General features: G+C 54.0%; 5 protein-coding genes across 11 annotated transcripts; 2 read left to right on the forward strand and 3 right to left on the reverse strand.

Annotated features, from left to right (window-relative positions):
• The first annotated feature begins 380 nt into the window (after positions 1 to 380).
• Positions 381 to 25,184, forward strand: Apc2 (APC regulator of WNT signaling pathway 2). Of its 5 annotated transcripts, none has more exons than XM_045134815.1 (15): positions 381 to 452; positions 7,487 to 7,645; positions 7,756 to 7,846; positions 7,928 to 8,108; positions 10,220 to 10,328; positions 10,430 to 10,546; positions 10,772 to 10,849; positions 10,969 to 11,064; positions 12,408 to 12,780; positions 13,522 to 13,617; positions 13,908 to 14,047; positions 14,488 to 14,565; positions 14,753 to 14,869; positions 15,895 to 16,109; positions 17,868 to 25,184. In XM_045134815.1, the coding sequence occupies exons 1-15, from the start codon at positions 408 to 410 to the stop codon at positions 22,891 to 22,893; spliced, it is 6,921 nt and encodes a 2,306-aa protein (XP_044990750.1). In that variant the 5' UTR covers positions 381 to 407; the 3' UTR covers positions 22,894 to 25,184. The 5 variants fall into 5 exon arrangements, with proteins under 5 accessions (XP_044990750.1, XP_044990751.1, XP_044990752.1 ...); XM_045134816.1 differs by having other exon boundaries at positions 10,433 to 10,546; XM_045134817.1 differs by lacking the exon at positions 381 to 452 and adding an exon at positions 3,674 to 3,879.
• On the reverse strand, positions 25,142 to 27,456 carry C15H19orf25 (chromosome 15 C19orf25 homolog). Its single transcript, XM_004654693.2, has 3 exons — positions 27,357 to 27,456; positions 27,064 to 27,194; positions 25,142 to 26,252 (listed from the first exon to the last, which is right to left on the reverse strand). Exons 2-3 carry the CDS (start codon positions 27,191 to 27,193, stop codon positions 26,068 to 26,070), a joined length of 315 nt encoding a protein of 104 aa, XP_004654750.1. The 5' UTR covers position 27,194; positions 27,357 to 27,456; the 3' UTR covers positions 25,142 to 26,067.
• Positions 27,457 to 29,154: 1,698 nt separating this feature from the next.
• Positions 29,155 to 36,154, reverse strand: Pcsk4 (proprotein convertase subtilisin/kexin type 4). 2 transcript variants are annotated; one of them, XM_045135252.1, is made up of 15 exons: positions 35,901 to 36,154; positions 34,585 to 34,689; positions 33,906 to 33,998; positions 33,697 to 33,825; positions 33,535 to 33,611; positions 33,353 to 33,441; positions 33,015 to 33,187; positions 32,718 to 32,930; positions 31,409 to 31,509; positions 31,229 to 31,332; positions 31,045 to 31,162; positions 30,583 to 30,765; positions 30,339 to 30,463; positions 29,766 to 29,839; positions 29,155 to 29,574 (listed from the first exon to the last, which is right to left on the reverse strand). In XM_045135252.1, the coding sequence occupies exons 1-15, from the start codon at positions 36,015 to 36,017 to the stop codon at positions 29,557 to 29,559; spliced, it is 1,719 nt and encodes a 572-aa protein (XP_044991187.1). In that variant the 5' UTR covers positions 36,018 to 36,154; the 3' UTR covers positions 29,155 to 29,556. The 2 variants fall into 2 exon arrangements, with proteins under 2 accessions (XP_044991187.1, XP_044991186.1); XM_045135251.1 differs by lacking the exon at positions 35,901 to 36,154 and adding an exon at positions 34,927 to 35,115.
• On the forward strand, positions 35,919 to 42,096 carry Reep6 (receptor accessory protein 6). Of its 2 annotated transcripts, none has more exons than XM_045135253.1 (5): positions 35,919 to 36,130; positions 39,199 to 39,292; positions 39,395 to 39,533; positions 39,627 to 39,795; positions 41,959 to 42,096. In XM_045135253.1, exons 1-5 carry the CDS (start codon positions 36,016 to 36,018, stop codon positions 41,994 to 41,996), a joined length of 555 nt encoding a protein of 184 aa, XP_044991188.1. In that variant the 5' UTR covers positions 35,919 to 36,015; the 3' UTR covers positions 41,997 to 42,096. The 2 variants fall into 2 exon arrangements, with proteins under 2 accessions (XP_044991188.1, XP_012803435.2); XM_012947981.2 differs by lacking the exon at positions 41,959 to 42,096 and adding an exon at positions 41,684 to 41,790.
• Positions 42,097 to 44,260: 2,164 nt separating this feature from the next.
• Positions 44,261 to 50,040, reverse strand: Adamtsl5 (ADAMTS like 5). Its single transcript, XM_045134573.1, has 12 exons — positions 49,821 to 50,040; positions 49,462 to 49,701; positions 49,284 to 49,375; positions 49,089 to 49,149; positions 48,860 to 48,968; positions 48,171 to 48,298; positions 47,430 to 47,541; positions 47,124 to 47,210; positions 46,889 to 47,049; positions 46,460 to 46,658; positions 46,315 to 46,386; positions 44,261 to 46,091 (listed from the first exon to the last, which is right to left on the reverse strand). The coding sequence occupies exons 1-12, from the start codon at positions 49,821 to 49,823 to the stop codon at positions 45,790 to 45,792; spliced, it is 1,566 nt and encodes a 521-aa protein (XP_044990508.1). The 5' UTR covers positions 49,824 to 50,040; the 3' UTR covers positions 44,261 to 45,789.
• Between the last annotated feature and the right edge of the window lie 11,431 nt (positions 50,041 to 61,471).

Genomic DNA, 61,471 nt, shown 5'->3' on the forward strand with positions numbered 1-61,471 from the left:
TGGTGCTAGCTCCAGTTGCCTCCATTTGAAGCCTTGCCTGAAATTTGTCAACCTAGACTTGGACCAGGTCCTCGTCCATCTTCCCTAGCACCTGAGTGCTAGCATCATCCATCCCTGTATGCGTGCTCCCGGCTCTGTCGCCGCAGTTTCTTGGGCCTGGGCAGCGCTGGGTTGGGACTGGACTGATACCCACCTCTGCTCTCAGACACCATCCCTTTCCCGATGGCTCCTGGATGCGATCAGCCCCCGTGGTCCAAGCTACACCTGCTCGCAGTCCGCGACCTCATTTTGCATTCTTAGGGTCGTCAGGAGCCCCCGCCCCCTCTAGTGACCTCTCCCGCCCCTCGCGCATGCGCAGGCCGTCCCTGCGGCCGAGGGCGGGGCGCACTGTCAGGGCATCGCTGCTCATGGGGCTCCTGGGCCTGCTGTACTCTGCCTTCTTCGGGGACCAGGTAGGGTGCAGGGTTCCTGGCCAGGCACAGCAGATGCATGCTCTGGGCTCCGTCAGGACGGCGTGGGAGAGGTGGGGCTGCTCGAGGACCCGACAGGTCCAGGGGTCTTAGCCAGGTTGTCTTGGAGACCGTTACCAGGGAAACGGCCACGAGCAGTGTGCAGTGTTGGGTGCCCCTCCATCCCGTTTTGCGCAGGCGCAAACTCAGTCTGAGACCCTCCCTGAGACCCTGTTTTTCTTGCGCTGTAGACTCGCTGGTTGAGGCGTGGTGGGGTATCTGCAGGGCTGCAGTGTCTCCCTCCACACTCCTGGTATAGGACCTACTTCCACGTTCCTGGAAGGGGAAGCTGGTTGGGGTTCAAGGAAGTGCCCAAGGTCATGCTTGGGCCAAGAAGAGAGCTTGAATCGGTGCTGAAGGGACTGAGCAGCCAAGTGACCCCCTCCAGGGAACCTGAGGGCCACGGCTGCCACCCTTTGATGACCTGGGGGGCTTTGAGCCACTTTATGCCCCCACTCCACATAACAATAGGGATCCCCTATTTTTTCCATGTACTCTGGAGTGGCCAGATTCGTGGATCCAGTAGCATCCAAGTGAGCCCTGCAGTGTCACCGGTGGGGGAACTGAAGTAGGATGAACAGAAATCCACCTTCGGGAGCCTAGAGCATTCCAGAAGAGGCTAGAGACACAAGGACTGTACAATGGGGTTGGGGGCACTCCCAGCATCCCCGAGTTCCTCGTGGTTCTGTATCCAGTGATGCAAAGCCTAGTTCTGGAGAGGATGTGAGTCTGGAATGTTCTACAGGGTTGAGGCTAAGGGTGTCTAGTCTTGGGTCCCCTTACTCTTTTTTTAAAATTTTATTAATTTATTTGGGGTGGGGGGTTCCCTTACCCTTAAAGCCTGGCAAGGGAGGGAGTGAGGAAGGAAGGTTCCACTGCTCCATGGCCTGGCAGGGCTCATGCAGCCACCAACTGCAAGGTGCTTCCTACACTTAGTTTCCCCACACCCAAATCCTTGCCTTTCATAGGTGGGGCTTATTTATCTCCATGGTGAGGCAGGAATGACCTGCACCCCCCCCCCCAGAGGACTAGCTTGGAAACTGAGGCCAGAGACACACCCAAGGTCACACAGGAAGAGGACAGCAGAGACAGGACTTAGGTCCTGGGTTGTGCTCCTGGCCCCAAGCTCCAGCCTTGCCCAGCTCTGAGCTGAGACCCTAGAGTAGCCACTGCTACTCTACCAGCCTTGATGATGCACCCCAGCCCCTCACCCATTATACATCTGCTGTGCTCTGAGCTCATCTTGATATTCCCTCAGCCCCAACATCCCTCTGAGTCCCCCCAACGACCATTGCCTCATGTCACAGCCTGCTGCCTATATGTATTGGTTTGCTGAAGCAGGGTCTCATTGTAATTTAGGCTTACTTAGAACTCACAGTGATCCTTCTGCCTCAGTCTCCCAAGTGCTGGGATTATAGGTGTGAGCCACCATACCCAGCTGCCTCTTCTTTTTTAAAACACTTATTTGAGACAGACAGAATGAGCCTGCCAGGGCTTCCAGCCACTGCAGACGAACTCGAGATACATGCACCATGTTTATGTGGGTACTAGGAAATCAAACCTGGGTCCATGGGCTGGGCAGGCCAAGCGCCTTAACTGCTAAGCCATCTCTCCAGCCTTTTTTTTTTTTTTTTTTTTTTTTTTTTTTTTTTTTTTTAGATAGAGTCTCTTTCTAGCCTAGGCTGACCTGGAATTCACTATGTTATCTCAGGGTGGCCTTGAGCTCATGGCAGTGCTCCTACCTCTGCTTCCTGAGTGCTGGGATTAAAGGTGTACACCACCAAGCCCAGCATTCAGCCTTTAAAAAATTATTTTAAAATTTATTTCAAGAAAGATGAGAGAGAGAAAATGGGCACGCCAGGGCCTACAGCTGCTGCAAATGAACTCCAGATGCATACACCACTTTGTGCATCTGGTTTTACTTGGGTACTGGGGAATTGAACTCAGGTATCATCTCTCCAAACCCCCAGCTGCCTTTTATAATTGAGGGAGATTTCTCTCTGTAACTGGCTTCAAACTTGCAGCAGTCCTGCCTCAGCTTCCCAGTACTGGGATGACAGGTATGGGCCACTGCACCAGGCTCCCTTGTCCCTTCTCAGAGTAGACTTTGTGTCTCCAGCAAAAGCCCCTTGCATCCTCTGCAAGCAGGGTCAGCTGTGCCCTTGTCCTGGTCCTCTTGGCCGTCTGGCCTGGCACTCCCTGTGGCCCCCTAATTCCCAGAGCCTCCAGGCAGGCAGAAAAATACCATTGTAGGTCCCAAAGCCATATCTTTTGTGTTTTTGAGGTAGGGACTAGTTCTAGCCCAGGCTGACCTGGAATTTACTTGGTAGGCTCAGGGTGGCCTTGAACTCATGGTGATCCTCCTATCTTTGCTTCCCAAGTGCTGGGGTTAAAGGCATGTGTCACTACCCCCAGCTCCAAAGCCACATCTTGTCCTGTGTGTGGGACTGCCCTAAAGCTTCAGGCTCTGGATGGTCCATCCTCTTGGTACTCTTTGAAGACTGGGCAAGCTGAGGGTGGGCCCCTGGACTCCCCCCCCCAGCTCTTCTTTCCTCTGGCTTTCCTCCTGCGGAAGTGCATTAAGTGTGGGAGAAAGGACAGTGACACAGGGAGGGACAGTCACACATGATGACAGGTCCAGGTCCTAAGGCTCTGTCCAGAGAACAAGGAAAAATGGGGAAGGGATCCCAAATACCTCCTCCATCCCTGGCCCTTCTCCAAGGCCAGCCAGGACCTCCAGAGAATGCCCACTCTGTCCCTGCCCTGATCTGTCCACAGAAGGCCAGTGGCATCTCTGCAAAGGGATGAGCCTGGCTTCTGCCTTCGGACACTGCCTGCCCCACCACTCCCAAGATTCTGATGTAACATCCATTATTTGATGTTTCAGCTCAAATCCCGAGTGTGCAGCCACCTGGTGTTCAAAGGTTCTTTTGCCCTGCAGTGGGGCATGGGAGATAAGGTCTTGGTCCTCAGGGCGCCCCTTCCCTTTGGAGGAACTCACCTACCTCATTTCCCCCTCCCAATACAGCAGCCTTTGATCCCCAGCAGAGGCCCATCGCCCTGCAGCCATCACTGGTCCCCACCCCAAGCTGCTATTGGTTGTTGCCATGACACCAGCTCGTCTTCCCGCACCACCATTGGCCACCATGCCTGCATCCTTCATCCTGCATCCCCAGCCCCCCTGCTCACGGTGGTCTTGCCCAGAGCCGGGAGAGGCCTGGCCAGGCCCAGCTTGGGCTTTGTCCATCCTGGACTCCCCCCAGCCCGTGTTGCCGAGACCCTGGGGACATCCTGAGCCCAGATTTTAGGCGGAGCTGAGCCGAGGGAGGAGCCCCTGGGTCTCCCAGCCAGCCCAGCTGCAAGTAAGAGGGTGCGTCTTCCTGGGTGGAGGGCATGGGCGCAGCCTGTCTTGCATGTCAGCGCAGACTCAACCCCCTATTGCTCCAGAGTGGGAGCTGGCAGGGGAAACCGAGTCCTTGCCAGGTGGACGTGTGTGCTGTTGTAGCCCATCATGTGCACACACACTCACAGGGGCTTCAGTACTCGAGTCTCTGTGTCTGTGAGCAAGGTGCTATGTGTCTCTGGCTGCTGGGTGCTCTCTGCATCAGTTTCCTTCTGTTAAGAAGGGTCGGGATGGGACCAGAGAAACAAAGGAAGCACCTCTGGGCTTCACATTCTACCTCGTGTGCCCCCAATCCTGCCATGAATGCTCAGAACCATCTCCCGTTATTGGTGTGTCCTTTCTGTGACCGCTTTTTGGGTCAGGGGCAGGTGGGAGGACTTCCTGGAGAAAGGTGTAGTGTGTGGAACCTGTAAGTGCAAAGTTCTTTGGAAAACAGCTTCTGGGCAGTCTGGAGGAAGACTGCAGGCTTAGCCTGGGGCCCGAGGGAGCCATGGCAGGTATTTGAGCTCTGGAAGGTTAGAGCCCAAATTTTTGAGCTTTCTTTTATTTCTTTTTATTTTATGTATTTATTTTCGAGGTAGGGCTTCACTCTAGCCCAGGCTGACCTGGAATTCATTATGTAGTCTCAGGATGGCCTCGAACTCACGGCGATCCTTCTACCTCTGCCTCCCAAGTGCTGGGATTAAAGGCATGCGCCACCACGCCCGGCTTCTTTTCCTTTTTTTAAAAAATAGCTTTTTCCAACAGGAAGAAGCTGAAGAGGGAACTGGGAGAGGGTTGTCAGGGAGAAGGGGTTCAGCCAGACCCACTTGGAGAGCTGGTGGCTGTGAGGAGTCGATACCAACGTGGATTGAGAGGTGCCAACAAACGTGGGGACAGGGAAGGAGTCTGATTCTTGTGGGGTGGCAGAGAGAAGGCATAGCCACCCCTCCAACCCTGGTCAGGGCTCCCATAGGTCTGCATGGGTGAAGAGAGGTGGGCATAGGTGAGGGTTTGGTCTGAGGTTCTCCTGACTGGCTGCTGCATTGTGACAGCTCACACCTCCAGCTGAGCTGATGCCAGGCTTGACCTTGGCTGAAACTTTGCTGTGGGTGGAATCAGTGTTGGGGTGAAGTGTGCCAGCCTCCCCACCTGCTCTTCCCATCAGCCCTCAGGGTGGCTGGAGGCTATCTCTAGCCCTGGGGTAGACAAGTAAAGGTCTGGAGAGGGCCCAGGTCTCGTCCTGCCTTCACCACTATGTGGACCAGTTTTTTTTTTCTCTCTCTCTCCTTTGTTTGCTTTTCTGGATGTGTAGTGTGTGTGCATGCATTTATGCAGCACATTCATATGTGCGTGCATACACATGAATGTGTGTCTTCTTTTATCCCTCTGCACCTTATTTAATATTTTTTATTTGCCAGCAGAGAGAGAGAGAGAGAGAGAGAGAGAGAGGGAATGAAAATGGGCATGCCAGGGCCTCCTGCCATTACAAAAGAACTCCAGACATGCACCACATTGTGCATCTGGCTTTATATGGGTACTGGGGAATCAAACCCAGGTCATTAGGCTTTGCAGGCAAACACCTTAACCATTAAGAGCCCTTCATCTTCTTTATTGAGACAGGGTCTCACTTGAACCCAGAGCTCACCAATTCAGCTAGACTGGCTGGCCAGCTTGCCCCACCTCCCCAGTGCTGGGATCACAGGCACACACCACCATGCCTGGAAGAAACTTGGGCTTTGAGGATCTGAATTGAGGTCCTCATGCTTGTGTAGCAAGAGATTTACCTACCAAGCATTATCTTATTTCCTCCTTGTTTTTTTATCTTTATTTTTTATTTTTCAAAGTGGGGTCTCACTCTACCCCAGGCTGACCTGGAATTCACTGTGTAGCCTCAGGCTGGCCTTGAACTCACAGCGATCCTCCTACCTTTGCTTCCCGAGTGCTGTGATTAAAATTGTGTACCATGCCAGGCAGCTCCCCTCCTCCTCCCCAAGAGTCTTATATAGCCCAGACTGGCCTCAAACTTCGGATCCTTCTGCCTCCACCTCCCAAGAGCTGAGAAGACAGGTGTGTGTCTCCTTGCCCTGGCTTACTACCTGCATTTCTGAGCCCCTCCAGGAAGTGTCTGGGTTCTGGTCACTCCTGTCCTCTTTCTTACTGGTTCAGGTCCACCTACTCCCTCCAGTTTCTCTCCACTTTATTCTTTGAGATAGGGTCTTCCACTGAGCCTGGAGCTTACTAATTCAGCTTTATTAACTAGCCAGCAAGTCCAGAGACTCCTCCTGCCTCTGAACCCCCCTCCCCCGACAGTGAGATCACGGTGAGGCACCATCACACCCACCTTTTACATGAGATCACATTCAAACTCAGGTCTAAACTGCAGCGGGGGTGTGGGTTTCAGTCCCTGGGTACAGTCTGGTGGTCTTGAGACATAGGACAGCGGTGGAGAGAGCACGGCTGGCACACAGCGGGTCCTTCAAGCTAGTTGGGATGAGCCTCTCCCTGGTCCCCAGTGTGCCATAGGTGCCATCGCGATGGCTATGGTAAAGGACAAGGAGATGGGGAATGGTTATGATAATGCATGTGTATGGCATTGTGGGGGAGGGGCAAGGGAGCAGGTGTCCCCTCCCCGGGTGGAGGGGGCATGGCTGATTTGGGGAGTACAGGTCTTTGGCTGGCAGGCAGAGGGGGTTGGCAGGAAGGAGGAGGCCTCAGAGGGATGAGATGCCATTGGTGGGGCCTCAGACAAAGGCGGAGGGAGGGGGCACGGGCTGATGGGAAGGGAACAAAGACAGAAGGGGGACCGCTGGGGGGTTACCGGATTGCTGTGGCCCGAAAGCCCGCCTGACAGAGAGGAAGGGAGGATGCTGCAGGGCCAGCCTTGAGCACAGCCAGCCAGCCAGCCAAAGGGACAAAGAACCAGCTGAGGGCAGAGCCAAGGGGCTCAGAGCCACCGGAGCCAGGCCTTGAAGGTACCTGCAGGGGACCCAGCCTTGGATGGAGCAGGTTGGGCTGTACAGGGACTCTGGTCTCCTGATGAGCTTACTTCCGAGAGGCACTCACTGCTTCCTCTGGTATTGTTGCTGACCTTCCAGATGTCCCATCTGTCACCTGGGCCAGCTAGTGATCTGTGGCCGGGCCCTTCTGGCTGCCTGCTTGAGCAGGCTGGCTTTGCTGGGAACAAATCCTGTCTGTCTACCTACCTCTCTTTGGCATCAGCCTATGAGCCTGGTGGACTTGGGTTTGCCTGTCCATTTGTAGATTTACATTGTCATGGTAACAGATGCCCGTATGCCCCCCCCTCCCACCTGGTTGTCGACATGTATGTTCTTGAGCCTGTCTTTCAGCATTCTATCTATATGACCAGCCATCCAAGGGCTGTGTGCTCTGTTTCCTGCCCTCACTGTGCATGTCTGTCACTTTCATCTGTCCCAGCTTCATCAGGCCCTACCTGTGTGGGTCCACACTGACCACTGACACCCAGGAGCCATACCCCCAACATAGGTGGCAGGGCTGGGTCCTGGGCCATCTGTAGGGTACTGGTCATGTTCTCCCAGCCCCTCCGCTCAATACCCTGACCCCGTGGCCCCAGGCGCTGCAGGAACTAAAGATGACCAGCTCCGTGGCATCCTACGAACAGCTGGTTCGACAGGTGGAGGCCTTGAAGGCCGAGAACAGTCACCTACGGCAAGAACTGCGGGACAACTCCAGCCACCTGTCCAAGCTGGAAACAGAGACCTCAGGCATGAAGGTGCAGGCTTTGATGCAGAACATGACCAGGGTCTCAGGAGGGCTGGCGGGGTCCCAAGCTCCCTAGGAGGCCATCATACCCACAAACCACGTCTGCTGCTGTGCCCACAGGAAGTCCTGAAACACCTGCAGGACAAGCTGGAGCAGGAGGCCCGTGTGCTGGTGAGCTCGGGCCAGACCGAGGTGCTGGAGCAGCTGAAAGGTAGGCAGGGCCCTGACACAGCAGGAAGAGGAGAGGAGGGGAGAGGACGGCAGCACCCAGCCTTCACCCTTGACCTATCAGCTCTGCAGATGGACATCAGCAGTCTGTACAACCTCAAGTTCCAGCCACTGGCCCTGGGCCCAGAACCTTCCACCCGGACCCCAGAGGGAAGCCCTGTCCATGGCTCTGGGCCCTCCAAGGAGAGCTTTGGAGAACTGAGCAAGGCAACCCTCAGACTGCTGGAGGAACTGGACAGAGAGAGGTGAGAGTCTGTGGTCAGAGGCCTCTGCTAATGGACTGGCCCCTTGGCTTATGGCCTCATCCCTCATGCAGCCACACCCATTTCAGGCCTCTTCTGTCTGCACCCCACTTCATGTGGCCACTTCACCCCTTCCCTGACCCAGCTGGCTCAGAGGATAGGGGCATTCCTGGTAGAGGGAGAGGCTCCTGGGAGATGTCCCCTGGGGTCTGCACCTCATCCAGTGCCAGGACTCACCATCAGGCATAGGGCCAGAAGGCCTCAAGGATGCCTTTGTAGGGAGAGGGACAGCAGTCCAGAAAATCTGGGCCCAGGGCCAGTAGAGGGCCCTGGACAGGGTCTGAACCCAGCTCAGCTCCTGTGTCTGCTGTGTGGCTTCCTCGTCTCAGACTTCTCGGTAAAGTGGGGAGTTTTCTGTCGTTATCATTTTGTTTTTTGTTTGTGGTAGAGTCTCATTCCATCCAGGCTGACCTGAAATTCACTTTGTAGTCTAGGCTAGCCTAAAACTCACAGCAATCCTTCTGCCTCAGCTTCCCTAGTGTTGGGATTAAAGGCATGCACCACCACAGCTGGTTATTATTATTATTATTTTTTAAATATTTTTTATTATTCAATTATTTATTTATTTGAGAATGACAGACAGAGAGAGAAAGAGGCGAAGAGAGAGAGAGGGAGAATGGGCATGCCAGGGCCTTCAGCCACTGCAAATGAACTCCAGACGCGTGAGCCCCCATGTGCATCTGGCTAACAGGGGTCCTGGGGAATCGAGCCTTGAACCCAGGTCCTTAGGCAAGTGCTTAACCGCTATGCCATCTCTCTAGCCCTGGTTATTATTATTTTAAAAATAGTTTCCAGGAGGGAATTACCATGGGATATATTTTATAATCATGGAAAATGTTAATAAAAATTAAAAAAAAATAGTTTCCATACTTATGTTATTACAATTGTGTGTCACTATTTTTTTCTTTTTTAAAAAATTTATTTATTTATTTGAGAGAGAGAAAGAGACAGAGAGAGGGAGGGAGGGGTGGGGTGCACCAGGGCCTCCAGCCACTGCAAATGAACTCCAGACACATGTGTTTCTGTGCATCTGGATTACGTGGGTCCTGGAGAATCAAAATGGGATCCTTTGGCTTTGCAGGCAAATGCCTTAACCACTAAGCCATCTCTCCAGCCCCTCTTTTTCTTTCTTTTAAAGTTTTATTTTATTTTATTTTTTATTTGAGGGAGAGAAAGGCACAGAGAGAGAGAAAGAATGGGCATGCCAGGGCCTTCGGCCACTGTAAATGAACTCCAGACATGTGTGCCACCTTGTGCATATGGCTTACGTGGGTCCTGGGGAATCAAACCTGGGTCATTTGGTTTCACAGGCAAACGCTTTAGCTACTAAGCCATCTCTCTCACTCTCTTTTTTCACTCTACACTCTAGCCCAGGCTGACTTGGAATTCACTTTGTAGCCCCAGGCTGCCCTTGAACTCATGTTGATCCTCCTACCTTTGCCTCCCTCCTGAGGGCTGAGATTAAAGGCATGTGCCACCACACCCAGCTTTTAATTAATTTTACAATCTTGCTGTAGCCCAGGCTGACCTGAAACTCACAGCAATTCTCCTACCTCAGCCTCCTGAGTCCTGGGATTAAAGGCCTGCACCACCACACCAGGCTGTTTTTTGGTTTTGTTTGTTTTTATTATTATTTATTTACTTATTTTTTTGGCTTTTCAAGATAGGGTTTCACTGTAGCCCAGGCTGATCTGGAGGTCACTATGTTATCTCAGGGTGGCCTCGAACTCCTACCAGTGTCCTGAATGCTGGGATTAAAGGCATGTGCCACCATATCCAGGGTCTCATGTAGCCAAGGGTGCCCTCAAACTCACACTGTAGTGGAGGCTGGCCTTGAACTAATCCTCCTGCCTCCACCTCTGGAATTCTGTTGTTTATCTTTGTTGTTCAGAGGTTCCAGGATGGCCCGAAACGCATGGCAGTCCTCCTGCCTAAATATCTCAAGGGATTACTTTTTCTCCTTTGTTCGTGCACCCCAATGCTGAGGGCAGGCCGGGGTGGGGAGCAGTGCCACGAACCCCACATCTCCAGAGCGCCTCTCATCCTGCCCGTAGGTGTTTCCTGTTGAGCGAGATCGAGAAGGAGGAGAAGGAGAAGCTGTGGTACTACTCGCAGCTGCAGGGCCTGTCCAAGCGCCTGGACGAGCTGCCCCACGTAGAGACGGTGAGCGCGCTGGGGTGCACCAGAGCCCACGTCACTCACAGGCGCAAGACAGGGGTCCTGGTCCAGGGCCCCCACGTCACTCACTGGCGCATCCCTCCCAGCAGTTCTCCATGCAGATGGACCTTATCAGACAACAGTTGGAGTTCGAGGCTCAGCACATCCGCTCGCTGATGGAGGAGCGCTTCGGCACCTCGGACGAAATGGTGCAGCGCGCACAGGTGCGCGGGCCCTGTGGGCGTGGCACCGACAGAAGGCCAATCAGAATGGATATTTCTGTGGGCGGGGCCTACAGGGACCCCTGTCACCTGAAGGAGGGAGAATCCTTGGGGCTGGCTCACCGGGTGGAGTCCCGGTGTAGGGTCTTGCCCGAGGAAGCTGTGTCCGTCCAGGGCGTGGAGTCGGAGGGTGTGGAGTCAGCCTCAGCCCGCTTTCTCCCCTGGCAGATTCGCGCTTCGCGCCTGGAGCAGATTGACAAGGAACTGCTGGAGGCGCAGGACCGGGTGCAGCAGACGGAGCCCCAGGTAGTGGAACCCTGAGAGCCAGGGCTCCAGTACGCGCTGGCTCCCCAAGCTCTGCTCAGCCCCACAGAGCCGGTCGCTGCACCCTGGGTACTCAACCCTGCTTCGTGTTCTCCCTTCAGGCTGTGCTGGCCACGAAGCCCATGGCGGTGGAGGACCCAGAGGCCGAGGTTCCCACACACCCTGAGGATGGTACCCCTCAGCCCGGCAACAGCAAGGTGAGATGGGAGAAGCCAGAAGATGGTGTTGGAGTGAGATGCGGGACAACTGCTGTGAAGTGAGGCCCTAGTGAGGCTGGGGTCTATGTTTCTACGAGACAGGGTCTTGCTCTGTGGGCCAGGCTATCCTCAAACTTGTGACAGTCCCTCGACTCAAATTTCCCAGTGCTTGGATTATGGGCCACCTCTTTTTTCTTTCTTTCTTTCTCTCTTTCTTTCTTTCTTTCTTTTTTTCTTTCTTTCCTTCTTTCCTTGCTTCCTTCCTTCCCTCCCTCCCTCCCTCCCTCCTTCCTTCCTTCCTTCTTTCTTTCTTTCTTTTTCTTTTTTTCATAGCTAGAGACACAGGTACCCAAACTGGCCTCCACCTTTCTATGTAGCTGAGGATGAGCTTGAACTTCTAATCGTCCTGCCTCTGTCTCCTGAGTGCTGGATGACAGGGCTTATGCGGTACCGGGGATCTTCCAAAGGTTTTATGCATGCTAGGAAGGTGCCTTACCCACTGACCTACCTCCCCAGCCTACCTTTTTGTTGTTTTGAGGCAGAGTCTCACTCTAGCCCAGGCTCACTTAGAACTCACTCTGCGGGTCAGGCTGGCCACAAACTCAGAACAATCCTGTTTAATTTTTTTGTTTACTTTTATTTACTTATTTGAGTGACAGGTAGAGAGAGAAAGAGGCAGGATAGACAGGGAGAGAGAATTGGCACTCCAGGACCACAAGCCACAGTAAACGAACTACAAATGCGTGCGCACCCTTGTGCATCTGGCTAACGTGGGACCTGGGGAATCGAGCCTCAAACCAGGGTCCTTAGGCTTCACAGGCAAGCGCTTAACCACTAAGCCATTTCTCCAGCCCATTTTTATTTATTTGAGACACACAGAGAGAATGAGTGTGCCAAGGCAAATGAACTCCAAATGTATGCGCCACCTTGTGCATCTGATTTACATGGGACCTGGAGAATCGAACCTTAGGCTTCTCAGGCAAACACCTTAGCTGCTATGCCATATCTCCAGCCCTCCACCCCCCCAGTTTTGAGACAGGGTGTTATGTAGGCCAGGCTGGCCTCAAACTTACTACATAGCAATGATGGCCTTGAATTGCCAATCCTCTTGCTTCCATCTCTTTAGTACTGGGGTGACAGGTTGCATCACCACGCCCAATTTATATAGTGCTGGGGGTGGAACTCAGGGCCTCTGCATGGCAGGCAAGCATTCTACCCACTAAGCAAGAGCCCCACCTCAGGACACCACTCTAGGAGTAGTCAGTCCTCAGGTGTGGGGATGATTCCAACCCTGATGCTGTGCTCCCTCTCTCCATGACCCTTCCCTTCCCCTTACCATGCAGGTGGAGGTGGTTTTCTGGCTGCTGTCTATGTTGGCGACTCGGGACCAGGAGGACACAGCGCGCACCCTGCTGGCCATGTCCAGCTCCCCTGAGAGCTGTGTGGCCATGCGCCGCTCGGGCTGCTTGCCCTTGCTGCTACAGATCCTGCATGGCGCTGAGGCTGGGGCACATGCAGGAGTTCCAGGGGCACCTGGGGCCAAGGATGCACGGATGCGGGCCAACGCGGCATTACACAACATCGTCTTCTCACAGCCAGACCAGGGACTGGCGCGCAAGGAGATGCGTGTGCTGCACGTGCTGGAGCAGATCCGCGCCTACTGCGAGACGGGCTGGGACTGGCTGCGAGCACGTGAGGGCGGGAATGAGGGCAGTGGTGAGTGTCAGGGGCACCTTCACACAGGGTGTGGGGGGGCACAGGCTGTATGGAGGACTTATGGGTATAGCAAAGGAACACCACTGAGTCCCCCTTGACTATTCCTGGGGCAGGAAAAATGCTTTGCAAAGTCACTGGAGGCTGTGTGGTCTCGATGTTGGAACTTCTGACCATGCCCCCAGCCCTCATTGTGGATCCCAGGCTGTCACTGTAGCACTGACCACATCCTCAGCCCTCACTGTGGGTTCCAGGCTGTCACTCTACCCCTGACCACGCCCCCAGCCCTCACTCTGGGTTCTAGGCTATCACTCTACTGTTGACCATGCCCCCAGCCCTCACTGTGGGTTCTAGGTTGTCACTCTACTGTTGACCATGCCCCCAGCCATCTTATACTTTTTACATTGAGATAGGGTCTCAGTTGTCTTGACTGGCCTTGAATTAATTGTGGCCCAGGCAGCCCTGAGCTTGTATCCTCCTGTCTCAGCCACCTGAGGAGCTGGGGTGACAGGACTGGGCCACTATGCCAGGCTTGAGACTCTATGTTCTACAGCCACTGCAGAGCCACAGGTGTTAGCTCCCTGTCTTGCCCCACAGGGACCATGATGGCAGTCACTTTATTTCTGTCTGTGAGGAGTCTGCTTCATGCAGGGTGGTAACAGTAGGTGTGGGGGATGGGGACTTTTGGGGTTCCCTGAGCATCTTTCCTAGAAGTGGGACTCTCACCTGCTCCCTTGCCCATAGCCCCAGTCCCCATAGAGCCCCAGATTTGCCAGGCCACCTGCGCAGTGATGAAGCTGTCTTTTGACGAGGAGTACCGGCGTGCCATGAATGAGCTAGGTGAGTGCCATCCCCTTGGTGTCCCCTCCTCCACTTCCCATGGCTGTTGGTTGACACTAATCCTTTGGCTACCATGGAACAGAGGGTGGAGTCAGAAGGGTTGTCCACTGGGGCAGTGATGAGAACTGCATCAATCTATCCATAGAGAGGAGGGTGTCCTCAGAGTGGGGGAGGTGGGCTTGTGGGCAGCGGGTGTGGGTAGAGGGACTGGCGCAGGCAAAGCTGGGAGGACAGAAGTCAGGGCACAAGGGGCGCCCAACATGGACAGGCCCCTCTCGTACCCCTCACAGGTGGACTGCAGGCTGTGGCAGAGCTTCTGCAGGTGGATTATGAAATGCACAAGATGACGCGGGACCCACTCAACCTTGCCCTGCGCCGCTATGCCGGCATGACCCTCACCAATCTCACCTTTGGGGATGTCGCCAACAAGGTTCCCAGGGGTGCTGGACAGGCGGGTGGGTGGTTATTGTTGTGTTACGGGGATCCAGGGACCAGCTTAGCCTTCTTCCACCTTGCTCCAGCCTGGACGCTGTTGTGAGAGGTGACAGTTGTTCCTGATTATAGGTGAGGTAAATTGAGGCCCAGATCAAGTGAGGAACAGGAAGAGAATGACTGGACTTGCTTCACCCCAAGCCACTCAACACTGCCTCCCAGTCCTTGGCCTCTTGGCTCAAGGAGGTTGAATGTCTGCACCTGTCTGAGCCTCAGTTTCCCACTGTGACTAATGGAGTCCTCCATCCTGGTGGCAGAGAGATTCAAGCATCCCGGGCTGGAGATCTACCACAAGGGGCTGGAAAGAGGAAGGATGGGGGAACCCTCCCCTTCCCTGCTGTACCTGACACAACTACTGTCCTCTGTCACTCCCAACAGGCCACACTGTGTGCCCGCCGGGGCTGCATGGAAGCCATTGTAGCCCAGCTGGCCTCAGAGAGTGAGGAGCTACACCAGGTATCTGGGGCAGGGGGATCTGGCTGGTCTCGCTTCTGCCAGCTTAGGGGGTTTCAAAGTCCGCCTGTGTCTGGTGATGTCCCCAAGCACTGTTGCCTGTCACTCTCTCTCCAGGGTACATGGGAGGATTGTAGGGTTTGGCTGGAGCCAAGGCTCTGGGTCCACAGTGGCCATGCTTCTCCCCCAGGTGGTGTCCAGCATCCTACGTAATCTTTCGTGGAGGGCTGATATCAACAGTAAGAAAGTGCTGCGGGAAGTTGGCAGCATGACTGCACTGATGGAGTGTGTCCTGAGGGCCTCCAAGGTGGGCACGAGGCTGGGCAGGGTTGGAGGAGGCAGAGGGAGCCATGGAGCAGGGAGACACTGGGGAAGGTGATGAGTCCCTCACCTCTGGGGAAATCAAGTTGAAGAGACTGAGCCTAGGGTGTCCTTCCCTGTGGCTCCTAGGAGATGATGCTTTAGCAAGGCTGTCACTCTATTGCTGACCATGCCCCCAATCCTTACTGTGGGTAGGTGCTGACCACCAAGCCACACTCATGTATATATATTTTTTGAGGTAGGATCTCACTCTAGTCCAGGCTGACTTGGTATTCACTATGTAGTCTCAAGGTAGCCGCGAACTCACAGTGATCCTCCTACCTTGGCCTCATAAGTGCTGGGATCAAAGGCATGTGCCACCATGCCCACCTTCATATTTTAAGACATGACTTTTTTTTATTTATTTGAGAGCAACAGACAGAAAGAGAGCAAGAGAGAGAGAATGGGCACACAGGGCCTCTCCCCACTGTAAAGGAACTCCAGATGCATGCACCACCTTGTTTAACTGGCTTACGTGGGTTCTGAGGAATCAAGCCTCGAACCGTAGCCTTTAGGTTTCACAGACAGGTGCTTAACCACTAAGCCATCTCTCCAGCCCCTGACATGTTTTTTTTAAAAATATTATTTATTTATTTGACAGAGGGAGGGAGGAAAGGAGGGAGAGAGAATGGGTGCACTAGAGCCTCCAGCCACTGCAAATGAACTCCAGATGCATGTGCCATCTTGTACATCTGGCTAACGTGGGTCCTGGGGAATTGAACCTGGGTCCTTTCACCTTAATTGCTAAGCCATCCCTCCAACCCTTGAGATGTGATTTTGATGAGTTGCCAAGGCTGGCTTGGAACTTTTGATCCTCCTGCCTTGGTTGCCCAAGTAGCTGGGACAGCAGGCCTGTGCCACCAGGCTGGGCTGCTCTGTGGGTACTCCATGTGGCCTCAGTAGAGGGGCAATGGGTAGTGTAAGGCTGTGACCCTTGGCACTGAGCCTCGTTCCCCTGATCCCTGGACTCAGGAATCTACTCTGAAGAGTGTGCTCAGCGCCCTGTGGAATCTGTCAGCACACAGCACAGAAAACAAAGCGGCCATCTGCCAGGTGGACGGTGCCCTGGGCTTCCTGGTGAGCACACTGACCTACCGCTGCCAGGGTAATTCCCTCGCGGTCATAGAGAGCGGCGGCGGCATCCTGCGCAACGTGTCCAGCCTCATCGCCACACGTGAGGACTACAGGTCAGCCAGGGCCTTGGTCGTCCCAGACACATGCAGGGCCAAGGGGAGGCTGGCTGGCGAGGAGAATCACACTAGGAACTGGAGACCCCACTGTGACATGTTGTTCTAGGGATATGTGCCCTGGGGGTACTTATGCTAAAATGTTTATGAAGTTAAAAACTTTCTGGGTGTGAAGCTGTGCATGGTGGCACATACCTTTAATCCCAGTACTTGGGAGACAGAGGTAGGAGGATTGCTGTGAATTTAAGGCCTGTCTGAGACTACAGAGTGAGTTCCAGGGAAGTCTGGGCTAGAATGAGAGCCTACCTTGAAAAAAAAAAAAAAACCCTCCAAACCCTTATTACTAAATAATAGTAAGTCAGGTGTTGTGGCGCACACCTGCCATCCCAGGTGGAGGCAGGAGCATCAGTGAAGGTCATCCTTGGCTGTGTAGTAAGTTTGAGGTCAGCCTGGGCTATACAAGGCCCTGTCTCAAGAAATGAAAAATGAGGGCTGGAAAGATGGCTTAGTGATTAAGACTCTTGCCTGGAAAGCCAAAGGACCCAGATTCAATTCTCCAGTATCTACATAAGCCAGATGCAGGTGGCGATTGTGTCTGGAGTTCATTTGCAGTGGCTGAAGGCCTTCCTCTCTATCTGCCTTTATCTGTCTCCCTCTCTCTCAATTTAAAAATTAAAAAAAAAAAATCTGGGTGCGGTGGTTCACACCTTTAATCCCAGCACTCAGGAGGTAGATGTAGGAGGATCACTGTGAGTTCGAGGCCACCCTGAGACTACATAGTTAATTCCAGGTCAGCCTGGGCCAGATTGAGACCTGACCTCGAAAAACAAACAAAAAAAAAAAAAAAAAAGAAAAAAAGAAAAGAAAAAAGATGGGCTGGAGAGATGGCTTAGTGGTTAAGGTGCTTGCCTGCAAAGCCTAAGGATCCAGGTTTGATTCTCCAGGTCCCACGTAAGTCAGATGCACAAGGTGACACATGCATCTGGAGTTCATTTGCAGTGGCTAGAGGTCCTGGTGCACCCATTCTCTCTGTCTCAAATAAAAATAAGTATTAAAAAATATAATGCCAGCCATGGTTGTGTACACCTTTAATCCCAGCACTCAGGAGGCAAAGGTAGGAGGATCACTATGAGTTCGAGGCCACCTTGGGACTAATTCCAGGTCATCCTGGGCTATAGTGAGACCCTACCTTGGAAAAAAAACTTTAAAAAATGAAAACAGAAAAGCAAATGCGAGAAAAAGTAATTTATGTCCCACCCTATATGGGGTATGCCTTCACAAGCTTTATATTTATTTATTCATTTTATTTTTCAGGGTAGGGTTTCACTCTAGCCCAGGCTGACCTGGAATTTACTACGTAGTCTCAGGGTGGCCTTGTACTCATGACGATCCTCCTACCTCTGCCTCCTGAGTGCTGGGATTAAAGGCGTGCGTCACCATGCCCAGCTACAAGCTTTGTATTTCTGGACATCAAACCTCACTGGATCTCTCTCATGGTCATTTTCTAAAAACCTGATCAGCCTTTTTTTGTCCTGGTGTGGTGTTGCTGAAGGTAGAAGGCTTTGCAGAGCTGTAGGGATGGCTGAGTTGGGGTGCTTGAAGTGTAGGAAGACGTAAGTTGTAGCCATTACCGGGTGCCATGAGCTGCAGTGGGGTAGGACGAAGCCGAAGTCAGCATATGGGTTAGGGGTAGTGGCCTGGCGGCTGTGGCTTCTCAGCTGCCTTGGCCTGACTGACCTTGCTCTCCTCTGACTGCAGGCAAGTGCTTCGGGACCACAATTGCCTGCAGACCCTGCTGCAGCACCTGACCTCACACAGCCTGACCATCGTGAGCAACGCCTGCGGAACACTGTGGAACCTGTCGGCACGCAGCCCGCGAGATCAGGAGCTGCTGTGGGACCTAGGTGCCGTGGGCATGTTGCGGAATCTCGTGCACTCGAAGCACAAGATGATTGCTATGGGTAGTGCAGCTGCCTTGCGTAACTTGCTGGCCCACCGGCCCGCCAAGTACCAGGCAGCAGCCACAGCTGTGTCTCCGGGCACCTGTGTGCCTAGTTTATATGTGCGCAAGCAGCGGGCACTGGAGGCAGAGCTGGATGCCCGGCACCTGACACAGACACTGGGCCATCTGGAGAAGCAGGGCCTGCCCGAGGCTGAGGCTATTACCCGGAAGCCACTGCCACCCCTGCGCAACCTGGATGGACTGGTCCAGGACTATGCCTCTGACTCTGGCTGCTTCGACGACGATGATGCGCCATCCCTGGCTGCCGCTGCCACCACAGCAGAGCCAGCCAGCCCAGCTGTGCTGTCCCTGTTCCTTGGCAGCCCCTTCCTTCAGGGGCAGGCATTAGCACGCACTCCACCTGCCCGCCAGGGTGGACCAGAAGCTGAGAAGGAGGCCAGCGGGGAGGCTGCCTTGGCTGCCAAGGCAAAGACCAAGCTAGCGCTGGCCGTGGCGCGGATTGACCGTCTGGTGGAGGACATCTCGGCCCTGAACACCTCCTCTGATGACAGCTTCAGTCTTAGCTCTGGGGACCCCGGGCAGGAGGCTCCAAGAGAGGGTCGTGCCCAGTCCTGCTCACCTTGTCGGGGCCCTGAAAGTGGGCGTAGGGAGGGCACTGGCCGTGCACATCCACTCCTGCGGCTGAAGGCGGCTCACGCCAGTCTCTCCAATGACAGCCTGAATAGTGGCAGCACCAGCGATGGGTACTGCCCCCAGCAGCACATGCAGCCCTATCCGATGGCCTCGCTGGCCGAGCACCGTAAGGACCCTTTGCGTGGGCAGACACGGCCCAGCCGGCTGGAACTGGACTTGCCCAGCACTCAGGCTGAGCTGCCCTCCCGAGACACAGTGGCAACTGATGCTCGTGTCCGCACCATCAAGCTATCCCCCACCTACCAGCATGTGCCGTTGCTGGATGGGGCAGCTGGAGTTGGTCTCAGACCCCTGGCAGGACCTGGGGCCTCCCCGGGGTCCCGGAAACAGGCATGGATGCCTGTGGACAGCCTGAACAAGGTACCTGAGAAATTGGAGGTGTCCCCACTGCCTGTGGCCAGTAGGGTGCTACAGAAGCTGGTGGGCCAAGATGGGCCAATGTCTCTATCCCGCTGTAGCTCCCTGTCCTCCCTGTCTTCTACTGGACATGCCGACCCCAGTGAGGGTGGGAACCTCGACAGTGACTCTTCCCTGGAGGGTCTAGAGGAGACTGGCCCCCAGGACACCGAGTTAGACAGGGCATGGCGGGGATCCACGACTACCTCCCTGCCGGTGGCCATCCCTGCACCCCGCCAGGGTCACAGCCGGGGCCTTGGAGTGGAGGATGCCACACCATCCAGTTCTTCGGAGAACTGTGTCCAAGAAACGCCTCTGGTTCTGAGTCGCTGTAGCTCTGTGAGCTCTCTGGGCAGCTTTGAGAGTCCGTCTATTGCCAGTTCCATACCCAGTGACCCATGCAGCGGGCTGGGCAGTGGGACAGTGAGTCCCAGTGAGCTGCCTGACAGCCCTGGGCAGACGATGCCTCCTAGCCGTAGCAAGACACCACCTGCCATGCCACTGGGGCAGCCTGAGACCAGCCAGTTCAGCCTGCAATGGGAGAGCTATGTGAAGCGCTTCCTGGACATTGCGGACTGCCGTGAGCGCTGCCAGCCTCCCTCTGAGCTGCTAGACGCTGGCAGTGTGCGCTTCACGGTGGAGAAGCCAGATGAAAACTTCTCCTGCGCCTCCAGCCTGAGCGCGCTGGCCTTGCATGAGCTGTATGTGCAGCAGGATGTGGAGCTGAGGCTGCGGCCACCTGCGTGCCCAGAGCGTGCTGGGGGTGGTGGTCACCGCAGAAGAGATGATACTGGAGGCCGCCTCGATGGCCCAGTGCCCACCAGCTCCCGCAGACGAGCAGCCACCGACAAGGAGCTGGATGCATTGCGGGAGTGCCTGGGTGCTGCCATGCCAGCTCGGCTCCGCAAGGTGGCTTCGGCGCTGGTACCTGGCCGCCGTGCACTGCCAGTACCAGTGTACATGCTGGTGCCCGCCCCAGCCCAGGATGATGATTCTGGCACTGACTCGGAGGAAGGCACACCAGTCAACTTTTCTAGTGCTGCCTCGCTAAGTGATGAGACCCTGCTGGGACCTCCCAAGGACCAGCCTGGCAGAGTGAGGGACAGGCAAAGACCCACTGGCCGTGCAGCACCTGTCAGGCAACCCTCTGGGCACAGACCCAAGACAGTGGGCGCTGGCAAGAGTGCAGAACAGACTCGGGGAACCAGCAGGACCAGGGCAGGGTTAGCACTGCCCCTCGGTCGACCCTCAAGTGTGCCATCAGACAAGGAAGACTCACGCCAGGGCCGATCCCGTGGGGATGGGGCACTGCAGCCCCTTTGCCTCACAACACCCACTGAGGAGGCGGTGTACTGTTTCTATGACTCTGATCAGGAGCTTCCCACAGCAGCCCCACCACCACGGCAGGCATCTGCCATCCCGCGCTCTCTGAAGCGGGAGCGCCCAGTGGGCAGGAAGGAGACGCTGTCCAAGGCCATGCTGCCTGTGCCAACACCCACTCGTGTCCAGCCCAGGCTGATTGTGGATGAGACCCCACCATGCTATTCCTTGACTTCCTCGGCCAGCTCCCTCAGCGAGCATGAGGCCTCCGAGCAGCTGGTCAGCCGTCCTCGAGCCCGAGAGCTGATGGCCACCAAGGTCCAGAGTATAGGCAATGGACAGGAGAGTTTTCCCAGCCCCAGGGCCAAGGAGGAGCTGCGTCTGAGGTGCTCTGGCTCAGCCTTGCCCAGGCACCGATCACAGGCACCGGGTTCCAAGCGTCGCAAGCCCCGTGCCACCCGGACTGATGTGCGACCCACAGAGGTGCCTGGAAAATGCTGCGATGAGGTGGCCGGTTCAGATCCGGCCTCTGATCTAGACAGTGTTGAGTGGCAGGCCATCCAAGAGGGAGCCAACTCCATCGTCACGTGGCTACACCAGGCGGCGGCTGCAGCCAGCCTGGAAGCCTCCTCCGAGTCTGAGTCCCTCTTGTCCCTGGCGTCTGGGTTGTCATCAGGGCCCACCCTACAACCCACCAAACCCAAGAAGGGGCGACAACCTGCGGCAGGAGCTGAGGCAGGCGGTGCCAGGCGTCCAGGGAAGCAGAGTGCTACCTCAGCCAAGGACAGTGTGAGCAGTGCCCGCTCTCCCAGAGGCCCTGAGAAACCAAGAGGTACCCAGAGAACAGCGTTGGGGGAGCCAGCCATACTCCGGGGAAGGACAGTAATCCACATGCCCAGCTCTGCCACCCGGGCCCAGCCCAAAGGGGTCCCAGCCCCCCGTACCACACCAAGGAAGGACACTGGTGCCCCCACACAACTGGGGGCTGCCTCAAAAGCCACTAGCCCCGGGCAGCAACGTTCACGGAGCCTGCACCGGCCAGGGAAGATCTCTGAGCTGGCGGCCCTGAGCCATCCACCCAGGAGTGCCACACCACCAGCCCGCCTCGCCAAAACGCCATCCTCCAGTTCCTCCCAGACCTCACCGGCCTCCCAGTCAGTGGCAAGGCAGTCCCCTCTGGCTACGCTGACCGCAGGACCTCTGCCTGGCCCCGGGGCCTCACCAGGGCCCAGAACACCAGCTCGGGCCCTTTTAGCGAAACAGCATAAGACACAGAAGTCTCCTGTGCGAATTCCATTCATGCAGAGGCCAGTCAGGCGAGGGCCACCACCACTGGCCAGGGCAGCCCCAGAGCCGGGACCCAGAGGCCGAGCAGGGCCTGAAGGAGGTTCGGGGACACGTAGCGGCCGGGTGGGCCTGGTCCGTGCAGCTTCTGCCCACTCCAGTGGAAGTGAGTCTGACCGCTCTGGTTTCCGCCGGCAGCTGACCTTCATCAAGGAGTCTCCAGGTGTTCTGCGTCGCCGACGCTCAGAGCTGTCCTCTGCAGAGTCCACAGCCTCCACCTCCCAGAGTGCATCACCCCGCCGTGGCAGGCCAGCACTCCCCGCAGTCTTCCTGTGCTCCTCTCGCTGTGATGAGCTCCGGGCATCCCCAAGGCAGTCCGCGTCTCCCCAGCGGTCACCCGAAACCAGGTCAGGTCCAGGTCCACGTGCACCCCGGCGCACCAGCTCTGAGAGTCCATCACGCCTGCCTGTGCGCATGTCCTCCGTGCAGCCCGAGACAGTCAAGCGCTATGCATCACTGCCACACATTAGCATGGCACGCAGGCCGGATGGCGCGGTCCCCACGCCCTCTGTCCCTGCAGATGCCACCCGCCGAAACAGCGATGGTGAGGCCAACCCGCTGCCGAAAGTGGCTGCGCCAGGGACCACATGGCGTCGTATCCGAGACGAAGATGTCCCCCACATCCTACGCAGCACACTTCCCGCCACTGCTCTGCCACTCAGGGTCTCATCTCCTGAGGACAGTCCGGTTGGGACCCCACTACGCAAGACTAGTGACGCCGTGGTGCAGACGGAGGATGTGGTCACCCCTAAAACCAACTCCAGCACGTCACCTAGCCTGGAGAGCAGGGAGCCTCCTCAAGTTCCAGCTGGTGGACCAGCCGCAGTGCTGGGCAGTGATGTGGATGGACCCTGTCTCACCAAGCCACCTACCACGACACCCTTTGCCCACGAGGGCCTGGGCGTGGCTGTGGGAGGCTTCCCTTCCAGCAGGCATGGCTCCCCCAGCCGAGCTGCACGGGTTTCTCCATTCAACTATGTACCCAGCCCTATGGCTGCGGCCACCGTGACCAGCGACTCCATGGTGGAGAAAGGCCCTGTCACTGCCTCAGCAAGCCTCCTGGAATAGTGGTCTTCCAGAACATTCTCTCCTGGCCCTGAGGCCCAGCTCGGCCTGCTCTATAGATGCTCCAAGTAGGCCGTACAGGGTGGCTCCCCCAAGCCTACCCTCACCCAGCTCATGTCATCTGACTGGAGGGCTAGCCCTTGCTTCCAGGCTGGGGCTCCAAAGCAGAGGTCTGCTTATGGGGTCACACTCATGGGGTCCTGGCCCAGCCATCCAACAGCTTGGGCTGGGAGACCAGCCACCATCTGCAGGTCCCTAGCTATAGGACCCAGGCTATAACCAGGGGGAGCCTGAGAACAGCCTCTAGGGAGGTGCCTGAGGTGGGGGACAAGCCAGGGGGTGGGGCGAGAGTCTCTGCCAGCTGGGGCCAAGGCTTCCTCAGCTGTAGCAGCCAGTCTTCCGGAGCGTGTAATTAACTCCGTGGTAATTGGTTAATGAATCCTCTGCTGCCTTGCTTGCTAGGTGGTGGCAGCTGGGGGAGTGAACGTGAGGGTAAAGGCGTGGCTGAGCTGGCTGAGACACCCACCGAAGCCGATGCATCTGGGCTGCCAAGGAGAGGGTTGCTAGGCCACCTGAGCCCTGTCTGACAGTTGGGGTGGGGGAAGAGAGGCTACTGAACATTGCAGAGGCTACAGGCCGCTGGCCCTGTGTCCCTCTGCAGGCCATTGTCAGGGACCCTGCCTTGGAGAAACTGGCCTTGAGCTGGGAGGACCCTGGGGGAGGGGGGGTCAGGAGAAGCACCGGCACTGTGGGGAGGAGGCCCATCTGTAAAAGCCTGGCCTCTCTCAATGCCCTGCCTGAAGTGGAGGGGGCTTGGGGACACAGTGGGAGGCCTCAGGCTCCACAGAGGCCCTGGATCAAGATGGAGAGTTGCTGAGTACCAAAGCGACAGGGACCCCAGGAACCCGGCCTTCCTCTTCATGGTTTAATGCATGTCCCCAGAAGTCTCTGGTACGACCTGGAGTGGCGGTGCCACCTATGTCAGTTTGGAGATGTCCACGGACCCATGATCATGAGCAGCTCCAAAGGGCCATGCCATCCCACAGGCTGACACCAAGTCCCTGCTCTAGGGTAGGAGAGGTGGTTTTGAGTCCTATGGGGGCCTTAGAAGGAACCTTTGGTGTCCAGATACCGCTGTCCAATCCTAGGTGCAGATGGGAGACAAGTAGACGTCATTGTAACCACAGCTTACCGAGGCCCCTCAGGGGAGGTTCCCAGTATTTTACTGGTACTTCCATGATGCCCATCATGCTCTGAGACTACTGCCCACAGGACAGACTCCCAAGCAGCCAGGGCTGCCAGGCATCTCCGAGGACACAGGCCCACAGGGAGGGAACAAGGACAGGACTCAGCAGAGTACCTTCCATTCACCAGAGCCCCTCCATGGACACAGCTGGTTGGCCTCAGAACCCTGGCTATGGTGTGACAATTTGGGGAGGCTGGGTGCTCGCTCACACCCACCATGGGCCAATTGTCTTCCAGGATGGCCCAAGAACACAGTTGGGGAAAAAAAAAAAAAAAAAAAGAGTATCCACTTGGCTGTCAGACTGGGGTTGGTGGAGGTGTGACCTGCTACCACACGCTGTAAGACCCTGGGAAATGCTCTTGGTGCCTCATGCCTCAGTTTCCCCATATCAGCTGTGGGGAGAACTCCTGGAAGCTACTTCAGCAGACAGAGCAGCTGTGGTGATGGGAGAGGAGTCAGGTGTGGCTCACAGAGGTCTCAGCTGACTCCTGGTGCCCGGCACAAAAGGGACTGGCACCTTTCCCGCCTCCTCTTCCTGTTGGGGCAGATGTCCAGTGGCTAACTACTCTTGCCTTCTCCAGAACCTGCACGCCAGCGCCTCAGCCAGCCCAGGTGGGACTCAGGTGGCAGAAGCCCAGTGCAGGATAGTACTTTCTGGAAGGACAGCTGGCAGTGTGGATAGTCTACTCCAGGCTGGAGCAGGGGGCCCAGTCTTAGGGCAGTGTTCCCTTGGAAGGTCTGAACTCATCACTAGAACACGACTTGATGCCACCTGCCTCTGGAGCAACTCGGGAAGAGGAGGGGTCTGGTGGGTGGCCCCGAGAAGCAGACTGTGCTCCTGGATGCTCTACACAGCCACATGTCCACCTGTTAACCTGCTTCCTACTCCATCTGTCACCCCTGCCCATGGCCACTGTCACTTGTAGTCCTACACTGTGCACCGGTCCTAGAAATCCTTCTCGTGTAAAGTTCTATGTCTGGCAGAAGAATGCCACCAGCCCAGTGTCCTGGTCTTATTTACACCTTTAATAAATAAAGCCAGTGTGAATCTTCGTGTTGTCCAGAGGGGGAGGGGGAGGGCTTTTCACACTGGCTGAGCAGACACCCCAGATCAGGTACCCCCAGACACTGGAGTGAGGTTGACACAGGTGCTGCTCCCACAAGGAGTAATTCCTGGGGAGTCCAGAGCCGCAAGTCAAGGCCATTTCCAGTGAGCATAGCCTGGGGCCAGCAGAGGCATGAGGGCTGGTCAGGGGTGAAGGCCCCTTGAGACCCCAAAACAAAGCCAATGTCCCTAGAGCGGCAAGTCTGGAATGAGTCTAGAAGGAACAATGTCCCCTGCCCAGGCTACTGTTCTGTGCATACTGAGCTGAACTTATCCTACATGTAGGGTGGTACAGGGCCTCCCGGGTCAGCTCTGCTTGGACTCTGGGACATTTCTGCCAGGCAACTGTATTCCTTGGAAAGAAAAATCAAGCTGAGCCGGCAAGGTCAACAGCAGGGTACAGGAGACCATAGTTAGGATCTCTGGGGCCCAGTCCTATCAACCACAATGATGTCAGGCAGTAGGGACGGTGGCCATGGCATCGTCTGACCCAGGGTGGAAAGTGGGAACAGAGAGGAACAGTTTGGGAGAAATGCCAAGCTGAGGGGAAGGAAACCCTTTGCCCCAACCCCAGCTGAGCAGAACTGGGGTAGAGGCAGTGACAGAGGGTGTCCCTGCCGCAGAGGCCCAGCTGGGGTCAGAGAAGCAGACAGAACTCTGGAGCCCACAGTGCAGGTCACACCAGCCCGGTGTCCTGGCAGGATGCAATGATGGAGCAGGGGTGTCAGGCAGGAGTCAAGCTGCCCATGGGATCTCAGGAAGGCCAACCAGGCCCTGAAGTCCCCTGAGGAAGATGCTGGGTGCTTCCCATCGGGTGTCCTACAGGTCAGCCAGAGAAAGCAGCTGCAGTCACCTGGTTCACTTCTTCTTCCAGCCTGTCACCTGCTCGCCGCAGCTCCTCACACTTCTGCCTCAGTCCATCTCGGGCCTGCCGCAGGTGTTCGTTGGTAGCCACATATGTCCGGCTCTGCTGGTAGAGTTCCTGCTGGGCCTCGGGGTCTTCTGGGGGGTCTGGGGACATGACAAAGTGGTCACTGCCCGCGTGTCAGTGAGGGTGTTCTCTGAGCAACCAACAGCCCGGGAAGCTGTGGCAGGAGGATCAGGAGTTCATTCTCAGCTATGTAGTTAGAAGTCAGCCTGTCTCAAAGAATATAACGGGACTGGACAGGTGTTTTAGCAGTTAAGACGCTAGCCTATGAAGCCTAAGGACCCATGTTCTACTCCAGATCCACGTGAGCCAGATGCACGAAGGTGAGGCAAGAGCAAGGTCACACATGCCCACTAGGTGGTTGCAGGCGTCTGGAGTTCCATTGGAGTGGCTGAGGCCCTAGAGCTCCATTCTGTTTCTCGCTCTAAAAATTTTTTAAATATGTAACGCACACGCCTTTAATCCCAGCACTCAGGAGGCAAAGGTAGGCCAGCCTGAGACTACACAGTGTATTCCAGGTCAGCCTGGATTACAGCGAGACCCTAACTCGAAAAAAAAAAAAAAAAATATATATATATATATATATATATATATATATATATATATATATATATATATATATATATATATATATATATAAGCAAGGAGGTTTGGGCTGTGGCTCAGTGGGTAGGGGTACGCACCGCACCACAGACGTAGTCCTTGAGCACCTGGACTCACGGGTCTCTTGTTATTTGAGACGAGGCCTCAATGGGTAGCCCTTGAAGCCTTGGATCGCAGCAATTTCCCCGCGGGCCCCCCTCCGCAGCCCCACACGACCCCGAGAATGGCCCCCTTTGCAGAGGGGGAGACAGAGGTAAGGGCTGGACGTCCTCCCGCACACTGTACTTCTACCTTCCGGGGCCAGGGCGGTGAAGACAGGGTCCAGCGCCGGCGCCCCTCGCACGTCCTCCACAATCTGCGCCACCGTGGGAGGCGCGGGCCGGGTGGGCAGCACCACGCGCTTCTTGGCCTTGGAGCCCATCCTGCGGGCGGGCGAGGGAGACGGCGATGAGCGCGCCGCGCGTCCCGTCCTGGCCGGTGGGAGTCCTTGGCCCCGGAAAACTACGAACCTGCCGCGGCTCTACCCAAGCTGCCCGGCCGCGCCCACCCTTCCCTTCGCGCGGGATTTCAGGACCCGGCTGGACCTCAGCCTCAATTCCCCCACGGCATCTCTTGCCACCGGCTTCTCCGCGCACCCGAAGCCGCCAGAGCCACCGTTGCGGCCACCACCTCCGCTTCCGGCACGAGCGCCGCTAGGCTCTCGACACGTGACGCGCACTTCCGAGACGCTACATTTTACCCCGCCCCTTGCCCTGAGGCTCCGCCCCGCCTCTTAAAGGGGCTGCGCGATATAGTTTTTTTTTTTCTTTCTTTCTTTCCTTTTTCCTTTTTTCGTTTCTTTCTGTTTTACGAGGTAGGGTTTTGCTCTAGTCCGGGCTGACCTGGAAGTCACTGTTCTCAGGATGGACTCGAACTCACCACAATCCTTCTATCTCTGCCTCCCAAGTGCTGGGATTAAACGCCTGCGCTGCCTTCCACCCCCCCCACCCCACCCCTGTAGGGTCTCTCTCACTCTAGCTCAGACTGACCTGGAATTCACTATGTTGTCTCAGGGTGGCCTCGAACTCATGGTGATCCTCCTGCCTCTGCCTCCCGAGTGCTGGGAAAAGGCATGTGACACCACGCTCAGCCTTTTTTTTTTTTTTTTAGAGAGAGAGAGAGAATTGGCTCGCCAGGGCCTCAGCCACTAAAATCAAATTCCAGACCCTTGTGCCACCTAGTGGGCATGTGAGACCTTGCACTTGCCTCACCTTCAAACGTGGGCCCTTAGGCAAGTGCCTCAACCACTATGCCATTTCTCCAGCCCAGGTTTTGGGAGTCCAACAATATCAGCACGATCTTGGCTTCCTTGGCCACCTGGGTCTGATCCTTCTGGTTGTGCCTGATCCCCCTGGCTAGGCTTGATCTTCCTGGCTGGTCAGAGACAGGAACCCTAGGGCCTGTCTCCTGCTGTTATGCATGTTTGTTGTTCAAGGCTGTGCAATGTTCCAGCATGTGAATGCACCACACTATGTCTGAGCATTCATTCTTGAACAGCTTTAGCTGTTGAGAGCCCCAGTGAATATGTCGCCAAGAGGAAGCAGGTTTTCTATCTTCTGGATCTATCTCATTGCTGGGTAAGATGGCAACTTCATGTTGGACCCCTGAACTTTAAAGTCTGGACAGATATCTTTTATATACTTTTTACTAGAGAGAAAGAGGCAGAGAAAGAGAGAGCGAGAGCACCACCTTGTGCGTCTGGCTTATATGGGTCCTGGGGAATCGAACCTGGGTCCTTTGGGTTTGCAGGCAAGCACCTTGTGGTGGTTTGATTCAGGTGTCCCCCATAAACTTAGGTGTTCTGAATGCTAGGTTCCCAGCTGATGGATATTTGGGAATTAATGCCTCCTGGAGGGAGTGTATTGTTGGGGGCGGGCTTATGGGCTGTATAGCCAGTTTCCCCATGCCAGTGTTTGGCACACCCTCCTGTTGCTGTGGTCCACCTTATGTTGTCCAGGGGGTGATGTCCACCCTCTGCTCATGCCATCGTTTTCCCCTGCCATCGTGGAGCTCCCCTCGAGCCTGTAAGCCAAAATAAATCTCTTTTTCCCAGAAGCTGCTCTTGGTTGGGTGATTTCTACCAGCAATGAGAACCGGACTGCAACACACCTTAACTGTTAAGCCATCTCTCCAGCCCTTGGGCAGACATTTTCTGTATGTCCTGTGATGTGTCCCAGTTTCCAAGTGTCAGGTGTCTCCTGACTTCATATTGCCTTACCCTGGGCATATAGCACCCAGCACAAAAGGCCACAGGCTTGCTACCTTCTATTCAACCTTTATTTGGGAACCCAAGGTCAGACCTGGTGCTCCAGGCTGTGTTGACAAATTCTGGGGCAAGGGAGGGTCAGCAATCAGTGGCCAGGGTCTGGCATCTGCCTAGCTCACCCCTAGCCCCGCTCATAAAAGAAAACATGTAAGGAGATTCTTCTTTCTCTCAGAGTTGCTGAGCCCCACGTGGCCCAGGCAGTAGCCTGGGCTGGCGATGCAGTGATGAACACACAATGACTTCTGTCACTGGGGTGCTAGCCTATGGTGGGCAGCCCTCTGACATGAGGCCAAGGGTCGAGCCAGCACCATGACTGAGACTGGCAGCTGTGGCCATAGCAGTAGCTGGGGGTGGTGTGTGGGACAAGTGTTCGCCCAGCTATATGGGCAGGTTTTGTGACTGTGCCTGCCTCACTGTCGTCTGCCTGTGGCTGAAGAACCATGGTGGGCAGGAGGTAGGGCAGAACGGGTCCAGGACATTTATGGACTGGTGACATTCTGCAAGGAAAAGATGGATGTGGAGGGCATGAGGCTGTGGCCACTGCCATGGTTCCACCAACCACCTTAGCTGCTCACATACACTTGCCCACCCTGCATCCAGTGTTTTCCCTGCAAGTGACCACACACTGCGGCCACTCACCCTGGCACAGCCCCTCAGTGTCCCTCTGCATGCACACATGCTCAGTCACCTGGGGGCCTGAAGGCCTCGCAGTCATGTCCTCAGTCGTTCCATAAAGTATCAGTGTGTAACGGTACAGTGTCCCTAGGTGGGGTCACAGTAAGCATGGTGGGGGAGAGGTTGTTGACCACCCGATGCCACTCTGAGCACTGCAACAGTGGCCCCCACCCAGGGCCCCAGAACAGTTCAGGCCTGGCTGCTAGGTACCTACTGTGTGCTGGTGGCCAGATTTCCTCATTGTCCCTTCGTAACTGTACACCCACTGTGTGCCAGTGGACGGATTCCCCCACTTCCCCTGGGATCTGTACAACCACTGTGCATCAGTTACCAGTTCCCTTGGGTAACTGTACACCCACTCTGTGCTAGTGGACGGGTTTCCCACTTCTTCCAGTCAACTGCACCTACTGTGTATCAGTGACTGGACGCCCATTCTACCAGTGTATTCTAGTGTGCACCTACTGTGGGCAAGACATGCCTGTGTGTGTGTGGCTCTCCAAGGAGAACCCCGGGGATCCCTGGGGTCCCTGTGGCTGCAGGGCATCCACGGTGGGCTCCATGACCCTCAGCCCCAGGGGGCTCTCACCCGTGTTGAAATAGTAGCCCTTGTTCTCCAGGGTCAGGGTCCACAGGCCCTGCGGGTCCTCATCCCAGTAGTGGGTGGACATGAAGACCCAGTTGTTGTAACCTTGGCCACTGACATCCAGGGGTCTGGGGTGCGGGCATCATGGGAGAGAGGAAGGGTGGCTCTAATCAGGGCCACAAACCCAGGCAGGCACACTGTCCATCCCTGGAGGACTAGGACTGGGCAGTGTCCCTGGTCTGCTCACCTAATGGCCACGAGTGTGGAGCGGGTGCCCATGGGGCTGGTGAGCGAGATCTCCAGGTCCCCGCGGCGGCTGTAGGTCAGCGACAGCCGGACCTGCACGTGCTCCAGTGAGCGGATGTGGCGATGCCAGCGGCCCGCGCATGCAGACACATTCTTGGTGACTCGCAGCAGTGGCAGGATGGGGCTGGTGGGGGAGGACCATCCTGTCACCTATCACCTGCCACCAGGCCAGGCAGGAACAGGGCTGGGCTCAGAGGTCCTGGGGCCCACACTCTTGTGTCACAAGTAGAGAAATTGTGGCCTCCCTTAGTAGGGATGGCGAGGCCCCCTTCCTCAGGTCAAATGTGGGGAGGTGGGGGGCTGCACGAGGGTGTACTGTGTGGGACTTCTTGGGGCCAGGAAGACCAGGGAGGGAATGGGAGGTCAGGGCGGGGCCAAGAGGGCAGGATTGGGGCTCTCTCACGTAGGGGTGTGCACCACTTCAATGGTACATTTCTTCTGTGGCCGTGTGGGCTGCCACGTGCGCGCCAACTCCACCAGCAGCCCCGCGTCCAGCAGTCCGTAGCCGTAGTGGTGGCTCACTGTGGAGGGGCGGCCGTCAATCACGCTGCGGCCGGGCACCTCGCCCCCGCCCGCTCCCCGCGCACCTGGGCGCCCCACGCCGTTGGTCCTCCAGTCCTCCGCCTGCAGCTGCGCGGGGCTGGACGCACGGATCACCAGGTGCTGCGTGTCCCTCCAGGAGAGCCGCGGGCTGGGGGTGCGGGGCGCGTGAGCCGGCGGGGCTCGGGGGCGGGGGTGAGGGGCGGAGGATTCCCACTGGCACCTACTTGGCCTCTAGAGCCAGGGCGATCATGCCGGCAGCTAGCGGGGCCGAGGCAGAGGTGCCCGTGTGCTTGTCGGAGCACTGGTGGTGCAGGTCTGTGGTGACCTGGGGGCAGAGAGCAGAGGGAGTGGGGATCCAGTGCAGCCCTTGGGTCAAGACCTTGCTCAACCGGGGCTTCAGGGGCCTGGGGAGATGGCGCAGTGGATAAAAGTGCTTGACTGGAAACCGTGCTGGACAGAAAGTGTGCTGACCAGTGTTCAATTCCTTAGTGCACAAGGTGGTGCCTGGGTCTAGAGTTTGCTGTCGTTGCTCCCATGCTCTTTCTCCTCTCTCCCTCTTTTGCAAATAAATAGAAATCTCGGCGATCCTTCTACCTCTGACTTGTGCTGGGATTAAAGGCGTGCACCACCATGCCCTGCCCGGCAAAATAGAAATATTTTTTAAATTAATTTATTTGTTTATTTGAGAGCGACAGACACAGAGAGAAAGACAGATAGAGGGAAAGAGAGAGAATGGGTGCACCAGGGCTTCCAGCCTCTGCAAACGAACTCCAGACGCGTGCGCCCCCTTGTGTATCTGGCTAACGTGGGACCTGGGGATCCGAGCCTCGAACCGGGGTCCTTAGGCTTCACAGGCAAGCGCTTAACCGCTAAGCCCTCTCGAGCCCAAAATAGAAATATTTTAAACAACAAAAAAATAGTACTACAAGCCGTGTGTGGTGGTGCACGCCTTTAATCCCAGCACTAGGGAGGCTGAGATAGGAGGATCACTGTAAGTTAGAGGCCAGCCTGAGACTACATAGTGAATTCCAGGTCAGCCTGGGCTAAAGTGAGACCCTACCTCGAAAAAAAAAAAAACCAAAAAACAAGTAATAAGCCTTTAAAAGCTCTAAAAACTCTGAGAACTGAGTTCAGATTTATACAAAGCAGTGAGTTAAGGCACCAAGAACTTTGAGATTGCAAGGGCAGAGCTGGGGCCTGACCATGGCCAGGCAATGGGAAGCTGGACAGTGTGAGGGCGGGGAAGGAGCGGGAGGGTGGAGTCTGCACAGGGTGGAGTCTGTGGGTGGGATCCTTGTGGGGTCGCAGGACTTTAGGTGGGGTCTCAGGAGATGGGTATCTGTGGAGGTGGGACTTGCATAGGCGCAGTCTGGGATCTGTGAGTGGGCAGGTGGTGGGGCAGAGTCTGCATGCCAGTGGGATTTGCAGGCATTAGTGGGGAGGGCCTCTGGAGATTCTAAGCCCTGTGGAGGTTGGGCTTTCATGGGTGCAGGTTGTGGTCTCTGTGGGGTCAGGGCCCGACCCAGTACTCACGATCTGGGGGTCAGTGGCCACGCCGCTGCTGAAGGTGGTGGTGAGTGTGGAGGCGCAGGCCTCGCTGTACCAGGGAACTTGGCCATGCCGTGTGGTACTGCCCACCGACAGCGTGTGGATACTGTTGGTGTACCCATCGCAATTACAGTTGTCATAATGGAGGCCACCGTTGCCGGAGGCCCAGATGAAGAGTGTTCCAAGTCCACCGCGGCCCTGGACAGGGGAGAACCCAGGAGAGCTGGGGGTAAGCCTGACAGCATCCAGGCCTGGGGCCCACCACCCTGGCGCCATGCGCACCTTGGTCACACCGCGCCTGAAGGCCTCCAGGGTGAGGACGCCCGGGCCATCCACTGTGCGGCCATCATCCTCGGGCCCCCAGCTGGCACTGTAGATGTGGACATGTTGCGGCCGCAGGCTTAGGGATTGTGCCTCCACGACGTCAGTGATGGTGCCATCCAGCATGCGCACACCTGAGTGGGTGTGCATGGGTCTCATGCCTGCACCATGCCCTTCCCATGGTCTGCTATGCCACCTCTCTGCCATACCACTTTCAGTCTGGTGGGCACCAGACATCCTTCCCCAAATTCCACCCTCTTTCCTCCAGACATCTCTGGGGACCCTGGTATTCCCGTTACCTCCGATTCGGGCATTGAAGGCCACACCAGCCCCGCAGAAGCCATTGCTAGCTGTGGCAGCCACCTCCCCTGCACAGCGGGTCCCATGCCTGGTGCCAGGGTAGAGAGGTGTGCCTGTCACAGCCCACCTGCCCCTCCATGTGCACTGAGAGACACCACATATTCAGGCCAACCCAACGCACCGGTTCTCATCACTGGATGTGTAGCGAGGCTGGGGATCTGGGTCATAATCATTAAAGTCATAGCTGGCCAAAGGGTCCTGGAAGCAGGTGGACAGAAAGGAGGGGATGATTAGGAGCCCAGCTTGGGTACCTGCTCCCTGCCCTTGCCACCCAAGGCCTCACGTAATTGGCCCAGAGGTCTGGGTGGTCTTTCTCGATGCCATCATCCAGGATGGAGACCACAATGCCCCGGCCCGTCAATCCCTGGTTCCAGACAGGCAGAATGTTGAGGTCTGGCTGTATCTCATTGTTCTGTGTGAGACAGGGTGACCAGGGGTCAGAAGGGCTCTGACTGATTTTCCCTGTCCACCCAGCCAAACCTTGTTACTCACCATGTACCACTGCTTGGAGAACCAGGGATCTGTGGGCACCCCCAAAGAGCGCTTTACCCTTCGCAGTATTGTCTGCTGCTGGAACCACTGCACCTATGGGGGAGGCAGGACTGGACTATTTACTGATTGTCCTGGGGATTTGGAAGCTGGCCCAAATTGTTATCTATCCACCCATCCATCCATCATCATCTTCTCCAACTCCAGCCCTGGACCCTTGTCCTACAAACCATGAACCAGGCTTACAGTCCCCGGTGCCTCAGGCAGGACCCCCTCTCAGTAGATTCCCATGACTCTATGGGTCCCTAAGGCTTCTCAGACTCCATCTCAATGTTCAGATGGGTGTCAAAGCGCGTTTCCTAATACACGACTGGCATTGTCTTGCCTGGACACCTTGCAAACATCAAGAACCTGGGCTCTGGTCTCAATTCAGCCACACACTAATGGGATGACTCTCTGTATTACGATGTAGCAGCCTGGCTGGAGTATCTTCAGACTTCCATCTTTCAGGAGGGCAGGACATAACAGGTCCCATTGGGTGCCATAGTGCCTTCAGCATTTTTGTCCCCATTTAGAGGACTGAGGGTAAACCTGGCTGCAGAGAGATGGTGCTTCCCTCCAGGCCACTCAGAACAGTGACAAGAATAGCTGAGGGTTGCTGGGCTTCTGTAGTCCCACTCACCTTGGGGTCTTTTTTCAGACGTAGGTGGTGGCCCCAATGTGGGCTAAGGGACTTCTGGGGCACACCCCGGTGCCGTAGGTGGAAATACTCCCCGTCAGGGAAGATCTGGGAATATAGGATATGGAGGTACAGTCATACCAATGAACTGAGACCCAGTGTTCATGTGATGATGGAGCCACACACAACCTGGGGGCTCAGATATGCCCTGGGAATCCTATAACCCGAAACTGACCATGACAAAAGTGTGGATAAGCGTTCATGATATCTCAGGGGTTCCTCTGGTGCCCCTTCCCACCTGTCAAGGCCTGGGGTCATTCAGTGTGCCCCCCCTCTATATCCTACCTGCCCCAGGTTGATGAAGCCAAATTTTCGTGCTAGGCGCTCTGCCACCTGGCCACCTTGTGTGACCCTCACGGCCCAGCTGCTGACATAGATGGGGACCCCAGACGAAGCCCAACCCAAAGCCAAGGTGCCCAGGAAGACTAGGGCCACGGCCAAGGGCAGCCAGAGCTTCGTCGGGGCGGGACACATAGCGGGGGCGGGGCCCGGGCGGGACCTCAGGAAGCCCCGCCCCCAGACAAACCGCCGAGCTGACCCCTTCCCTGACTCCATAGCAACCCAGAAGACTTCCACTCCCAAGAGGCTTTGCGGTTACCTCTACCCAACACAGGTACACGAAGATGCGACAAAAGTCACGATCTCGCGGAGACACATGCTCCCCTTTAGAGCCTCAGTCTCTGGAGTTTTCCTGGGCCCGCCTCAATCTATGCCACAGGAACACAGGTTCAATGGACTTAGGATGCCTTCAAACTTTAACTTGTCCCCGCCCACTTTATTACACCTGTCTCCCATATCCTCCAATCAGAATTGCTGCTTCGAGTTTAAGTACCGCTTCCTCCGTTGATTTCCCCCCCCCATGTTTCAGCGAGGCCTTCTTTATGACACCGCGCCCCCTCTGGTCTCTCCAATGAGTGCCCTGTAGCTTCTCCAATCAGCTCTTGACTTTCATCAAGCTCCCGCCCACCTGCCCCGCCCACCAACTCCACCCACCTCCCCGGCTGCCGTCAATAATCCCCAGTACTGACGCCACGTCTCCAATCAGCTACGTCCCACCCCCTCTCAGCCAATCAGCGCCCTGTACAACGAGCGCCCCGCCCCCAAGAGGCCGTCTCAGAGCCGCGGCAGCCTCGGCCTGCCAGAGGGCAATGCGGCGGGGGAGACGGGGCAAGCCCCACCTCCTTTGTCCGCCCTGCCCTCCCATTGGCCACAACGGAGGGCCGGGGGCGGGGCCTGGCGGGTCGGAGGCGGAAACTAACACCCAAGGGGCGGAGCAGAGTAGTCCGCGTGGAGCTAAGGCGGTGCGCTCTCGTAGGGGCCGGTTTGCTGGGCAGCCGGGGAGTTGGAGCTCCCAGCCGCGGGGCAATCTGTACCATGGACGGTCTTCGGCAGCGCTTCGAGCACTTCCTAGAACAGAGGAACTTTATCACCGAAGCCCTCGGGGCGCTCGAAGTCAGGACCGGAGTCGAGAAGCGCTACCTCGCTGCGGGTGAGCCCAGCTGGGGGCACTCGACTCATTTCCCCGATGGGAACCTTGAAGTCCTGGGGATCCCTTGCCCCACCGAAACTTCCAGAACCTGGGCATGGAGTTTTTCCCCGGCCTGCCTTTCTTGCACATCGTGCACCCCTGAGCCAGGGTCAGTCCGTGATTCTTCCTGCAGTCTGGGGTCCCCTGCCTTCTCCACGGCCAAGTGCTGTGTCTTCAGGGGCCTCTAGTGCAGGAAGCAAAGGACGGTCTTCTTGCGTGATCCTGACCCCCTTCCCGTGTACACCCACTCCAGGTGTAGACCAGCCGTCCAGCTTCTGCCTCTTGGCCCGCCTGCCCCCTCTTCCTGTCAATAGATTTGGGTTTATGTAGATCGTCTTTGATTGGCAGCTATGACCAGAGGGTCAATCCACACTTACCTTTGCAGTTCTGTCCCACTTCTTGGAGCTCGAGAACTCTGCGCCCTTTTCCAAAACTCATTCAGTGCCCTCCCCCCTTCTGCACACTTTGATAGTCCATTGCCTGGGGCTCGCAGATGTTGCTCAGTGGGTAGAGAGCTTGCCTACTATGCATGATTTCCTGGGTTCAGTTCCTATACACCGGGCATGGTGGCACACACCTGTCATCCCAGCACCCGAGAGGTGGAGGGAGGAGGATCAGGAATTAAGGTCATTGTCTGCTACATAGAGAGTTGGCGGCCAGTTTGGGCTACATGAGACTCAGAATCCCATCCCACTCCAGGAATCACAGAATCACCTTGTCTGGATTTGAGACTCACTGTAACCTAAGATGGAGTCGAACTCACAGTGATCCTCCTATTCTACCTCCCGAGTGCTGGGATTAAAGGTGTGCACCACCACACTTGAATAATACAATTTCTGGGAGCCCTCCTTGAGTCTGGTTTGGGTCCTGGTGTCAGAACCCAAGGGTGTATGTGTGAGACGGAGAGAAATGTGCTCAGACTCCTGAGTCCCCCCACTAGTCTCGGTGGGTGCTCTACAAACAGGCCCCGACTTCTGTTCTGCCTTTCTACATCAATGCCGATGGGTGAGAAATTGGGTCATAGAGCCCTGTGAGGGAGGGCATTGGCAGGGGAGGGACCAGCTTCCTGTCAGCAGGGAGGAGACTGAGGCATGGGAGGCCATCTCCCCATCTGGAATCTCTCCACATCCAATCCCATCTGTTGCATGCCTCCTCCCCCACCCCCCATAGTCCTGGTGACCAAGGTCATTCCCCTGCTGCTGAGGCTGCAGTTCAAGGGATTGAGGCCACGGGTGTGCTGAGAGCGCCTTGGTTCCACCAGGCTTCCCTTATCCCCACAGAGCGCTTCTTAAGTTGCACCTGCCCCAAATGGCAACCTATAGCTCCAGGTACTAAATGAAGAAACAGACCTGGGTTGGGGTCCAAAGGTCTTGTCACACAGCCTGTTGGGCCCAGCCCGGGGCTCTTCTCCTCTTCTGACCTGGGCAAGGTAGAGGCTGGAGCTGGTGGCTGGAAGGGCGGGGTGATGGTGGGTGGGAACTCTGCCCTGAGGTACAAGGTGGCTTCAGATAACTGCCTGAGGGAGGAAGGAGGAGTCTTGGGAAGTCCCATGCGGGCAGAGGTCCCTCCCAGCCTGTCCTGTCCTGTCCTTCCCCTTGGGGTGAAATAAGCCTTGGTCACCAGGCACTTTCCAGAGTGGAGTTCAGGGTAGCAGCCGGCCAATCCCTGTTCCCCACCTTTGGAATGTTGACTTGGCTCAGCACCCCCCTACCCCAATGTTCACACAGAGAACCTAGGCACTCCAGTGTGAAGCCGGGGCTTTTGTTGTTTTGTTTTGAGACAGGGTCTCATGTAGCCCAGACTGGCCTCAAACTTGCTGTGTTGCCTAGGATGACCTCCTCCACGTCCTGAGTGCTGTAATGACGGGTCACCATGCCTGGCGTATACAGTGGTAGGAATCAAACCTGTAGTATGTGAGCCACACAGAACATGTTAGGCAAACACTCAGCCCACTGAGCCACAACCTTTGATACTGGTTTTAATGTCTCCCTCTAAGACAGGCCAGATGTGGTGGCCCACACTTCAAATCCCAACATTCGGGGTGGGGGAAGTGGAAGCAGGAGGGTCAGGAGGTCAGGGTTAGTTCCATCAGGGAGTTTGAGGCCAGCCTGTGCTATGTGAAACCCTGTGTCTAAAAAGCACAAATACAGAAAAGCAAAAGGCTCTCTCAGAGGGGCTAACAATGCCTCCTAGGAACATTCAGTAATATTTGGGGACATGCGGCTGCCTGGACCAGGGGAGCCCTTGACATAGAGTGAGTCAAAGCCAAGAACAGTGCTGAGCACCTGCAAAGCCGAGGATGCCCCCACAGAGAATGACCTGGTGTGATGGTTGAGACCCTGTGTGAATGTAATGTAGGAACCCAGCCTTGGCCAGGTGTGGTAGCACACACACTAATCCCAGCACCTGGGAGGCAGAGGTAGGAAGGTCGCCCTGAGTACGAGGCCCGCCTGGGAATACAGAGTGAGTGCCAGGTCAGCTAGAATGAGAGACCATGCATTTTTTTTTTTTTTTAAAGAAAGGCCGGGCGTGGTGGTGTACACCTTTAATCCCAGCACTCGGGAGGCAGAGGTAGGAGGATTGCTGTGAGTTCGAGGCCACCCTGAGACTCCATAGTGAATTCCAGGTTAGCCTGGGCTAGAATAAGACCCTACCTCGAAAAACAAAAAAAACAAAAAGAAAAACAAGAACACAGTTCATAAGGGAAAAGGCCCACCTTGCCTTCAAATGCTGGCCTCTTGTTTCCCTTCCAAAAGACCTGTTGAGGGGCTTGTATTTACCCTCACTTCCCCATTCAGCCTGTTTTTGGGCCAGTCTCTGTACCCACTTCAAAAGTGACCCCCTGGCTGGAGCCAAGGTCCCTGCCTGCCCTTGGGGGATTCACACCCCATGATGGGAGATATTGACCTGGAGCTCAAGGCAACAATGTGGGGGATGTACAGTTTCCCAGGGTGTCACCCAGAAGAGGACACAAGTCGGACACTACATCAGAAGGCTGAGTCACCACCCAGCACCCCTCTCTCCCACAGGAGCCGTCACGGTGCTAAGCCTGTATCTTCTGTTCGGCTACGGGGCGCCTCTACTGTGCAATGTGATAGGATTTGTGTACCCCGCGTATGCGTCGTGAGTGTCCCCAGGTGGCTGATGGTGGAGGGAGGAAGGGGATCCCCCAACTCCCAAGCAGTGCCTGAGAACAGTGTGCACGTGTGTCCATTTCTCCCACAGAATCAAAGCTATCGAGAGCCCAAGCAAGGAGGACGACACTGTGTGGCTCACTTACTGGGTGGTGTACGCCCTCTTCGGACTAGTGGAGTTCTTCAGCGATCTACTCCTGTTCTGGTTCCCTTTCTACTACGCGGGCAAGGTGGGCCAGCAGTCAGGTCCTAGGGGCAAGGGAGGATCCTAGGAGCCCGGAGCTGTCCAGAGCATACAGTGCTGTGTCCCCCCTCCCAAACAGTGCGTCTTCCTGTTATTCTGCATGACGCCGGGCCCCTGGAACGGGGCCCTGCTGCTGTACCACAGGGTGGTGCGACCGCTGTTCCTCAAACATCACGTGGCCCTCGACAACGCCGTCAGCCATCTCGGAGGAAGAGCTCTGGACGCAGCAGCTGGGATCACTCGGGACGGTGCGCTTCGAACTCAGATACCCTGCTGGTTCAGTCTTCCTTTTCCTCCTTGGGTTCTCTGAGACAGCATCCCTGTATGTAGCCCAGTCTGGCTTTGAACTCACCCAAGATGGCCTTGAGCTCCTGATCCTCTTGCCACAACTAACCAAGTGTCTTTAAAAAAATAATAATAATATTTTTATGAGAGAGAAAGAGAGAATGGGGACTCCAGGGCCTCTTGCCCCTGCAAATTCCAGATGCATGTGCCTCTTTGTACATCTGGCTTCATGTGGGCATGGGGGAATTGAACCCCAGGCTGGGGCAGGCTTTGCAAGCAAGCTTCCTTAACTGCTGAGCCATAAATGTCCCCAGCTCCTCCCACGTACCACCTTCTCCTTTTAAAATGTTTAGCCGGGCCTTTAATCCCAGCACTAGGGAGGCAGAGGTAGGAGGAGCACTGTGACTTTGAGGCCACCCTATGATTACATAGTGAATTTCAGGTCAGCCTGGGCTAGAGTGAGACCCTACCTCGATAAACTAAAAATAATGTTTATTTATTTATTATTTGAAAGAGAGAAAGAGAATATGGATACACCAGGGTCTCCAGCTGCTGCAAATAAATTCCAGATGCATGTGCTACAGCATCTGGCTTTATGTGGGTAATGGGGAATCAAACCCAGGTTGTTAGGCTTTGCAGATAAGCACCTTAACACAAGTTACTCTTCCTTTCTCTCTCTCTCTTTAATATATTTCATTTATTCGAGAGACAGAAAGAGAGAGAGAATGGGTGCACCAGGGCATCCAGCAACTGCAAAGAAACTCCAGATGCATGCGCCTCCTCCTTGTATATCTGACTTATGTAGGTCCTGGAGGATTGAACTGGGATCCATTGGCTTTGCAGGCAAACACCTTAACTGCTAAGCCAACCCTCCAGCTTGCTTTCTCTTTTCTTCCTTTTAAAAATTATTATTTTTAAAAGATTTTATTATTTATTTATTGATTGATTTTTTGAGATAGGGTCTCACTCTAGCTCAGGCTGACCTGGGATTCACCATGGAGTCTCAGGGTAGCCTTGAACTCATGGCGATCCTCCTACCTCTGCCTCCCGAGTGCTGGGATTAAAGGCATGCACCACCACGCCTGGCTATTATTATTTATTTATTTATTTGAGACAATGAGAGGGAGAGGGAAAGAAAGAGAGAGAATGGGCATGACAGGGCCTCTAGTCACTGCATACAAATTCCAGATACATACGCCACCATGTGCATCTGGCTTATGTGGGACCTGGGGAATTGAACCTGCGTCCTCAGGCTTCATAGGCATGCGCCTTAACTGCTAAGCCGTCTCTCCAGCCCTCTTTTTTTTTAAAAATTTTTTATTTATTTATTTGAGAGCGACAGACACAGAGAGAAAGACAGGTAGAGGGAGAGAGAGAGAATGGGCACACCAGGGCTTCCAGCCTCTGCAAACGACCTCCAGATGCGTGCGCCCCCTTGTGCATCTGGCTAACGTAGGACCTGGGGAACCAAGCCTCGAACCAGGGTCCTTAGGCTTCACAGGCAAGCACTTAACCACTAAGCCATCTCTCCAGCCCTTTTTTTTTTTTTTTTTTAAGGTAGGGTCTCACTCTAGCCCAGGCTGACCTGGAATTCACTATGGATTCTCAGGCTGGCCTTAAACTCACAGCGATTCTTGTACTCCCACTGGGGTGACAGACACATGCCAGCAAAGCACACTCTGGCTGGCTCCTGGTCTTGCATTGACTGTCTGTCTTGGTCTGCTTCTTCATCCCTCCATCCTGTCTCCTCCTTGACTGTGGACATATGTTTGTTTCTTGGCTGCTCCCTTCAGTGATTCTCTGCCCTCTTCTCACTGTCCACTTGTTTCTCCCTTGCTCTCGGGGACCTAGTGCTGCAGGCCCTGGCACGGGGCCGGGCTTTCGTCACTCCAGCAGTGGTGGAGCTGGAGCCCCCAGCTGCACTGGAAGCCGATCGTATGTAACACCCTGGGGTGAGGGGATGTAGTGCTGTGTACACATTGCCTCATGCTGTCCTTCTGCATGTGTGTGTATATGCATGATCATGAACGAATGTGTGTGCATGTGATCCCTAGAGCTGAGCTAACCCCATGTTACCACTGGGCTGGTCCCCAACCTGTCTTACCCACCTCTCTCCTGCCTTTCAGCCAAATCAAGACCGAGCCTGCCACAGACACACAAATGAAGCCCTCTCTCGGCCAGGGCATAGATCCCCTAGCCAACGACAAGGGACAGGCACTTGAGCCCAAGGCCTCCAGTTCATCCATGGATTTCCAGACAGAGTCTCGACCCGGCCCCTCATGCCCAAGCAAGCCCACTGGGATCCTGTCCCATGCCACCCCAGGCCCATCCCGGTCTCAGTCTCCTGGGAGCCCTACTTCCATGGCCCAGGGTCAGCCGGTCACCAGCCCTGCCAGTGGCCCCCAAGTGTCCAACAAGCCGCGGAACCAGTACCGAACACGGGGCAGCATCTCCACCCGGCCCCAGCAGCGGGCTCAGACCCGCAGCAACTCTTCGGGGCTCATTCAGCCAGCAGGCCAGACCTCAGGAGGCACTCAGATGCCACTACGGACTTCGGCGACCCCCCAGCCAGCTGGAAGGTTGTCAGTAACCCCCCAGCCACCTGTCCAGACTTCAGGGCCCTCCCAGCCGGCTGGCCGGTCCACAGGAGCTGCCCAGCGACTCAGTGTCACAAACCCTGCCACACCCATGGTCCAGTCTCCCAGTGCCACAGAGGACCCCACACAGTCTGCCAGCAAGGCTCCTACTGAGCCAGGGGACTCGGCCCCCAAGAGCAGTGGTAAGGGCCAGAAACAAGTGTCCACAGACCTCACCAAGAGCCCTTCTATGCCCAAGGTGGTCGTCCCCTGTCATTCCGAGTCCTCGCTCGAGTACATGTCAGAGTCTTCCACTGAGATCTCCTGCCGCTGGCCCGACAGTACGCGCCAGATGCACTGCCCACGGCACTGCTGGCTCTTCCAACATCTGGCTTACTAGAGCGCACAGCTGGATGCCTGCCCGCCCCAGGCCTCACAAGATACCTGCCCACAAGAGCCCCATGTAAAACACCTGCCCACTAGGGCATGCAATAAAATCTCCCGCTCATGCTCAAGTACATGTGTCCTCTGTTTTTGGGTTTGGTGGGCTTGAACACCCATGTGGACTGGCCTCGTTTTACAGCTGCACATTCACCAGAAAAGGGCCTGAGGCGGATGTGAACCCAGGAAACTTGTATTTGTTTAAGTCCACTTGGATGTTTTGTTTTTGTGTTTGGAGACAATTTTGCTATGTAGACCCCTGGACCTTGTTGTGTAGACCAGGCTGAACTTGAACTTGAAAATGATCCTCCTGCGTATGGCTACCGAGTGCTGGGATAATCAGCATGCACCACCACTCACAGCCTTTAAGTAATGGGCCTGTGGTGGTTCACACCTGCCATTCTATCACCTAGGAGGTTGAGGCAGAAGGAGATTCATGAGTTCTAGGCCAGCCTGGGGTAGAGTAGGACCTTGCCTCAAAAAGATAAGTCACTGTAGAAGTGAGGCCCCAGCTTTGTTTGTATTGGGGAGACATAAGGAATGGCACTGCAAAAGCCCTGGGGCTGAGGACTCAACCTGAGCAAAGGGAGCTTGTGGCACAGGGAGCTGCCTGGAGGCTCCAGTGTCTTCAGCAGAGGGAGGAGGGGAGAGACATTGCAGCTCTCAGGGACTCAGACAGGACTTTGGCTTTTGCTCTGAAGGGAGAATTTATCAGTAGGAAGGATCCAGGGTTAGTCATTAATTTATCCTCCCACTGCCCAGGGATCTCAGGTCTGTTGGCCTCTGGTCCAACTGGTTTGAGTCATGTAATCTGGTCACAGCCTGCGATCAGGAGCCAGGCTTGCTTGCTGCCCAGGCCAGGCCTCTAACCCAAACTGCCACCCACTTACTTCAGCCCATCCTTCAGGCACAGGTCTTCCCAGGGGATACAGTAATGGTTATTTTCCCATACTCATTTTGCTTTTAAATCTTCACACAAAGATATGGTGGTACATGTCTCTTATCCCAGCAATAGGGAGGCTGAGGTAGGAGAATTTTGAGTTCCAGGCCAGCCTGGGTTACAGAATGAGACCCAGACTTAAAAAAAATTTTTTTTTTAAAGGCTGGGGATGCCAGGCATGGTTGCTCATGCCTTTAATCCCAGCACTCAGGAGGCAGAGGTAGTAGGAGCACCATGAGTTTGAGGTCAGTCTGAGGCTACATAGTGAATTCCAGGTCAGCCTGGACTAGAGAGGATGCCTTGGAAAAAAAAAAAAAAAGAGGGTGGGGAGACAGCTCAGTGGGTAAAGTGTTTTGCTGTTAAGTGCCAGGACCTGAGTTTGAACTCTGGTCTATAATCCCAGCACTAGAGAGGTGAAGACAAGATTCCCAGCTGGGAATCATGGGGCTGTACCACACCCGGATCCTCACGTACATTTTATTAGTTTACTATTCAGCTTCCCTGTCTTCATATGAAAATATCCCTGCCTCTCTACTGTTTAGGCTGAAGGCAGAGTGCAAATTGCAAAAATCCTATTAGCTGCGGTTTACATGTCCATCCAAAACAGCCTGGGCCAGCTGTTCGGGACCTCCACGCATCCTGCTCATGGGGACAGCATGCTACTGCTGGGAATAACCAACCACTTCTGTCTTCCTGGGTCCTTTTCACTGCTCCACTGCATGCCTTGTTCTTTGTCAAGGGCATCAGTTCCTAGATAGGACCTGGCCCAGGTATCCTGGTGGGCATCCCAGGGTCAGCATGTGGTCCCCAAGGCCCTCCCCAGCCAGCAGGAACTGCACAGCAAAGGCCTTGGGGCAGGACAGAGCCAAGCATCTTGCAGAGAAGAGGCCAATGTATCAGGCTGTATCCCTTCAAGGTCCAGGTCATGGGTCTTGTTATCCCTTCTCCAGCCACCAGGGGGCACAGGGACCCCAAGACTCTCTGCAGTACCGGCCACACCACGTCCATGGCCAGCGGCACTCTCCCTCAGCAGTCCAAATGGCAGAGGCACACCACAGAAGGCCATAGGTGATGGAGAAGTCACTTGTTCCTCCTCCTGGGCCCAAACTTGTCCCTTCACAGGTCCTGCTGGGTCCCTTATATACATTCAGCACTCAATAAATTCTCATTGTAGCAATCTGTGAAGGAAGAGCCAGGAGACACCAGGAGAGCAGAAAGTCCACAGGCAGATGGGGAAACTAAGGTCCACAGAGGGGGAAACTAAGGTCCACAGAGGGGTGAAGCCTGACCTGAATGAAGTCAACTTTAAGGTCGTGGGGCAGGGGGGAGGCATCTCCTCAGCCCTCAACCATAGCTAATGGCCAGCAGGGTGGAGTAGCAAGGGCCTCTCAGATGGCCCACTGGCTGTCACTCTGCCAAAATGTCCCCAAGTTCCTGTGGCTGAACATGTATGTGGTGGGGGATTTTTCTAAGTTATTATTAAGCAGGAATAAAAGATGGACAGTTCCATGTTGGCCAGAGGAAACTCAGCCAGAATCATGAAGTGCTCAAGATTGCCTCTGAGCTTCCTGGGAGTCAGGGTGAGAGGGGAATCTGATAATGTACAGTACACAGGGCAGGCATCTCCTAAAGGCCACGCCTGTTTGTGGCAGTGTCTCTGCAGATACGGAGGCTGTGTGCATGTTCCAGTGACAAGAAAACAGAGACTGTCAGGGAGTCAAACAGTAAGGGGCATCTTGATGGCAGGGAAATAGGGGACACTGGTACACCATGAAGTGTGCATGTTCGGAAGCATCTTGGAGGCAGTGAGTGAGGCAAGGAGAATGAAAACAGATTTCTCAGTGTCCACTCCCTTTGGCTTTCTGGCAACAGAGGTGAGAGAGGAAAGCTGTCTGGGCTTCTGCATGTCCTCAATGCAGCTCCCTGGACACCAGACTGAGAGGGAAAAACCCAATTCCAGTGTGGCCAGGCAGGTCTTCTTGCCATGTGTGGTGAGGACTTTATACAGGACAGCGCCGGGCCGCCAGCCGGGCACGGCTATCTTCAGCAGGACTCCAGGGCCGGGCATAGCCAGCACTGGGCAGCAGCAGCCGGTCCTGCGTGCCATCAGGGCTGACAAGGCGTCTGACGGCCAGCAAGTACTCCCGATGGGGGGCCAGTGATGGGCAAGGACAATGGCCCTGAGCCCACACATACTCTCGAGTTCGCAGTGGTGACCGGTTCTTATAGATGAGCAGGATGAGTACCTCATAGCGGGTATCCTGGGCCTGGCGGTGGCGGCCTAGCACGCGGGCCTGGAACACTGTAGGCAGGATGCATGCCATGGCCAGGAGAGGGGACAGAGAAGGTCAGGTGGGACCTAGGGCCTCAGGGTTAGCTGAGCTCAGGAGTAAGGGTCAGGTCAGGGATCCAGATATGAGGGGCTAAAGGTACTACCAAAGTCATGATGGTATCAGAAGGAAAGGTCAAGAGTGAAATTAGATAGGGTTAGAGGTCAGCAGGTTACTTAGAGGCAGGGGTCTCACCAAAGTCACTGCCACAGTAATGGAGGAGCCGGTGGGCACGCCCTCGGGTGTCCGGGCATGGTGGACAGTGGTCTGTGGGGTACAGTGCTGTGAGTAGCAGAGACCCGTCACATTTGCCTGCCTCATACTGGCTGTGCCTGCTTACCTGGGGCCAGGGTAGGGACCTGGGCAGGGATGGCCACCTGGACAGCAGGCGGCTCGGCAGGTCGAGGCTCCACCTCCCTTGGCTGAGGCTGCCGCAGGGGCCAGCCCAGGGCCTGGGCCTGTGCCTGGAAGGGGCCATAGTGCTCTCGAGGCAGCCAGAACTCGAAGTGCACACCAGGATTGGGCTCCCGGAGGAGGACCTGGAGTGGGGACAAGCCAGGAACCCAGTGACCTTCAAGTTCAGCCTCCCTCATCTGACCCCAGCATTGGCCTCTCACATCCCTGCCTCTGACCACATCTGACCGACCCCAGCCTCTCCCTCTCTGACCAGGCTTATCCCATTTCTGACCCCAGCTGACCCCTCCCCATTTGACCCCATCCTTCTCTGACTCTGTCTGCCCTCCTCCGCCCGCCCACCTGCGCTCCGCACCTGCAAGAGCAGGTCGTGGGTCGTGGGCCCGACGGCACGCAGTGTCTCGGCCTGGCCCTCGCGGGTGTAGAGCAGGCGCGTGCCCGCGACCTCGTAGGTGCCAGGCGCGCTGGCCGCCGCGTCCCCGTTGAGCACGTAGCGCCCGTCGCCGCCCAGCAGCGCTGCAAGGGATCCATGAGCCCACGCCCCAGCCTCAGTTTCTCCCGCCCGCCCGGCCCGGCCCGCCCCGCCTTACCCAAGAGGTTGCGGCTCCGCTGAACCACGCGGATGTGTCTGGCTCCCGCGGGGATCACGGTCACGTTCCAGTAGCCGGCGAAGGCACCTAGCGGGGGAGGGAGCCGAGTTAGATGAGAAACTACGGCGGCTGGACCCGGAAGGGTTAAAACCCGGGTTGCTAAGGGGAGGGCGGAACGGTCGGCCAATCAGAAGGGAGGGCGGGAGGAGCAGGCCTGAAAGCTGCCCAATGAGCATGGGCCGTCCTCCCGCAGTTAAAGGAGCCGCTCCCGCCCAGCACGCGGGAGGAAGGTAGGCGGGCGGTCACCGGCGTCGCGGAACACGCGCTGCACGAAGAGGCACGAGTCGTTGGCGCCACCGCAGCGGCCGCAGTGGTCCTCCTGGGCGCCGGAGCCCAGGACCCCATCGCAGCCGGCGCTCTGAGGGGTAGGGGTGGGGGACAGGCGGTGAGGTGGGGTCGTGAGGGGGCGGGGCCTTATTGGGTGGGTGGGGCTTGCAGCAAAGGTGAGGGATGGAGGATTGAAGGTAGGCGGGGATCTGTGGAGGGTGGGGGCGTGGCCTACGGAAAGTGGGCGGGCACTTGAGGGAAGCGTGTAGGAGCAGCGTGGAGAAGGGTGTGGCTTGGGTGGAGTGGGCGGGGATTAGAGAAGGGGGATTGGGTTCTGGAAGTGCAGGATAGGTGAGCGTGAGGGAGGTGGGACCAGAAAGAAAAGGTTTGGTGGCTGAGGGGGTAGGGTCTAGGGGTGAGGATAGGTGGGGCCTGGTCAGGAATAAAGGGGCAGGACCTAGGGGGGCGGGGTCTAGACATACATAAAAGACTCAGGGCCCGCGTAAGGCCTTGAAATGGGACTGGATGCAGGGGCTGGGAAGGCTCTGAAACAAGGAGGCTAAAGCGCCCATCCTAGGGTGGGCGGGACCTGGATGTAATAGACCCTCGCGGTCCGAGGTGGGCGTGGCTGAATGTGTGGGTGGGCGTGGTTTAAGGAATGTGCGGGTCCAGGTGTAGAGTGGGCGTGGTCTGGGGTGGGCGGGTCCAGCAAGTCCTTACCAGGCAGCGACCAGCCACGCAGACGCCCTGCGCTCCCGGGCTACACGGGGTGCCATCTAGGACGCGGCCGAAGCTGTGGTAGAAGGCGTGTCCCTCTGCCAGGCAGTTGAGGTCGCACAGGTTGGGCGCTACGGGTGGGAGCTCGGGTTCACCTTGGGGGCTGCATTTCGTACACCCCTAGTCATCCCAAACCACATCCCTCTCCTGGCCCGCCCCCTAGAAACCGCACCCCCAGACATTCTCCCCGTCCCTCCCCTCCAGGCCCACTTTCCGCTTCCGTGGGCCTCAGTTTCTCCCGCCAGGCAGCAAGGCTGACCGTGTTGTCGGGTCACGCCCGCGGGAAGGAGCCCCCGCCGGGAACCGGGTTAGATCCGGTCGCGGTGGGCCCCGGTTGGCCCAGGGCTGGGGATGGAATTTTGTGGGCTTGTCTCCTGTCTGCCTCCACCGTGGAGTGTGCGTTTCTCTTGAATGTGGATGCATACTGCCCGGGGCACCCGGTTACATAACTCACTATTTTCAGCCCCGTTCAGTGACATTTCCTGGGCCTGGGCAGAAGGGGCCCTGCTCCCTTAAGCTTAGCTTCAAACTCCTATGAATCCTCCAATGCCCCAGCGCCCATGCCCTGCCTGGTTCTCTGGGCCTCCCTCCAGAGCTTTCTCCTTCTGAACCCCAGAAGCCAGGCTACTCACCCCCGTGGAAGGGCACCCACTGGTAGGTCGCCTGGGTACCCAGGACAGGGTGACCATTGTATAGGGCACATTGTAGGTCTCGGAAGGGCACAGCTCCTGGAGGGCAGTCCTAGAGTTGCAGATCAGTGGGTGAACCCCGGGTAGTGTGGGAAGATGGCAGTGAGGCCAGTATGATGGAGGCATGAGGGAGACAGCGAGAGGGCCACGGGGTGGACTCGGGCCTACCTACCGGCAGCGGGCACAAGCGGTACTCGTGGCTGTCCCCCCAGCAGGGTTCTTCCCCTGGAAGTCTGCAAGAAGTCGGGCGGATGAGCACGGGGTGGGGTGGGCCTCCCTGGGGACCCCTTCCCCATCAGCCAGCCTGGCCCACATTCCAGAAAGTTCCCGGGACTAAAGGGCACCGGGAGGGAAGGGCGCGGCTCACCGGACACAGCGACGGCTGCGCACCGACACGCCCGGACCGCAAGAGCTCGAGCAGCGGCTCCAGGAACCCCAGGGCGTCCACTGCCCCGGACCCTACTTGGGGAGACAGGGGCGGTCAGCCGGAGGCCGCACACTGTCCAGCTACCCCCCTCCCCGCTTGCTCCTGCCCCCTGGCCTACCTGAGCAGTGGCCCCCAGATCACAGGCCAGGAGGACCCACAGCAAGAGCAGAAGGTTCTGGAAGGGGCGGGGTCTGGGGAGCCGAGGTCTGGGCAGTGGGGGTCCCTGGGACCCAGGCGGAGTGCCATCTTGGCCCTGGCTCGCTCTGTGGTCTGGGAAGGTGGCTGACCCTCTCTGAGCTGCCTGGTCTCCACGAAGACACGCCATGATTGATAGACCCGCCTGCAGAGCTGTTTGCAGCTGTGCTTGCATTTTTTTTTTTTTTCAAACGGAGAAAAGACAGAAAGAGAATGGGCGCACTAGGACCTCCAGCTGCTGCAAACTCCAGACGCATGCCCCACTTTGTGCATCTGGCTTACCATGGGTACTGGGGAATCAAACCTTGGTCCTTAGGCGTTGCTGGCAAGCGTCTTAACCACTGAGCCATCTCTCCAGCCTGCATTGCTTTTTGAGACAGGGTTTCATGTAGTCCAGGCTGGCCTCAAACTCACTGTGTAGCAGAGGATGTCCTTGAATTTCTGGTCCCTCTGGCTCCACATCTCCAGTGCTGGGATGACAGGCATGTGCTACCATGCCTCGCTCCCCTTCCACCCACACACAAGGTCTTGCTCTAGCCCAGGCTGGCCTCAAACTCGTGGCCATTCTCCTGGCTCAGCTTCCTGAGTGCTCTGAGCACCACAGCACTCTGCAGACCTGCTATCATTGGTTGGTTGTGCATTTGTTTTTTGCATGTGCACAGCAGTGTGTGTAGGAGGAGAGTGGGTGGTGGAGGGAGACTAGAACTCTGGCCCTCACGCTTATGCGGAAAGTACACTTAATCGCTGAGCCATCTCTCCAGCCAGGCTGTGAATTATTTTATAATGCACATAGGAGGTGCCTAATCAATGCTTCTTGGTGGAAGGGAGGAATCATTCAAAGACAGTGCCCAGATGGCTGCCAGCCTCCAACCCGTTCACTGCCTTCCCCACAATTATCCTGCTACCTTCTTGGGTGGCCAAGGACCAGCCACTCTGTTTCACTGGGCCTCAGTTTCCCCATCTGTGTAGTGGGAACCAGCTGGCTTCAGTCCACCAATCTCGGAGACCCTGCAGAGGAGGTAGCGGGTGGGGGCTGGGTCATGAGCATCACCCTCACTGTACCCCCATCTGCATCCTACCTTCCAGGGAACCCCTCTGCTCCTGTACACCCCGTTCGGGCCAGCGGGGAAGGATGACCTGGCTTGCATGCAGCGGTGGCCTCATGGCTTCATCTGTGCAGGGTGAGCTGTGGAGTCTGCCGAGGGAAGAGGCAGGGCTCCTGGGCCTTAGTTTCCCCACCTGCAAAGTTGTGGTGAAGTCACTAGCTACCCACGAGCAGCCCCGGACCTGTCCTCTGGTCACTGCTGTGTGGCCAGCCACGGACCCACGAAGCTGGGGAGGACGCCTTGGCCTCTGTCTCCCCACTCCACCCATGGGTGATGGAAGGTGGGGCTCCCACAATGCACCTCGCGCCTTCCGGGGCCCTAGGCACCGCTGGTCTATGGCCAGCCGGCCTCGGGCTCAGACCCTCACGTACCCTCGTTGTGGGCTGCAGCGGGGCCCCGTGTGAGAGTCGGGGCGCCGGAAAGTCGGGATGACGGCAGGATAATCAGAGGGACTTACTGGTTGTGCTGGCGGCGGGGCCCCGGGGGCGCCCTCGCGTGGTCCGCGAGCGGCGTGGACCTGCGGCTGGGGACTGACCGCGGCCTGGTCGGCGTCCGGCGCCACTGACCTTGGGACGTCCAGCTGGGCGGCTATTCCAGGCGCCGTGCTCAGAGCCCGGGAATGCGCGCGCACGCCCCGCGGTCACGGGTGGGGACGGGCCCCCGCGCTCTCCCCTCCCCTCCCCGGGCGGGACCCTCCGGGCCGCATTCCCGGGCGCTGCGTCACCGGCGCCGCCCTCCCCGCCCACAGCCTCCAAGCCCGGCCCACCTCATCTGCCCAGCCTCAGTTTCCCCCTCCCAAGAACAGAGCCGAGTCCTCTGCCGAGAGCCCTCCAGGTGGACTATGGGCAGCTCAGGGGTTGGCTCCTCCTTCAGGAAGCCCACCGACCTGCCTACCGCTTCTGAGCACTTTCCCTGCAATGAAAAGTGCCTGCTGAATGCCCTGCCTGCAAAGTAGACTACTTATTGTATACACTGCCCGTGGAGCACCTACTCAACGCACTTCCTACAAAGCAGAGTGCCTGCTGTATGCCCCGCCTGCAAAGCGTACTGTCTACTGTGTTCCCTCTACAGAGTGCCTGCTCAGTGAGCCCTCTGTAAAGTGGAATGCTTGTATGCACGCCCTGCACAGCAGACAGCCTGCTGTATATGTGCCCTGTGCAGGGTTCAGTGCCTGCTGCATCCACTGGGTGGGTTTGTCAGGGGCCAGTTAGGGGTTGGCCTCGGAGCTTCTCAGTGCCTGGCGGCTGCGTGCAGGGCTGGGGAGGGAAGGGCTGCCCTGAGTAAATCCCGCACCCCATAGAAGAGCCCAGGCCTGGGCGGGCAGCAGGGGAGCGCTGCCTGGTTAGAGGGAAGGGTGGCCTAGTCCAGGGTGAGCGAAGGATGGACTGACAGTCCTGAGGGCACGGTGGTCTGGCCGCATGGAGCAGAGATGGGTCAGGCTGGGGAGAGAAGCCAAGGAGGTCTGTGGGAATGTATACAGCAGGGGCAGTGCCCTTCAGGAAGGGTAAACAGCAGGCGCTCTGCATTGCAGGGAGGGTATTCAGCAGGTGGCACTCATGCTCTCTCATCATGTCTTTCTACCAGTCCAGCAGAGGGCAGCAGCCTGCGGACTAGGGTGGCTGCTGGGCTCAGAGGCTCCCAGTGTGACATCTCAACCAGCCAGCCAGGTCCTCCACCCTGAGCTCCATCCCAGGACAGGACTGACTCTGGCTGAGGCCCTGGGGCTTTAAAAAGCCGGCAATAAACCGAGTGTGGTGGCGCATGCCTTTAATCCCAGCACTGGGGAGGCAGAGGTAGGAGGATCACCATGAGTTTGAGGCTACCCTGAGACTACATAATGAATTCCAGGTCAGCCTGAGCTAGAGTGAGACCCTACCTCAAAAAACAAACACGGATGCTCATGTGACTTCCTCCTCCCCTAGGAACTCCTCCATTGTCAGGGGCAAAACTATAAAGCCATTAACTCTTTCGTGGCATGGATGGTGTGGGCCCATAACGAAAAGCATGTCTGAGGAGATTCCATTGAACTGGGAGTGAAGATTTGATGGGAAAGAAGAGCAGAGAATAGGGATGGGGCCAGGAGCCTTCTGCAAATCCCAAACCCTTATCTGCATCATTCCCTCAGGCCCTGTTTAATGGAAGTCAAAGAAGCCCTCTAGACATTGGAATCCTACAGATACTCTTTCAACCAACTATGCGACCATCATGGACCGAGTACAGTATCATAATAAAATGTTGAACAAACCACTTAAATAAAATGCCTTTACACGCTGGTCACTGCGACTCACATCTTTAATTCCAGCACTTGGAAGGCTGAAGAAGGAGCATCGCCATGAATTCAAGGCCAGCCTGGGCTACAAGAGTGAGTTCCAGGTTAGCCTAGGCTAGTGTGGGACTCTGACTTGAAAAATTCATTTACATTATTTTGGTCTATAGACTTGATTCCATCACCCAGTAGTTATCAACAAAACATTTTCACTGATAACTCTCTAAATTTCTTTCTTTCCTATTTTGGGTATTACATTGTTGAGATCACATTGTATATCTGGCATGTTCTAATTTTCTGTAAGAATAAATGTTGTGTTAACCACACACAAAAAAAAATTGACTTAAAAAGCCACCAACAGCTGGGCCTAGTGGTGCACACCTTTAATTATTCCAGCACTCCAGGTCATCCTGGGCTGGGCTAAACCCTACCTCATGAAACCAAAACAAACAAACAAACAAAAACTACCAACAGTTCAGTTTATGTCCTTTAAAATGTATCAAGAGGGCAGTTAAAGGTACTTGTTTGCAAAGCTTGACGGCTCAGGGACAATATTACCTCTGGGCATGTGATGCACGCCCCCATAAACACTCCTGGATCAAGCTTTACTGACATCATACATCTATATTGTTTATTTCAGCTTCTTTTTTTTTAAGGTTTTTTGTTTTCTGAGGTAGGGTCTCACTCTATACGCTGGAATTCACTATGTAGTCTCAGGATGGCCTTGAACAGTGATCCTCCTACCTCTGCCTCTGGAGTGCCAGGACTAAAGGCATATTCCAACACTCCTGGCTATTTCAGCATTTTTGTTTTGTTTTTTGTTTTTAGATATAGGGTCTTACTCTAGCCCAGGCTGACCTGGAATTCACTATATAGTCTCAGGGTGGCCTCGAACTCATGGCAATCCTCGTACCTCTGCCTCCCAAGTGCTGGGAGTAAAGGCATACAATACCATGCCCAGCCAATTTCAGCAATTTTGAATTTAATTATTTATTCATTCCAGAAGGAAAGAAAGGGGCAAAGAGAGAAAGAGGGAGTGGGGGAGGGAGGGAGGGCCTCCAGGATCTCTAGCTATGACAAACTCCAGAAACATGCACCACCTTGTGCATATGGCTTTTTGTGGGTACTGGGGAATCAAACCCAGGCTGTTAGGCTTTGCAAACAAGCACCTTTAACCATTGAGTGGTCTAACCAGTCCTTCAGCACTTTTTTTTTTTCATTCATTTTTTGTTTGCTTGCTTTTCTTTTTTTTTTTTAATATTTTATTGACAACTTCCATAATTATAAAAAATAACCCATGGTAATTCCCACCCTCCCCACCTTTCCCCTTTGAAACTCCATCCCCCATCATATCCCCTCCCCATCTCAATCAGTCTCTCTTTTATTTTGATGTCGTGATCTTTTCTTCCTATTATGATGGTCTTGTGTAGGTAGCGTCAGGCACTGTGAGGTCATGGATATCCAGGCCATTTTGTGTCTGGAGGAGCAAGTTGTAAGGAGTCCTTCCCTTCTTTTGGCTCTTACTTCTTTCTGCCACCTTTTCCACAAAGGATTCTGAGTCTTGGAAGGTAAGACTGAGATATTTCTATGCTGAGCATTCCTCTGTCACTTCTCAGCACCATGATGCCTTCTGAGCCATCCCAAGGTCACTGTCATCTGAAAAGAGAAGGTTCTCTAGCCCAAAGTGAGAGTAGCATTAATATATTAGAATGAACATTCAGAAAAATGCTTACTGGGGAGTTTGGTGAGCAAAGTATATACATTTAGCCAGACAACAGCAGATATTACACCCCTAGGGCTCATGACTACACCTGTTGTAGGTTTTCGGTATCAGGGATGTATTCCTTCCCACAGAGCGGGGTTCCAGTCAAATTAGACGGAAGTTGGTTTCCCCCATAACAGATGTGCCACTGTTGCACCCATTGAATGCTCATTTGGCCTGACCAAATATAAGGCTTTCAGTGTCCACTGTTGAGTATCTTCACTGGTGATTTCTCTCTCTCCCATTGAATTGCATGCAGAATGACTTTTTCCAGCTTTCTGTTGGCTGGTATACATGGAGGAGGTTTTCAGCTCAGCTTCAGCAGGATTTCTCAGTGGCCTTGCAGCCAAGTATGTGGACTCTTCAGCAACAGGATCTTACCATCTATTCCTGGTGGGAAACCAAGGGCCTTGACAATAGCCTGTAATGTTTGGGCAGGGGGGCATCAGGGACCTTCCTGATCAACAACTCACTGGAAAGTATGCCATCTGTGGCACTGAAAATTTTCTAGTAACAATCTATGGCTCCTGTGTGTTCCATTGTCCAAAACAGTAGGTTTCCATGACTTATTTATATCCTCTTAGATTTTGATTAGCCCTCCCTCCACCTTTCCTTACTCAATCTCTTCCCCTGACCTCACTTAGGCCTTTTCACCCCCATTAATCTGTTCTTCTACTTACATATATACAATACCATCCTATTAGGTCCCCCTCCCTTCCTTTCTGTTCCCTTTATATCTCCTTTTTAGCTTACTGGCCTATGATACTGAGTTTTCTTCCTACTCACACAGAAGTCCAGTCATCTGTAGCTAGGATCCACATATGAGAGAGAACATGCAATGCTTGGCTTTCTGGGCCTGGGTTACCTCACTTAGTATAATCCTTTCCACATCCATCCATTTTCTGCAAATTTCATAACTTCATTTTTCTTTACTGCTGAGTAGAACTCCATTGTATAAATGTGCCACATCTTCATTATCCACTCATCAGTTGAGGGACATCTAGGCTGGTTCCATTTCCCAGCTATTGTGAACTGAGTGGCAATACACATGGTTGAGCAAGTATCTCTAAGATAATGAGACGAGTCCTTAGGATATATTCCTAGGAGTGCTATAGCTGGGTCATATGGTAGATCTATTTTTAGCTATCTCTGGAACCTCCACACTGATTTCTACAATGGCTGGACCAGATGGCATTCCCACCAACAGTGTAGAAGGGTTCCTCTTTTTCCACATACTCACCAGCATTTATGGTCGTTTGTTTTCATGATGGTAGCCAATCTGACATGAGTGACATGGAATCTCAGCATGGTTTTAATCTGCATTGCCCTGATGACCAGGCATGTAGAACATTGTTTTAGATGCTCATATACCACCCATATTTCTTCTTTTTTTTTTTTTTTTTGGTCTTTCGAGGTAGGGTCTCACTCTGGCTCAGGCTGACCTGGAATTCACTATGTAGTCTCAGGATGGCCTTGAACTCTCGGTGATCCTCCTACCTCTGCCTCCCGAGTGCTGGGATTAAAGGCATGCGCCACCACGCCCGGCTCATATTTCTTCTTTTGAAAAGTCTGTATTTAGTTCCACAGCCCATATTTTTGGAACCTGAAAGATTATATTTTATTGAAAATTAGGGATGAGTTTTCCATAAATTGGGAGAACAGAAAAGATAGTCGTTTTAACAATCATTCCATTATGTTTTAACCTTATACTTGTACAAAAATAGCAAGTTGAATATTATACATAAAAATTACATAGAAGATTTAACATTTAATTTTTTTCAGTCTTTCTTTTTTTATTTTATTTTTTTCTCAATTTTTATTAAAATTTTCCATGATTATAAAAAATATCCCATGGTAATACCCCCCACCACTTTCCCCTTTGAAATTCCATTCTCCATCATATCCCCTCCCCATCTCAATCAGTCTCTCTTTTATTTCGATGTCATCATCTTTTCCTCCTCTTATGATGGTCTTCTATAGGTAATGTCAGGCACTATGAAGTCATGGCTATCCAGGCCATTTTATGTCTGGAGGGAGCATGTTGTAAGGAGTCCTACCCTACCTTTGGCTCTTACATTCTTTCTGCCACCTCTTCCGCATTAGACCCTGAGCCTTGGAAGGTGTGATCGAGATGTTACTCAGTACTCCAGTCACTTAATTCCAGCACTATGATACCTTCTGAGTCATCCCAAGGTCACTGTCATCTGAAAAGAGAAGATTCTCTACCCAAGTGAGAGTAGCATTAATATAAGGGTATAAATATTAAGAGAAGTGCTTACTGGGCAGTTTGATAACCATAGTATATACATTTTTCCAGACATCAGCAGATGTTACACCCCTAGGGCTCATGACTACCCCTGTTTTAAGTTTTCAGTATCAGGGATGTGTTCCCTCCCCATGGAGCAGGCCTTCAGTCTAATTGGAGGGCAGCTGGTTTCCACCATAACAGACGTGCCACTATTGCACCCGTTGGCTCATTTGGTGTGGCTGACCAATTGTAAGGCATGCAGTGTCCACTGTTGAGTATCTTCACTGGTGGTATCTCTTTCTCCCATTGAACTACATGTAGAATGTCTTCTTCCAACTTTCTGTCAGCTGGTCTACATGGAGGAGGTCTATTCCAGCAGGATTTCTCAGTGGCCTTGCAGCCCAAGTATGTGGAGTCTTCAGCAATAGGGTCTTACCATCTATTCCTGGTGGGAAACCAAGGGCCTCGGCAATGGCCTATAATGTTTTGGCGGCATCAGGGACCTGGCCAACAGCTCACTGCAGGTATCCCATTCCTGGCACTGAAAATTTTCTAACAATGATCTATGGCTTCTGAATTTTCCATTGTCCAAAACCAGAGGATTCCATATGATTTATTTGTGTCCTCTAAGATTTTGATTAGCCCTCCCTCCACCTTTTCTTTACTCAATCTCTTCCTCTGACCTCACTTTGGGCCTTTTCACACCTGTTAATCTATTCTTCTACTTACATATATACAATACCAACCTATTAAGTACCCTCCTCCCTTCCTTTCGCTTCCCTTTATATCTCCTTTTTAACTTACTGGCCTCTGCTACTGAGTTTTTTCCTTCTCACGCAGAAGCCCAATATGAGGGAGAACATGTGGTGCTTGGCTTTCTGGGCCTGGGTTACTTCAGTTAGTATAATCCTTTCCACATCTATCCATTTTTCTGCAAATTTCATCACTTCATTTTTCTTTACCGCTGAGTAGAACTCCATTGTATAAATGTGCCACATCTTTATTATCCACTCATCAGTTGAGGGACATCTAGGCTGGTTCCATTTCGCAGTTATTATAAATTGAGCATCAGTAAACATGGTTGAGCACGTACTTCTGAGGAAATGAAATGAGTCCTTAGAATATATGCCTAGGACTGCTATAGCTGGGTCATATGATAGATCAATCTTTAGCTGTTTTAGGAACCTCCACACTGATTTCCACAATGGCTGGACCAGATTGCATTCCCACCAGCAGTGCAGAAGGGTTCCTGTTTTTCCACATCCCCGCCAACATTTATGATCATTTGTTTTCATGATGGTAGCCAACCTGACATGAGTGAGATGGAATCTCAATGTAGTTTTAATCTGCATTTCCCTGATGACTAGTGACGTAGAACATTTTTTTTTAGATGCTTATATGCCGTTTGTATAGAAGGCTATGGAGCTACATAGCCCATTTTTTTAACTGGGTTGTTTGATTTCTTATTTTTTTTTGAGTTCTTTGTATATCCTAGATATTAATCCTCTATCAGATGTACAACTGGTAAAGATTTTTTTCCCATTCTGTAGGTGGTCTCTTTGCTTTATTTACATGTCCTTTGCCGTGCATGATCTTTGTAATTTCATGAGGTCCCAGTGGTTAATCTGGTTTGATTGCCTGAGCAATTGGGGTTATATTTAGAAAGTCCTTGCCAAGAACAATATATTTAAGGGTTTCCCCTACTTTTTCCTCTAGCAGTTTTAGAGTTTCAGCTCTGACATTAAGGTCTTTGATCCATTTGGTCTTAATTATTCTGCATGGAGAGAGATAAGGATCTATTTTCATCCTTCTACGGATACATATCCAGTTTTCCCAGCACTATTTGCTGAAGAGGCTGTCTTTTCTTCAATGAATATTTTTGGCATTTTTGTCAAAGATCAGGTGGCTAATAGCTACATGGACTTACATCTGGGTCCTCTATTCTGTTCTTGATCCACATGTCTGTTTTTATGCAAGTACCATGCTGTTTTTGTTACTATGGTTCTGTAGCATAGGTTAAAATCAGGTATGGTGATACCATCAGCCTTATTTTTGTTGCTGAAAATCATTTTACATATTCGAGGTTTTTATGTTTCCAAATGAATTTTTGGATTGTTTCTTTTTTTATTTGCGTGAAGAATGCCATTGGAATTTTGGTGGGTATTGCATTAAATGTGTAGATTGCTTTTAGTAAGATTGCCAGTTTCACAATATTGATTCTTCCAATCCAAGAACAAGGGATGTTTTTCCATTTCCTAGTGTCTTCTGCAATTTCTTGCTTGAGTGTTTTAAAGTTTTCATTGTAGAGATCCTTCACTTCCTTGGTTAGGTTTATTCCAACGTACTTTATTTATTTATTGATGCAATTGTGAGTGGGAGTGATTCTGATTTCATACTGTGTGTTTGTTAGCATATAGGAAGGCTACTGATTTCTGTGTTTCTTTTGTATCCTGCTACATGGCTATAGGTGTTTATCAGCTCTAACAGTTTGCTGGTAAAGTCTTTAGGGTGCTTTATGTATAGAATCATGTCATCTGCAAATAATTGTAACTTGATCTCTTCCTTTATAATTTGTATCTCTTTTATGTGTGTCTCTTGCCTTATTGCTATGGCTAAGACTTTTAGTATTATATTAAATAAAAGTGGGGACAGTGAACAAACACCCTTGTCTAGTTCCTGATTTCAGTGGAAAAGCTTCCAGTTTTCCCCCATTTAGTAATATGTTGGTTGTAGGCTTGTCATAAATAGCCTTTATTATATTGAGATATATTCCTTCTATTCCTAGTCTCTGTAGGACTTTTATCATGAAGGGATGTTGGATTTTGTCAGATGCTTTCTCTGCATCTAATGAGATGATCATGTGATTTTGGTCCTTCAGTCCATTTATATAATGTATTACATTTATCGATTTACATATATTGAACCATTCCTCCATCTCAGGGATAAAGCCCACTTGGTCAGGGTGAATGATCTTTCTGATATATTCTTGTATTCTGTTTGCCAATATTTTGTTGAGAATTTTTGCATCTATGTTCATGAGGGAGATTGGTCTGTAATTTTCTTTTTTTTTGTTCTATCTTTGCCTGGTGTTGGTATCAGGGTGATTCTGGCTTCGTAGAAGGAATTTGGTAGGATTCCTTCTTTTTCTATTTTATGGAAAAGCTTAAGAGGCAATGGTGTTAGTTCTTCCATGAAGGTCTGGTAAAATTCACCAGTGAATCCAACTGAGCCTGGACTTGTTTTAGTTGGTAGATTTTTGATAACTGCTTGGATCTTCATACTTGTTATACATCTATTTAAGTGGTCAATCTCATCTTGATTTAATTTAGGCAGGTCACATAAATCAAGGAAATCATCCATTTCTTTCATATTTTCAAACTTAGTGGAGTATATGTCTTTTTTTTTTTTTTTCGAGGTAGGGTCTCACTCTAGCCCAGGCTGACCTGGAATTCACTATGGAGTCTCAGGGTGGCCTCAAACTCACAGTGATCCTCCTACCTCTGCCTCCCGAGTGCTGGGATTAAAGGCGTGTGCCACTATGCCTGGCTGAGTATATGTTTTTATAGTATGTCCTTATGATTTTTTGAATTTCTCTGGTATCTGTTGTAATGGTGCCTTTTTCATCTCTAATTTTATTAATTTGTGTCTCTTCTCTCGTTCTTTTGGTCAGATTTGCTAAGGGTTTATCAATGTTGTTTATCCTTTCAAAGAACCAACTCTTTGTTTTATTGATTCTTTAGATTTTTTTTTTTGTTTGTTTCTATTTCATTAATTTCTTCCCTGATCTTTATTATTTCTTCCCATCTACTGATTTTCGGTTTGCCTTGTTCTTCTTTTCCCAAGGCTTTAAGGTGACACATTAGGTCGTTTACTTGAGACCTTTCTAATTTCTTAATACAGGCACTTAAAGCTATAAATTTCTCTCTTTGGACTGCCTTCATTGTGTCCCAAAGGTTTTGGTATGTTGTGTTCTCATTATCATTTGACTCTATGGATGTTTTTATTTCCTTCTTGATTTCTTCATTGACCCATTCATCATTTAGTATTGTATTGTTTAGTTTTCCATGATTTTGTGTTTGATCTATAGCTTTTCTTGCTATTGATTTGTAGTTTGATTTCATTATGGTCAGATAGAATACAAGGAATTATTTAAAATTTCCTGTATTTGTTAAGATTTGCCTTATCTTTCCTAACTAATGTTGGACTGAAGTCTACCTTGTCAGATATTAGGATAGCAATCCCTGCTTTTTTTTTCTAGGCCTATTTGCTTGAAACACTGTTTTCTAACCTTTTACCCTAAGATAGTTTCCATCCTTTGTAGAAAGGTGAGTTTCTTGGAGGCAACAAGTTGAAGGATCCTGCTGTTTACCCAATCTGCAAACCTATGTCTTTTGGTTGGGGCATTGAGGCTGTTGATATTAAGAGATATTATTGAAAGGTGTGTATTTATTTTTGCCATTTTTTGTAGCTCTTCAGGTTTTACCTTTGCTCTCTTGTATTAACTCATATTTGAGTATGGTTTGTTTTTTCCAGGATCCTTATATGTGTGTT

Source organism: Jaculus jaculus, chromosome 15 (genome assembly GCF_020740685.1).
Source record: "Jaculus jaculus isolate mJacJac1 chromosome 15, mJacJac1.mat.Y.cur, whole genome shotgun sequence".
NCBI classification, from domain to species: domain Eukaryota; kingdom Metazoa; phylum Chordata; class Mammalia; order Rodentia; family Dipodidae; genus Jaculus; species Jaculus jaculus.

What these genes read in the sequence shown, in the direction of transcription:
- C15H19orf25 (XM_004654693.2), bottom strand. Translation starts at nt 27,193, where the DNA reads ATGGGCTCCAAGGCCAAGAAGCGCGTGGTGCTGCCCACCCGGCCCGCG. An exon ending in CACCGCCCTGGCCCCGGAAG is followed by an intron (nt 26,253 to 27,063) that starts GTAGAAGTACAG and finishes TCATGTCCCCAG; the next exon opens with ACCCCCCAGAAGACCCCGAG.
- Adamtsl5 (XM_045134573.1), bottom strand. An exon ending in GTGGGTGCCCTTCCACGGGG is followed by an intron (nt 48,299 to 48,859) that starts GTGAGTAGCCTG and finishes TCCCACCCGTAG; the next exon opens with CGCCCAACCTGTGCGACCTC. An exon ending in TTACTGTGGCAGTGACTTTG is followed by an intron (nt 46,092 to 46,314) that starts GTGAGACCCCTG and finishes TCCTGCCTACAG; the next exon opens with TGTTCCAGGCCCGCGTGCTA.
- Reep6 (XM_012947981.2), top strand. Translation starts at nt 36,016, where the DNA reads ATGGACGGTCTTCGGCAGCGCTTCGAGCACTTCCTAGAACAGAGGAAC. An exon ending in GAAGCGCTACCTCGCTGCGG is followed by an intron (nt 36,131 to 39,198) that starts GTGAGCCCAGCT and finishes TCTCTCCCACAG; the next exon opens with GAGCCGTCACGGTGCTAAGC. An exon ending in AGCTGGGATCACTCGGGACG is followed by an intron (nt 39,796 to 41,683) that starts GTGCGCTTCGAA and finishes TCGGGGACCTAG; the next exon opens with TGCTGCAGGCCCTGGCACGG.
- Pcsk4 (XM_045135251.1), bottom strand. Translation starts at nt 35,115, where the DNA reads ATGTGTCCCGCCCCGACGAAGCTCTGGCTGCCCTTGGCCGTGGCCCTA. An exon ending in CTTCAATGCCCGAATCGGAG is followed by an intron (nt 33,188 to 33,352) that starts GTAACGGGAATA and finishes ACACCCACTCAG; the next exon opens with GTGTGCGCATGCTGGATGGC. An exon ending in TGGCCACTGACCCCCAGATC is followed by an intron (nt 31,510 to 32,717) that starts GTGAGTACTGGG and finishes CTCTGCCCCCAG; the next exon opens with GTCACCACAGACCTGCACCA.
- Apc2 (XM_045134815.1), top strand. Translation starts at nt 408, where the DNA reads ATGGGGCTCCTGGGCCTGCTGTACTCTGCCTTCTTCGGGGACCAG. An exon ending in TGCAGCAGACGGAGCCCCAG is followed by an intron (nt 10,850 to 10,968) that starts GTAGTGGAACCC and finishes TTCTCCCTTCAG; the next exon opens with GCTGTGCTGGCCACGAAGCC. An exon ending in GGGCGGGAATGAGGGCAGTG is followed by an intron (nt 12,781 to 13,521) that starts GTGAGTGTCAGG and finishes CCTTGCCCATAG; the next exon opens with CCCCAGTCCCCATAGAGCCC.